At 37.5% G+C, this 72089-nt stretch overlaps 2 protein-coding genes across 2 annotated transcripts; both read left to right on the top strand.

Moving 5' to 3' along the window:
* The first annotated feature begins 49003 nt into the window (after positions 1-49003).
* On the top strand, positions 49004-54127 carry LOC143542747 (phosphatidylinositol 3-kinase, root isoform-like). Its single transcript, XM_077035271.1, has 17 exons — positions 49004-49307; positions 49417-49516; positions 50085-50181; positions 50242-50400; positions 50483-50692; positions 50769-50947; positions 51049-51196; positions 51286-51381; positions 51463-51598; positions 51693-51814; positions 51880-52074; positions 52141-52311; positions 52393-52530; positions 53042-53196; positions 53284-53427; positions 53530-53677; positions 53760-54127. Exons 1-17 carry the CDS (start codon positions 49175-49177, stop codon positions 53895-53897), a joined length of 2469 nt encoding a protein of 822 aa, XP_076891386.1. The 5' UTR covers positions 49004-49174; the 3' UTR covers positions 53898-54127.
* Positions 54128-56612: 2485 nt separating this feature from the next.
* LOC143542737 (ADP-ribosylation factor 2) lies at positions 56613-57740 on the top strand. The gene is made up of 6 exons (XM_077035265.1): positions 56613-56849; positions 56942-57012; positions 57121-57240; positions 57336-57454; positions 57551-57632; positions 57715-57740. The coding sequence occupies exons 1-6, from the start codon at positions 56702-56704 to the stop codon at positions 57718-57720; spliced, it is 546 nt and encodes a 181-aa protein (XP_076891380.1). The 5' UTR covers positions 56613-56701; the 3' UTR covers positions 57721-57740.
* The last annotated feature ends 14349 nt before the right edge of the window (positions 57741-72089 follow it).

The following is a 72089-nucleotide window of genomic DNA, read 5'->3' as shown; positions in this document are numbered from 1 at the left end:
TATTCAAACAGTGTCGAAAAATTAAGATTTTAGACTTTCTGAAAACTAGATTCAAAGTAAATGTTCATAGAATCAAAAATCGATCAAAAACTCAAACATATCATCAAGTTATCAACAATCCAAATCCGTAACATCTAATCTGCCAATAAACAGTTTTAACCACAATCAACTACAAATCACAACTTTTCTATCCTTTTGATTCAAAATCATCAAGAAACATTCTTACCAAATCAAATTTCATGTCTTATTTTTATCCATTTGATTTCATAAGAAAAGTAAAAACACATGTATTTATAAAAGACTCAAAAATACTAATCAAGACACATACAAATATCCTTTTTACTTGTCAAACTTTGATCATCCCCTTTCATGATCCAACCATTTGGATACGAGGTTCATATGAATTAAAAGAAAAAGAAACATATAAACATAATAATCTACTCACTTTGCTTGATCAAATGCTTAAACCCTTGTTTACCAAAATCACCAACTCTTGTGTTATGGAGAAAATACTAGAAGATGATTGTTTGTATGAAAGAAAATGAGAGTATGTGTGTGTGTGTGAGTATCACGGCCAAAGAGAGAGGAAAAGGGAAAGGAAAAGGTGTTGGCATCCAATAGTTGTAACCTCCTTGTTATTAACAACCCTTTATGATTGATTTAATGAATAAAATTACTTAGGTTAACTTTTATTAACTCATGTGTGACATGCTACATATTTTAATAAACATTTCCTATGTAACATAACCTAAGGTTCCATTTAAATAATAAACATGTTACATGACATACAATATAACCTATTTAATCATTTAGCTTACTTACAATCACATCATCATGTAATAACCATAATATAACATATTAATCACATAGCACATTATACTTATCATACATGTTATATGACATGTTTATTATAACATGCAAGACGAGTTTATTATCCTAGTTATAATTAGTCACTTATCCTTGTTTAAGTCACCAATGACACGTTGACTTAAATATACGCATACATGACATCACATGTACAAGAGTTCATACTCATAGTTAACAGAACTAACTGAGTTTATAGACATAGTCAACAGGATTTAACTGGGTTTAGTTAACAGAGTTAACTTAAAAATGCCGGATGTCACATCATCCCCTTGTTGAAAGAATTTTCGTCCCGAAAATTAATGTGATGTCACCACTAGACTGGGACATGAAAGGGATAGAAAAGAAAAATTTTAGGTTTGTCACATCATCCCCTTGTTAAAAGAATTTTCGTCCCGAAAATTAATGTGATGTCACCACCAGACTGGGACATGAAAGGGATAGAAAAGAAAAATTTTAGGTTTGTCACATCATCCCCTTGTTAAAAGAATTTTCGTCCCGAAAATTTAAATCGTACCTATGGTTTGGCTTCAGGTTTGAATAGGTGTGGATACTTTTCTTTCATCTGGTCTTTGCGCTCCCATGTGAACTCTGGTCCACACTTAGAGTTCCAACGAACGCGAACGATAGGAGTTTTACTGTGCCTACGGGTCTTTACGTCCTGATCCATGATTTCCACCGGCTCTTCAATGAAACGTAACTGTTCGTCCACTTCTAGTTCCTCCAAAGAAACTATCAAGTTTTCGTAAGCCAAACACTTTTTAAGATTTGATACGTGGAAGACGTTATGTACCCCGCGGAGTTGTTCCGGTAGGTCCAACCTATAAGACACTGGACCGATTCGTTCCACGATTTCGAATGGCCCTACGTAACGCGGGCTCAACTTTCCCCGTTTTCCGAAACGAATGACACCCTTCCACGGTGCCACTTTTAGTAAAACTTTGTCCCCGACGTCAAATTCCAAAAGCCTTCTACGCTTATCAGCATAACTTTTCTGACGATCACGTGCTGCTGCCATACGGTTTCGGATCTGAACTATCCTCTCCGTCGTTTCATGAACTATTTCAGGGCCAGTTAGTTGGCTCTCACCCACTTCCGCCCAGCAGAGTGGTAATCGGCATTTACGCCCATACAGAGCTTCAAAAGGGGCTGCTTGTATGCTCATATGGTAACTGTTATTGTAAGAGAACTCAACCAAAGGCAAGTGCGTCTCCCAACTGCTCCCAAAATCGATGATGCACGCCCTTAACATATCCTCCAATGTTTGTATTGTTCGCTCGCTCTGACCGTCTGTTTGTGGATGATAAGCCGTGCTCATATCCAGTCGTGTACCCAACGACTTTTGCAACGATTTCCAAAAGTTTGAGGTAAACCTAGCATCACGGTCTGAAATAATCGATATCGGCACACCATGACGGGAAACGATTTCTTTAATGTAAATGCGAGCCAGCCTATCCGTCTTGTCCGCTTCCCGGATGGCTAGAAAATGTGCGGATTTGGTCAATCGATCCACTATGACCCAAATCATGTCGCAACCGCTGGGTGTCTTGGGTAGTTTGGATATGAAATCCATGGATATATGTTCCCATTTCCCCATAGGAATTTCGGGTTGTTGAAGTAATCCCAGCGGTTTCGTATGTTCTGCTTTCACTTTGGCACATGTCAGACACTTAGCCACGTACCCATCAATTTCCTCTTTCATACTCGGCCACCAGTATAGCTCTTTTAAGTCATGGTACATCTTATCTGATCCCGGATGTACTGAGTATCGGGATTTATGTGCTTCGTCCATGACCAGTGTTCTTAGATCCCCATAACGCGGTACCCAAATTCGATCATGGTAATACCGAATGCCATCCGACTTAACCTCTGAGTTCCCGTCTACACCGCGCAAAGATTCGGCATCGAAATTCTCGGCTTTCAGAGCTTCTAACTGGGCATCCTTGATCTTTTCGGGTAAACCAGAGTGAATCGTTAGTTGTAAAGCCCTAACCCTCCTGGGCTTCAAAGTTTCTTTTCGGCTCAAGGCGTCAGCCACCACGTTGGCTTTACCCGGATGATACTTAATAGCACATTCATAATCGTTAAGCAACTCGACCCATCGTCTCTGCCTCATGTTCAGTTCTTTCTGCTCGAATATGTGCTGGAGGCTCTTATGGTCTGTGTAGATCGTACACCGGGTTCCATAGAGGTAATGCCTCCAGATTTTTAGTGCAAAGATGACGGCTCCAAGTTCTAAGTCATGGATCGTGTAGTTCTTTTCAACGGTCTTCAGTTGTCGAGAAGCATATGCGATGACATTTTCCCGTTGCATGAGCACACAGCCAATTCCTTGCAGTGAAGCATCGCAGTAAACAACAAAGTCTTCTACTCCTTCGGGCAGTGATTGGATTGGCGCACTACACAGCTTGTCTTTCAGAGTTTGAAATGATGTGTCATGTGCCTCGGTCCACTTATACACAATGCCCTTGCGGGTTAAGGATGTGAGTGGTTGAGCAATCTTGGAAAATCCTCCAATAAATCTGCGATAATAACCAGCTAATCCCAGAAATTGACGGATCTCGGTGGGAGTTTTCGGGTTTGGCCAATCCTTGATTGCTTCAATCTTGGACTGGTCCACTTGGATTCCCTCCCCACTTACCACGTGGCCCAAAAATTTTACTTCATGCATCCAGAACTCGCACTTCGATAATTTGGCATACAGTTGTTCCTTCATGAGTAGCTCCATCATTAATCGCAAGTGCTCTTCATGTTCCTCCCTTGTCTTCGAATATATCAAGATGTCGTCTATGAACACAATGACGAATTTATCCAAATAATGCTTACAAACACGATTCATGAGGTCCATGAATACGGCTGGGGCGTTTGTTAACCCAAATGGCATAACGGCGAACTCATAGTGTCCATAACGAGTGCGAAACGCTGTTTTCGCAATGTCTTCTTCCCGAACTCGGAGTTGGTGATAACCCGACCTAAGGTCGAACTTCGAGTAGTAACTGGATCCTTGCAGCTAATCGAACAGATCATCAATACGTGGCAAGGGATACCGGTTCTTGGTCGTTACCTTATTAAGTTCCCGATAGTCGATACACATGCGTAGAGTTCCATCCTTCTTCTTCACGAATAGGACTGGGGCTCCCCACGGGGATGAACTGGGGCGTATGAAACCTTTATCTAGCAGTTCTTGCAAGTGCTTAGACAGTTCCTCTAACTCCTTCGGAGCAAGGCGATACGGTGCACGAGCTACAGGAACAGCTCCTTGTGTCAGGTCGATTTGGAACTCCACTTGTCTGTGAGGCGGAAGGCCAGGTAGGTCTTCGGGGAAAACCTCAGGAAAGTCTCTAACAATAGGGATCTGTTCGATTGAGACCTCCTCCTCCACAGCCTCGTCAGTACCTTTGTCGGTGATTAGGGCTAAGATCGCAGTATGGCCTTTACGCAGTAACTTCTGTGCCTGGAAAGATGAAAAGGTCATCTTTCCAAAAGTAAAGGGAGGGGCGAGCAAGAAAGCGCCATTAGTAATCACAGCAGTATTCGGCCACTACCGGACACCGCGTTTTTTCATCGACGCGGGGGCAACATCCGACATCATGTACCGCCAGTGCTTTGATTTACTGGAAGAAAAAGATAAGCAGCAACTGACGCCCGTCAATGCTCCAATAGCGGGTTTCAATCAAAGTATTGAATACCCGCCGGGACAGTTGACATTCCCAGTCAAACTCGGCGACGGGATACATTCACGAACAGAAGATGTGGATTTCTTGGTAATGGAAACACCCCACCCACATTATGATATAATCCTGGGAAGAGAAGCAATAGGGGACTTCAGCGCTAACCCCTCAACAGCTCATGGCATATTAGGAGTACCAACTCCAACGGGGATAACAATGATCCTGGCCAACAAAGAATGTAATGTGGCGGAAAGAAAAACACCGCCACAGAAGGTATCAAAAACCAGCAAAGGAAGAGAAGTGGAAAAATGGGTGCTCAACAAAAAGTTCCCAGAACAAAGCATAACTATTGGACCAACTATCTCAAGAGACGCGCGCGGCAGTAAAAAGGCTATTAATCAGGAGTGTAGATGTCTTCGCTTGGACCCCGGCGGACATGACAAGGGTCCCAAGAAGCAAGGCGGAACACGAATTAAAAGTCAATTCGGCATTTGTACCGGTAGTACAGAAACGAAGGAAGATGGGGCCAGACCAAGCAAAAGCCTGTGATGAACAAGTCCGACAACTGGTAGACGCGGGAATAATCCGCGAGATCCAATACCAGACATGGATAGCCAATCCAGTGATGGTACCCAAAGCAAACGGGAAATGGCACATGTGTATCGACTTCAAAATCTCAATAAAGCATGCCCAAAAAACTGCTACCCGTTGCCAGAAATTGATCTCAAAGTGGAAGCGCTAGTCCCCTTTCAGTTCAAATGTTTTTTGGACGCATATAAAGGGTACCATCAAATCCTTATGGCGGTAAAAGACCAAGCCAAAACGGCGTTCCGAACAAACAATGGAACATACTACTATAAGATGATGTCATTTGGCTTCAAGAACGCCAGGTCTACATACCAGCGATTGATGGACAAAGAGTTCAAGTCTCAAATAGGGAGGAACTTAGAAGTTTACATGGACGACTTGGTCATAAAAAGAAAGACGGAGACAGCAATGTTAAGAGACATTGAAGAGACTTTCAAAATATTAAGGTCAAACATATTATTTGAATATAGCTTTCTTACATAAAAATAGTATTCAAATTTTAACGAATTTAGTAATTTTTTTACCTTCATAAAAGTTTACAAACACATTTAAATTAAAAAAATATAAATTGAAAGTTGCAAACGATACAAGAACTTTTTTTTACCTAACTAAGAAACTTTTTGAAAGTTTTTTTTCTCCTTTTTACGAGTAAGAAGATATTATAATAACCAAAATGGACGTATGAGTAAAGTTAATTAAATTTAGGGGATGAAATATCAATACATGTAGAATGTCATATATTACAATAAGCTATGTAAATCAATGTTTTGAAACCCAGCGCGGACCGGCTGGTCGGACCGGGACCCGCCACAAATACCGGTCCGGTTCATGGGTTTAACCTGTTTTCTAAAAACCCCGCCAGTTCTTGCGGTTTGCGGTCGAACCGGAACCGGTGAACCGCCGGGTGAACCGGTAAAATGGAATAAAATATAAAAATAAAACCAGTGTGCATTAATCTATCATATTACGGCCGCAATTCCAGCCACATTCGCGAATCCGGCGACTCTAAAAATAGGCGGGCTGTGAATGATTAGAAGTCGGAAGGATATGAGATGAAGACGGTGAGACGATTGAGTCATAAAACTCGCCTGTGATGAACTTCTATGATCACGTCAGTTAAACTTCCATGAGGCGGCGGCGAAGATACAGTGGTATATCTAGGGTTTGCAAATGAGAGGATTGAGATTTGAGTGCTGCACGTTCTAACTTACTGTATTAGACATTTAGGTTATTTATTTTTTTTTTTACAAAGTTACATTTTTCACCTTGAAAGGTAAAGTTTTATTACACTTAACCTTAAACTTGCTCTAAAAATGTGTGTAGTTGTTTATACTTGTTTTTTAAGTTATATATATATATATATATATATATATATATATAGCATCATCCGGGTCAAACACCGGTCCGTCCTTTCGGGTCGGTCCGACCTTTGACCCGGTAACGTGTCCGGGTCAACGCTCGGGTCGGATCGGAAAACATTGATGTAAATGTATTGTTTATTACATCCCGAACGCTCATCTTTCCTAAAGTTTAAAAAAAAAGAAACTTTAGTTGTGTATATAACCTACATATGTGTAGCCATGTATAATAGTTAGTTAGTTACAATATAAAATTAAAAGAATATATATATATATATAGTAAGGTTATAATAAGAAGTAGATTTTTCCTAATAAGTGTAGAAAGTGTGTTTTCACCATTAGATTTAATAAAACACACCGCACAATAAACGCACTTTCCATATCCACCATCAGACATATCTAACGCACCAGATTACTTCTTAGACGCACTCCACTTCTTATTTTAACTCCACCATATATATATATATATATATATATATATATATATATAATTGCATACCATGAAATCCTACGCGTCGCTCTCAGGTCTCCCCCCCCCCCTCCCCCAACCCAATTCTCTATAGCCACCAGATTGCTTGATTTCTAAGTGAAGGTTTCTCATACATTTAACCCGAAATTGCGGGTATGGGTCTTACCAAACCCAGATAGTCTTTAAATGAGTTATAACATCTCATTTATTTGTGAAACTCTTTCATAATCAAACAACAATTTTCACGGGTCATGGGTCTCACCAAACTCGTATAACCTTTAAACGGGTTATAACATCTCATTTATTTGTGAAACAACCCCTTAATCATCAAAGAATAATTTTCACAGGTTATGGGTCTTACCAAATGGGTTATAAGATCTTATTTATTGGTAAATACTTTCATCCTCAAACCCTAATTTAATTTATCTTCTTTACATGTTCTCCATTGCTGGTCTATCATCTCCATCGCCGATTAACTTCCAATACTACCCCCCGTTGTCAACTACATCAACGTCCCCTTTTTTCATTAGGTAAATATTTGTGTTCATGTTTGTTTATTTTAAAAAAATCAACATGATTTGTGTATTTTTGTTCGTTAAAAATCTAGAAAACCTACACATCTTAATTGAAAATACCTAAACGCAAACAAATATAATAATAAACTAATATATATGTATTAAATTAAAACAAACTACGTTAAAAATATAAAATAAATCATCATAAAATAGCAAAACGATTAAAAAAAATTAAATAGACTCCCGTAACACTGGAGGATCAAACTAGTATATATATATATATATGGGGTAAGGATTCTAAGAGAACCCTTTGCAAATTGAGAACTTTGAGAACCATTTTGGACCACTAAAAACACTTTTAAAAAAATATTTTAAAAAATCATAAAACAAAAAATAACAAAAATTTTTAAAAAGTTAAAAAACCAAAATTCTTATATTTCTGTCTGGTTTCATTAAAAAAAATAAAAAAAACGTTGTATTATACACATATGTATAATTTTATTTAATCTTTAGTTACGTAATATACACATACGTACAGTATCATTTATCTTAAATTATACACATGTGTATAAAAAATCATGTAAATGTACATATATGAATATATTATACATATGTGTATTTAATTTGCTAAACCGAGTTTTTTTTAATGAAACCGGGATGTTAAAATAAGAATTTTGGTTTTTTTACTTTTTCATTTTTGTGTTTTTTTTTATTTTGTGATTTTTTTTATTTTTGGGTTTTTTGTGGTCCAAAATGGTTCTCAAAGTTCTCAATTTTAAAAAAGTTCTCTCATGATCCTATATATATATATATATATATATATATATATATATATATATATAGGGGAGGATTTTAAGAATCTTGGTGAGTTGTAAGAACTTTAAGAACTCAATATGGACCACACATTTAATTATATGAGTATGGAATATGTGTCTGAGAATAAATCTGATTAAAAAATTAATCAGGAGAGAGAATAAATATTTTTGAAGATTACATAAGTTAAAATGTTAGTTACACATGTGTAATAAGTCGATTCGGTGTGTAAAAAAATACTGTAATTTTTTTACGTTACTTAAACTTACGTATTAAATATGTGTAAAAACAAATTTAAAAAAAAATTGTTACATTGAGTTATTTCGAGTTCATAAAACTCAAAGTGGTTCTCAAAAGAAATCAAACACACACACACACACACACACACACATATATATATAGGATGGTTCAGGAAAGAAATGAAATTAGTGAGTGAGGTGTGAGAAATTAATTACAACTCTTGATTGTTTTTATCTATGGCCTACAAACAAGATGACAATCTTATAATATTATGATGCTTCATTTTAATGTACTTAAGAGTAAAAGGGTATATTGGTATTTTAATTTCTTTATAATGAATACTGAAACGGCCATATCTTAAAAACATCCCACAATTATTAGCCAATCACAATTATTAACTTCTAAACATTCCAAATAACACACATTCCGTAAATAAAACTATACATCATCATCATCGTACTCAGTATATCCCACCAATAGCAAAGCTATGGTAGGGTCTGAGGAGGGTAAGATGTAGACAGCCTTACCTCTACCCCGTAGGAATAGAGAGGCTGCTTCCGGTGAGACCCCCAGCTCGATGGTAGTTTTGCATCAAGCCTTGGACATAAGGCACATAACACTCAACCATTGGTGCATGTACCCTTGTCTTTCGGCTATCAACGCTACCACATGATGCCTGATTAACATTCCGCCACTTTTAACGTTATTTTCACGAGATTAGTAAAATAACGTCAAAATTAGTGCAATTTCACTTTAGCCCACCTGAGGGTTCACACATATACACATTATATGCGCGCACCCAAGCAGGGCATCCGTAAATAAAACTATAATGATGTTATATAAAAGAAATTAAAACTATATTACCTTAATTGGTTTACTCATGAACAAATTAATTTTTAAAATACGCATACATGTTTTATCCCTACACAAACCATACATTAGTTATGTATGTGATAGCTACACAAGGTGTTGTATGTTGTAATAATGCAGTAATCATACACTAATATTAAACCTACATTTAGTTATTAGATCCTATACTAATATTAGAAGCCTATACAAAACTAACATTTCTGTGTTGACCCTACATATATGTCAGCCCTACACAAACCATACGGTAAGTATTGTGTATTTAGTGTTTAGAGTGCGAACTTCTTTTATGGTCACGATAATAACTTGAAAATTGCGACTTATTGAATAATTAATAACTTATATTTACAAGAGAGTTTGGGTGAGTACATGTAGGTTGTATTGAGGTAAATGTATGAACTAGTTTTTTCTTTTTTTTTTGTGTAGGTTATTATTGTGATAAGTGTAGGTAAATACAAATGGGTGGACGATAAGATATGTGAAGGTTAGTATTATGATCTGCGTAAGTGTTAATATGAATTAGTTTTGTACATGTATGTTAACATTGTGATCCATATAGGTGATAACATGAACTTATTTTGCATGTGTAGGTTAATATTAGGAATGACAATGGGTCGGGTTTGGGTATTCCCAACCCCATACCCGGTTATTAAAGTCCATCCCAAACTCGTCCCAAACACGTTGGGTTTAAATCGGGTGATTACCCGTCGTGTTTCGGGTTTTCCCATCGGGTTTCGGGTTTCCTATTGGGTTTTGATAAAATACCCGCCGGGGATACCCGGCTCAAAACCCGCCGACTTTTGACAAAAAATAACTAATCCATTACAAAGATGGTCACCATAAAGATAAAATATCTCAAATAATTAACATAAACAAGTTTCGACAAATAATATATTTGGTATATAGTATATATATAATATAATAAGCCGGGTGCATCGGGTATATAATCGGGTAAATGGGTTTTATGTTATCGGGTAATCGGGTATATTAGAAATCCCAAACCCATCCCAAACCCACGAAAATTTGTAAAACTAATCCCAAACCCTAATGGGTCGGTATTACCCGTCCCATTTCTGTCGGGTTTCGGGTTTTCCCATCGGATTCGAGTTTCATTGCCAACCCTAGTTAATATTGTGACATGTGTATTTTTTTATTTTATGACTGTTTAGTTTAATGTATGCATTTTTATAGTCATTAAAAATGTATTATTATAGTATGAGTATGACGTTTTGATTTATATATTTTTTAGACGAAATCAAAAAAATATGGTTGTAAACGAAGATCATCTATTTTTTATAATATGTAGATATATAAATGAATATTGCTTTGTTTTTGAAACTTTCAACATTTATAAGATAGTTGACTAACATTTCTTTTTTTACTCAATTTCATTTTTGTCATATTTCCATTTTTTTTGCTAGCTATTTTTGACAATGAAGTACTTAGTTGTTACATTAAGATATACTTGCCTTAACATGTCTCTCTGTAGATAATGTTATTGCTAGGTTTTAAAAAGTGAAAATCCGTATAGAACAAGACATATTGTATTTTTATAAACACGATGTTAATTGATGTGGAACGGATCGCGGACGGGTGATGGGTCCCCTCTCTAACATTTATACATGCAAATATTACATACATATATACAAATATAACAATTATTTAATGTTATTTGTTAAAAGTTTGTTACGTGACAGTTATTTTGTTTGTTTAGTGAAGTTCTAGAGCGTGGCGTTGATGACACTTACGGATGCTACAACAATTGATCTTTGTAACATCTCTAAAATTTTGATCGAACTATGACAAGCTAATAGAAGTAAAGGGATTAAAAATAAAAAAATTCTGATTTATTAACCCATCGCGATACGCGATGGGCATAGCCAAGAAGACATCACGATATGCGAAGGAAACATCACAGAAATCCAAAAAGGGCGGTGTCGCGATACGCTACGACCCAAGACATTAAGCCATCGCGATACGCGGTGACTAGGATAATAGGAAAGTGACACGTGTACGCCACGTGTCAACACGTGGCAAAAAGTGTCTTAGAAAATGACAAGTGTACACCACGTGTCAACACGTGGCAGAGGGTGTTTAAGAATGTGACACGTGTATGCCACGTGACGACACTTGGCACACTCTGAGTAACACGTGTCATTGCGACACGCGATGTCCAAAAGAAAGGTTCCATCGCGTATCGCGATTAGACCAGATTTCAGCTATAAATAGGAGGATCCATGGCTCATTCATTTCACACCACCCCACTCTTTCTCTAGAAATACTTTCTCTCTCTATAATTATTCCCTCTCTACCTTGGTTTTCTTGCCACGACCCGACAAATAATAACCTCATAATCCGCAACATATACCGACGACACCTTGAAGTTCGTGCCGACAATCCCGACGACCGGCGCACCTCGTTTTGTGTGCCGACCTCGTAACGCGTGACGACCTCGTAAACCGTGTCGACCCGACGCCCCGCCTCGAAGTGCGTACCGACGAGTTTTGAAGACCTGCGTGCCTCGATTTGCGTGCTAAGGGTTGTTGATTAAGATTCTCAATATACGTGCAAGCGTCGAAGTGCTGCCCGAGAGATTAGAAAATAATAAGCCAAACAAGGTAGGCATAATGCCCGAATATCATATTTTATTAATTTTATATTAATAAAATTATAAAAACAAAGATTATAATAAAAATATAGTTTCTTCATGATTAAGAAATCTAAGCTTTTACATACAAAGGATATGGTTAAAATATTTAAGAAAAGTAAAAGTTTATGAACAAAGGTTATAGTTAAGATAGTGTTTCTTTATTATTAAGAAACATAAGACTTAACATACAAAGGTTTTAGATAAATGACGTTTCTTCTTGAAGAATAAACATATCATAAACAATTCTTGAAGAAGGAACATAGCACATGGTTAGCAAATAAAGAAAAAGATTTCATATCAAAAATATTTTATTCAAACAAAAGATAAATCAAGGTTTAAGCTATCAAAACCAGACTAAAGGTCTGTAGCCGGATTAAAAGACGATCCGGGTATTTATATAAACCTATTTTATTATAGGCCAATCATTCAATCAATCATTCATTCATTCACAAATGTTTTCAAACGAGATCATCACATCATTCAGAAAAGACAGTCACGGGTGAATACGTTAAACCTTTTTCAGTCAAGATAAAGGGTTGTTTATCTTAAACAAAGACAGTCAAATAAAGATTTTGGGATTACATGATCTCTATTAAAATATAAGATCGAAAATAAAAACAAACTCAGACCGAGTACACATGTGTCTGGATCCAAACATAATCAATCTAGTCTATCAGTCAAGGCTACGTGGCCGCAGACTAGAGGTCATAATAAAACTTCTCCAATGGGCATCGGTTCCCAATGGGCATCAGTTCCCAATGGGCGTCAGTTCCTGGAGAACCATAATTGTGTGTGTATGGCTAGTGGTACAAATCCCAAAAATAAGAGACGTTTCTGCTGAGATTGTTTCACGAAAACTATGTTGTCAGTCAAAGAAAGATTTATAAAATGTTTTTAGAGTCAACGATTCACCGGCACATCACTGACGTATTTTTCCCCCATATTACAGGAAATAAAAGTTAACACAAGTAGCAAGGAATTATAGTCACTCATGGAGATAGATGCTCGCAAGGTACAGATGGCTCAGTTTTAAATCATTAAAATATTGTAAACAATATTTAAACATTTTTTTTTAAATCAAACAAGATTTATAAATCAAAAACTCAGATATTTATTATCCGTGAAGCCTTTCAAATAAATTAATATTTTATTATAAATAATGGTTTATAAATAAACTAATGTTTCAAAAACATATATTAATATTTTATTTTTAAAACAAAAAGACTCCCGCTAAATAACCGCAACTCTGATATATTTACAAAATAGCTACCAACTATTGGTCACACGCCTATACCCTAAGTCGGGGTGTGACAGGTTGGTATCAGAGCTATCGATCTTAGCGAATTAGGTATTTAATCATACCTGGGCTTCGATCAGAAATAACTTTATAATCATTAGTATCCAAGTAAGGATATCAAAGAAATAAATGAATGATTAAAAATTAAATATGAATAAGATATAAACAATTACGGATAAGATAGGAAAACGTGCTCCTATCCTTAATATAACCTCGTATAGATGTATGATCATCAATCTAGCGAAGAATTCGTTCAGCTGCAACCCGGTAAAGGGAAAGGCTACATGGGAACATCTTTTCTCCCAATTCCTATATCAGGTGATGAAAGTTCATACCAAACAACAATGGAGGAAGATTCAGATTCATTTGATTCTGTTGGTGCATGATGTCAGTAGTTCAGTATCTAGTGTCTGTAATCGTGTTAGTTGGTTTCGTTATGTGTTAGTTAAGTTGTTTCACAAGTTCGCCCATCATAGGCGAACTTGTGGTTTAAGCGAAGTTATTAACAACTTCGCCTAGTCTGTTAGGCGAAGTTGTCGAAGTGTATTTAAGTTAGGCTACGGCTTGTATTTGCATAACGATTCAGTACGTGTAATTGGTGATTGAGATATCACGTGTTATTAGTTGCAATATAACGTGTCCTTTGCGTATTGTAACGTGTGTTTGCTTGTGTTTAACGTATATCGCTTCTACGCTCGTATCGTCTTACGTAGGGATTCCGCACCTACGTAGAACGAGATATTTTCGTCTAGATCCGGCTGGGAACCTACAATTGGTATCAGAGCAATTGCTCGTGATTGTGTGGTTCGGGATTATCACACGAGTGTAGAAATCGTTCCGTTCGACTATTCGCGGGACGAGTTTACGTTTAAATACCGAGTTTTTGTGTCCTACTCACCTCCCTCCATCAAAATTAACCCATTACACCTTCGAATACCTCGCAAAACGTCAAAATCAAACCTGCAAAAACGTTGTGTTCATCAGGCGAAGTTGCCGCCACTGTTTGTAGGGTTTAGGCGAAGATATAAGATTAAGCGAAGTTATCATTAACTTCGCCTATCTCACAAGTTCGCTTAACCTAAGCGAAGTTGTCTCCAAGCGAAGTTGTAGTCAGGCGAAGTTAAGAAAGAAGCGAAGTTAGGGAGCGAAGTTAAGCTTAAGCGAAGTTAAACATAACTTCGCCTACTGGGTACTGTTCAGAATAATAAAATATTATTTTTGAGTTTCTTTATGTTTTCGAGCCGTATTTCTTTCAAAGATGACTTCTATAAACATTACGGAACTGGTGAAGATGGAGGTGGAAGCAGGTTCAGCTACTAAGGCTCCGTAAATGCTTAAGGGTACCGATTTCGTGGCTTGGAAAGATCGGTTTGAGCAGTATGTTAAATATCAAGATGCTAAGATGTGGGTGTGCATTCAAGATGGATACATTCCACCAACGACCCTATTTGAGGGTCGTGATCAAATAAAGAAATACAGTAAGATGGATGAGGAGGAGAGAAAAATGTATGAGGCAGAGAGTAAAGCTCATGCGGCTATCACTATGGCTCTTCCACAAGAGATTCTTCACACCTTCAGGAAATACAAAACCGCTAGAGAGCTATGGGAAGCATTGGAAAACCGATATGAAGGTAATGTGGGAATACGTGCATCCAAAATTAAGCTACTAAAAACCCAATTCTCGGTGTTCAAATATCTGAAAAATGAATCCCTTGATGATATCATCACAAGATATTATCACCTGATGACCGAACTCGGCAATTACTCCATTGTTTACAAAGAAGAAGAGATAGTAGAGAAACTTCTTGATGCTCTTCCACCGAAATGGGAAATGTACACTGTGTTGATGAGAGAAGATAAAGAGTTTGCCGATTTTGATTTGGAAACAGCAGTCAATAAATTACGAACTTTTGAACTTATCATGGTTCGGAAAGAGACACCAACTGATCAGGTTCAGGATCCGGGAATGTATGGTGCAAAAGTTAGTTCAAGTTCAACTTCAAGATCAGAATCAACTGCCTACCACTCAAAGGGAGACTCAAGCTCAAATTCAACTCAAGATGGTCATGTGACTCTTAACATGGATGGTGATGTATGTTTTGTAGCTGGAGGAAGTAAGTCTTCAAAATCTCAAGCCACAACTGGTAGTTTTCCTTCAAATTTTCCGACCAACTACTCTTAGATGCCCATGAGTGTTAAATCAGCTGAACAGCAGTTTGCTCTCTATGCATCTTTCATTGCTTCTTACGAAAACTACATCAAAGGTAAAATAGTCGATCCCGCAACCTTGGATGAAGACTACGATCAGATTGATGCTGATGATCTAGAAGAGATGGATCTGCAGTGGCAGATGGCAATGATAGTAAGAAGGGTTAAAAGGTTCATGAAGAAAACAGGTAGAAAGTTCGTTGGCGAAAGACCAGGGATTGATAAATCGATGGTTAGATGTTATAACTGCCAACAGAATGGTCATTTTGCAAGAGAATGTACAAATGAAAGAGTTGAACGCAGTCAAAACAGGCCTGCACAACAGAGTAGTGGAGGTAGTGAAAATAAGGCTATGGTATCTAGACACAATAGTGGGTATAACTGGAATCTACAGGTTGACGAAGTCTTCGAACAGGCAAATTTGGTGAACATCGAAACTGCAGGAAGTGAGAAAGTGACGGGAGAAAATCAAGCTTACATGGCAGAAGTGAACGATCAGCTTTCTGATGTAAGTTCTGAACTCCCTTGTATGAAATGTGAAAATCTGTCTGAACAATTGAAAACAATAACTGATCAGTTTGTTAGTTTGGACGCTCAATTTAAAACATTAAAGGAAGATCATCATTACACTACAACTAGAGAAAACAGTTACTCGGTAAAAATAAAAGCTAGTGAAAAAGATATCAGAAGTCTTAAAGCCAGTCTAGCTGAAAAAATACAAGTAATTGATCTTAGTTACGAAGTGTTAGAAGAAAAAACCAAGCTAATTGCTGACAGGGATAAACAGATAGCTGATTACCAGGTAAAAGTGGTGGAACTAAACAGAAAAATTGAACAATTTAGAAACTCCTCAGCAATGCTTGATCACATCGTAAGTGTTCAACGTTCCCCAGTTAAAAAAGGGGGAATTGGATATTCTGAAGTTCCACCACCATATAACCATAACTATACGTATGATCCTAGTAATCAGAAATCTGTTGATGTTGAAATTGGTCAGACAGTTCCTGTTAAGGTTACGATTAAAGATCCAGAAGTTAGTAAAAGCGAAACGAGTAAGCCTGTTTCGAATGTTAAGATTTATGTTCCTAGTTCTGTCTCATCAAATTCGGACAAGACATCCGAGTCTAGTGAGACAAAAGAAGAGGTAGTGTTACTAAAACGTGGAGAGGACTATAAACCAACTGAAAAGAATTCTCCACTAAACCCGTATGTCCCACCATATGTTAGACAAACGGGCAGTAAGGCAACCTCAACATCTGAAACAACTGTTGAGACGAAAGTTGAACACATGAGTTGTTTCAGATGTAATCAAATAGGACACCTGATTGTTGATTGCCCTCTAAATCAGAGATTCAGAGGTATGAGGCCTCCGAAAACTGAGAATAAACCAAACAGTAATTATAATAATAGACAGAATGCAAATTCACCAATGTTCAGACATTGGACTAATCCAAGATTTCAAAGATGTCAATCTCAGTTTTTCCCTGTTAACAACCAAACCACTGGTTACAATTCATTTAAGTCACGAAGGTTTAGATGGCCTCATAGTCAATCTCCAAGAAGGTACCCTTTCAGAACTTACAGAAGTCATTATCAAACTGACTTTGGACGACCAAAGTACGGGATGCAGTTTAACAGATTTAATCGACCCAAGACCAATAGGTCTTGGGTCCCCAGATTTTAATCCTTTTCTTTAATTGTGCAGGAACAGTTGAACAGGGCTGTAAACAATCTGTGGGTTGTGGATAGCGGCTGTTCCCGGCACATGACTGGTAACAAGAATTAGTTACACGAATGGAAACCTGTTCAGGGAGGCAGAGTAAGTTTTGCTGGAGAGAGCGGTGGTAGAATTACTGGGATTGGAACTGTGACAAATGGTAAAATGAAGTTAGAAAAATTGAATTACGTTGAGGAGTTGAAGCATAATTTGTTGAGTGTATCTCAGATCTGTGACAAAGAGTACACGGTGCACTTTACCAAAAATGAAGCGATTGTACTGTATCCTGGCTTTAATATACCAGAGGCATGGATAGTGATGAAGGCTCTAAGGGAAAAGAACACATACGTAATGGATATGAGGTCGACTGAGATGGCAACAGATGAGTCATGTCTTCTGTCAAAAGCAACTGAATCAGAGTCCGAGTTATGGCATCGAAGAATGGGGCATATAAATCTTCGAAAAATGAACTACATTGTCAAGAATGGGCTGGTGCTTGGTGTTCCCTTGAAAAATTTTAACTTTGAAAACCAATGCTTATCATGCAAGAAGGGAAAGCAACACAAGAAACCTCATCTCCCTAAGAAGTTTAATTCAATAGTCAGCACCCTAGACTTACTCCACATGGATCTCTTCGGTCCCGTGAATGTAAAGAGTCTAGGTGGAACATCATACTGCTTGGTGATAACTGATGATTACTCTCGATACTCTTGGGTATACTTTCTGAAGACAAAAGATGAGACGGTTCAGTTTGTTATTAACCTGATAACCAAGGTTGAAAATGTTGTGGGGAGAAAGGTTAAGTTCATTAGGAGTGACAATGGGACAGAGTTCAGGAACTACCAGATGGAAATGTTCTGCTTACAGAAAGGGATAGACCACCAGTACAGCGCCCCGTACACTCCGCAACAAAATGGGGTGGCTGAGATGAAGAATAGGACGCTAATTGAAGGAGCTAGAACTATGCTGGCTGATGCTAAACTTCTCGTGGTGTTCTGGGCTGAAGCAGTTGCAACAGCCTGTTATATCCTTAATCGTGTTTTAACTGTTAAAAGGCTAAATAAAACTTGTTATGAACTTATGCATGGTCGAAAGCCAAACCTGAATGGTCTCGAACCATTCGGGTCCCCATGTACGATATTAAAGACAAACTCAAAATTTGGTAAGAAAGCCGACGAAGGTATTTTAGTCGGATATGTTGTTGGGACACCCAATAGACGAGTCTTTAATCTATCGACCTGCAAGGTTGAAGTGGTATGTAACTCCGACATCACGAGTTACAAACCACCAATGCCCAGCACGGGACCCGCTGAAGCTTTTGACTATGATAGACTGTTTAAATCTTTTAATGTGCCTTATTTGGATTGTGCAGTAGTTGATGAGAGAATTGCCTCACAAATCATGTATGACGAGGAAGAAAACATTGTGCTACGTCGACGACACGATGAAAGTCAACCTTCCACGTCAAGTGCCGTTAATGCACCTGCCGCCTCTACTGAAGAAGAATTTTACAACCCTTTTCACTCTCAACAACAATCACCCATTGATGAACTCTCTTCGAACCTGGAAGACAATCTGCAAGTCAGTTCGATTCCGACTACTGGAGTCCACAAAAATCACCCTTTGGAGAACGTGATAGGTGATCTGTCTGACGGTGTACAAACAAGACGAAGCTTGAATGAGCACACTTGTGTTTACGCAAGCATCAAAGAAACAGGTATCATTAATGAGTGCTTGTACACCTGCTTCATCAGCCAGATTGAACCAAAGAACTATCAAATGGCTCTAAAAGACAGCTCCTGGGTGGAAGCCATGCAAGAAGAGTTAGCCCAGTTCGAGAAGATGGAGGTATGGAAATTGGTTGCAAAACTGAAGAATGTGCATGCGATTGGCACCAAATGGGTTTTCAAATGTAAGAGAGATGAGAAAGGTATAATTATCAGGAACAAGGCGAGGCTGGTCGTTAAAGGGTTCAATCAGCAAGAAGGGATCGACTACAATGAAGTGTTTGCTCCTGTGGCAAGATTGGAAGCGATTCGATTGTTTTTGGCATTTGCTGCACACAATGAGATGAAGGTGTTCCAGTTAGACGTGAAAAGTGCGTTTCTTAACGGTAAAGTCGATGAGGTTGTGTACGTTGAGCAGCCACCAGGTTTTCCTGACCCAGACTTTCCCGATCACGTGTACAAACTAAGTAAAACTCTATACGGATTACATCAGGCCCCTCGTGCCTGGTATGCAACTTTATCTGATTACTTGCTTGAGAATGGGTTTGACGAGGAAAGATCGACAGCACACTGTTTGTTAAGAGAAAAAGGGGAGACTTTCTTCTGGTTCAAGTCTACGTGGACGACATCATCTTTGCTGCATCAAAAGTCGACATGTGTCAGGATTTTGAAGAAGTCATGAAGAAGAGGTTTGAAATGAGTGCAATGGGTGAATTAACTTTCTTTCTAGGATTGCAGGTTGATCAGAAGAAGGATGGGATGTTCATCCATCAGACTAAAAATGTCCAAGACGTTCTCAAACGCTTCAAGATGGAGGACAGCACTCCATTTGACACTCCAGTTTGCGTCAATCACAAACTGGGTGCTGACTCAGACAGTGATGCAGACGTGGACCCCACCCAATATCGGGCAATCATAGGTTCTTTAATGTATTTAACTGCATCTAGACCTGATATTATGTTTGCAGTTTGTCTATGTGCTCGTTTTCAGGCAAACCCAAAGGAATCTCACATGAAGGGAGTCAAAAGGATATTGTGGTATGTTAAGGGCAAGCCTAAGCTGGGATTGTGGTACACGAAAGGGGGAGACTTGGAGTTGGTCGCTTACACGGATTCTGACTATGGAGGGTGCAATCAGAATCGGAAGTCAACAACAGGGGGATGCCAGTTTCTTGGAGGCAGATTAGTGTCATGGCAGTGCAAGAAGCAGACCTCAGTAGCCATTTCTACCTGTGAAGCAGAATACATGGCAGCATCAAACTGCTGCTCCCAGGTTCTTTGGATACAACAGCAATTGCGCGATTACGGTCTGAATTTCACTCAAACTCCTATTTGTGTAGATAACACTGCTGCAATCTCAGTAACTAACAATCCCGTAAAGCATAGCAAAACTAAACACATTGACATTCGTCATCATTTTATACGGGATTGTGCAGAGAAAAAATTAATAGTGCTCGAAAAGGTTGATTCGTTAGATAATTTCGCTGATTTGTTTACTAAAGCGTTTGACAGAACTCGTTTTCAAAACCTTGTTGAGCTTAATGGGATGATCAATCCCGAGTAACCGTATTTTTCGTTTTTACCTAAAAAAAAAACATCACTATCGCTTAGAATTATGTCGGTTGCTTCAGTTTGAAGGACATATCTTCGGATGTGTTTGGTCCTCACTTCTACCAGTAGATTATGAGGATAGCCATTAACCAGATGACTGAAAGCGACTGGGGCGGTTTCCGATGTGTCTTTATTCTTTCGCTGAAAATTAGTCGTTCATACTGAGTTAAAAGGACGCATATTCGTATGTGGTCGGTCCAGCTGACCCATTGGATCTTCAGGATAGCCGTTTACCTGATGACTTTGACTTGAACGGGGCGATAGAATTTAAAATATTTTTAATGGGAGATGATATAATTTTTCAAGTCTATAACTTCGTAAGAAGTTTCTTTACTATGTTTAAATGAAAATTGATCCAACCTTGGAAAGTGATAGACAAACTAATTCTGTGTGCTTAACTAGTGAAGTTATTAGGCCTAAAAGACTTTAGAGTAGTCATTGTATGTTATGGTAGCTTTTTATGGTGCGTAAAAGTAGAAGTGATACTAACTAAATCTTCTCAATTTAAAGGGACAACTCATTAAGAGTTGTGTATGTCTACTATCTTTCCGAATGATAGGCAGAAAAGTGATTACCCAGTCATACTCGAGCCCATGAGTGTTCTGATTCACGAGAAGATAGTGTGTCAAGAAACTGCAGTGATCTAGATTCGGGACTTGCAGTAGTCTACTAATTGAGGCTTTGTATATCTTTAAAAAAAAATATTATTATTAAGCCTTTTGAAGTCTATTATGTAATACTTATCAATCAAGAGGCAAGAAAGAGAACGAGACGAAGACTCTAAAAAGATCAAGATGTATTTACAGCTTAATCAGACACTACGGGTCGAGGTCAACTCGGGGTGACTAGGGGAAAGCCAAATAAGCTTTGAGAATAGATAGGAGGCATCACAATCTCTGATGTGGTGTCCATTTATATTTTGAGCTTAATTGAACCTAACCCGTATCACAGAAGCGATGAAAACCATACTAAGTTGTTACCTGCTTACCACCTGTTTCTTAATGTCATAATACAGCTGAACATGGATCTATGTAACAGTCATTTAATTAGTATGATTCTTGTTCGGATCTTTTCGAAAACATATAAGTCCCTGTCAAGACTGAAATTTGATCCCGTGTATTTTATTTCTAAATTTTATGTTTATTTTACATATGTTGTTTTATGATTTAATACATGGTTACTTGGTCTTTGATCGTAACATTTAACTCTTTAAAGGAAGTTTTAAAAGTTAATGGCATAATGTTCAATTTATAAGGGCTTGTTGTGTAATTTTCATAACAAGCGAAGTTGTGTTAACTGGCGAACTTGTTAAACAGGCGAAGTTAAGGGGTAAGCGAAGTTAACCCTAACTTCGCATGTATAACTAAGACCGTATATAAAGAGAATTTTGGTCAAACACTTTATACCTTTTCAAATAACCAACGAACTTATCACCTAATAACCCTCGGCGAAGTTGTCTTGTGAATCAAACTCAATAGTTATCAATTTCAAATCATGTTAAAGGTGGGTAGGGTCGTCATAACTTATAGTCTATGTCAATGGCGTTAATCAGAGGTCGTTTTGGTCCGTTTTGTGACCCCGTTCATACATACCTTCAATACCCACTTTCCAAACAAGTTTTAACGTGATCGTATTCCACCTGACCGTCTAGATCTTCAGAAAAACATGGTTTTTAGAATCCACAATCATCAAATTAACCAAAAGATACCTCGTTTAGCCTCTAAACTGTTGTCGCTTCAGTTCATGCGAAGTTACAGTTTAGGCGAAGTTATTCTTAACTTCGCCTAAGGTTTAACTTCGCCTGTGCTTTATTAATTAACTTATCATGAGCGAAGTTGTTCAATGGCGAAGTTATGTTTCGGCGAAGTTGTCCATAACTTCGCTTCATACCTAACTTCACCTGTTTAATTATTTCATTTCAAATTATATTAACTGTTATCAGGCGAAGTTGTAGTAAAGGCGAAGTTATTCACAACTTCGCCTTTTCTCTAACTTCGCCTATACAGAAACAATCATAACTTCGCTCATGGTAACAAGCGAAGCTGTGATTTGCTATGACGATTATCTAACTTAGACCGTTTGTGGTGCAGATATGGCAGCTGTAGCGGGAGCCGGTGGTGCTGGGGTGACGATGGAGGTGATAACAATCGTCAGTTTTTCCCAGGGCATAATATGTACATTACGTTGGACTCGGATGCGAGCGGTGTTGATGATTTTCGCGAGATCATCACGTTTCTTATCCGCTCGCGTATCTTCCATGCTATTACTACAACACTGCCCATCTCTTTACCAAACATAGAAGATTTATGGCAGACAGTTGAATATGATTGCAGAGTTGAGCCCCCAGTTATGCGTGCAACGGTTAACAATCAGGAAGTGCAGTTCTCTTCTGAGCAGATAAGGGTTGCTTTGCAGTTTGGGGATGAAACGAGAGATGATCCTACAGACTTCGTGGCTCCATTCAGAGATGGTGCCTTTTTAAGAATGGGCTATTCTGGTCCATTGGGGGATACTCAGAGACGCAAGGGGTTTTTGTTAGATCAATGGCGCTTTCTCATGCACGTGATGATCGTGTGCATGTCGGGTAGAAAGGCCGGTACGGATGGAATGGGTGCGACGATGCAGTCGGCAATGACAGCACTGACTTACAACAAGCGTTATAGCTTCAGTCAGATGGTGTTCTATGAGATAGATCGTCAAAGACGAGCGGTGGCGCGTGAGAAATTCTTGATGTATCCAAGATTCCTACAAATGATCTTGAATCACGTGGCTCCCACGTTACCTCAGCGCCGTTCGATTCGATATGTGGAGAGTGTCAGCAAGAGGATCTTCGCCCAATGTAGATCGTCAAGTGCCAGAAGTAAACCAGAGCTCCGTCCTCGACATACTCCGTTATTTGGGTACTTGATCAACCCAGAGTATGTTGCAGCTCGTGGGGACGAGTTTCAGGATCCGGCACCGCAACAGGCTGGAGCACCTCAACCACCACCTGTGGTACAGCAATCTCTTCCTGCTGCTCCTGTTGTGGCACCAGAGGAACACGTCGACCTTGAAGCTGCTTTTGGCGGCCAAGGATTTTTTGATATGGAACGTGTTGATCCAGAGGAAGAGGTACATGTCTCGTCTGCACAGATTACGAGTGTGGATGTGTCGATGGTAGATACGACTGTGGCTGTGTCTGAAAGAACTGATTCTGACTCCTCAAACGATGATGTGGCTGAAGCAAGACAGATTCTGATTACTCAAGAAAGAATTCATGGGAAGAGAAAGAGAGACACAGATGATAGTGAATCAGATTTTGAGGAGGATTTGCATCGGTTGGTTCGTCGGGCGAGAAGGGCGAGAACGGGTGAAGGATCGGGAGCTGGTGAGAGCTCGAGGGTGGTTCATTTTTCTCCACCCGCACTGTCTGGTATGACTATGGTCCCTACATCATTGACAGTTACAGGGCCGATCACCTCGGGTGTTCCCGTGTTGACTACCTCATCTTCCTTTGGCATACCACCCACCACATTCTAACTCTCGGCTCCAGAAATTGTGTCCTTGCCACTTCCGACCCTTACTCCATCGGAGGTCGTTGCAAGATTTGTTGAATCGACACTGGTTTCCACTGCAGGGTTGTCTGTTACGATACCACCTGCGGTTACGTTTCCACCTGTTTCTGATGTGCCGATTACCTTGGGAATCCCTCCTCCGTACGCTCAAGACATTTCACATATGAGGTTTGATTTTGATGCAACATTATCCGACTCGGAAAGAATAGCAGCTCTTGAAAGGGTCGTGGCAGAACAGTCAAGAGTAAATCTGATCCAGAATCACGCTATTCAGCGCCTCGTTGCAGAAAATCAGATTCAGTCGTCCCTCCTGATTGAGCATGGTAAAATTTTTGATGCCTTGAAACAGTTCTTGGCATCTCAGGGGGAGACGAGCTGTAAGGGTGACGAACTGAGGACAAAGAAGAGAAACGATCGAGACGATGATCCCAATGCATCGAAAGATGCAGGTGGAGAGTTGCCAAGAACTGAACAAGCTCTTGGGACTTCCACAACTCAGGGGGAGTCAACTGGTGCAACTGGCAGATCGGGGGGTGATGACGTGGTGGTAGTGGATGCTGAGGAGGTGTTGGATGATGATGTTGTAGGTGATGATGATGTGTTACCGTTGGAAGAGATCGAGAAGATAAGGGCTGAGATTGTGATTGACAATGAAGTCGAAGAGGGAGAGATTGTGGAGGATAATATTGAGCATGAAATTCCGGCAGTTGAAAAGTCAGATTTGGGTCAAAATACGCAATGTAATGATACTGAATGGGAAGAGCAGCCAAGATGGAAAGAAGGCTACGCTCAGTGGTTCGTAAAAACTAAGAAACCGGCGGTCCCTACTATGTTCAAGAAAAGTTACAACATCAAAGGGTATGCTGAATCGAAAAAGGGGATTATTTGCTGGTTATATGATGAGCAGTTGAGGATCTTTGTGATTAAACGTTATGATGGGGTTCAGTATTTCAAGAGATTGTTGAGGTCGTTGAATACTTTGCCGGAGTGTGAGGTGAAGGACTTAGCCAAGTTGGGGTTGATAAACAGAAGTGATGATAATATGGCTAGGATTATTGGAAAGATGAAAAGAAAGCATAAAGGAGAAAAAGTTCGAGCTGTTAAAACCGCAGAAAGGAAAGCTCGTTGAAGATAAAGACAGAGGAATGAGAGCAGATGGCAAGCCTTGGATGATAATGAAGTATAAGCCGATCCGGTGCATAAAAGAAGTGCCGATGAAACAAATGCCCAAGGATGTGCTAAAGGATCTGAAATGGTGGTATGTTGATAGTGAAACAGCTGAAGCAGTGATGGAGGATGAAGATGAACAAGAGTTGCTGAGAGTGTATGATCCTATGCACTTAGTGAATTTGTCTCAAGCAGACTTGCAGGTGCTGAACGAGAAAAAGATATTTTACATTCCTACTTGGAAAGAAGAAGCCAAGAAATATCAAAGAGTAGTTTCAGTTTGTGTACGAGAAGGCGTTCATGCTTGAAGACGGGAGATACGAGAGTTTTGGGATTACAAGGCATGTGATTGAAGATAGAGATATGAAGCTACTGCCAAGGGGGAGTCTGTTGGTGCATGATGTCAGTAGTTCAGTATCTAGTGTCTGTAATCGTGTTAGTTGGTTTTGTTATGTGTTAGTTAAGTTGTTTCACAAGTTCGCCCATCATAAGCGAACTTGTGGTTTAAGCGAAGTTACTGACAACTTCGCCTAGTCTGTTAGGCGAAGTTGTCGAAGTGTATTTAAGTTAGGCTACGGCTTGTATTTGCATAACGATTCAGTACGTGTAATTGGTGATTGAGATATCACGTGTTATTAGTTGCAATATAACGTGTCCTTTGCGTATTGTAACGTGTGTTTGCTTGTGTTTAACGTATATCGTATTACGTAGGGATCGTCTTACGCTCGTATCGTCTTACGTAGGGATTCCGCACCTACGTAGAACGAGAAATTTTCGTCTAGATCCGGCTGGGAACCTACAGATTCTAACATTCCGCTAGCTCAGATTATTTCAGTTCGGAACACGTATGGAGACGTATCAAGTAGATCCAAGAAACAAATGGTGTCAAAAGGAACTGAAGTAATAACTTATCCAGAAGAAAATCCTCAGGGACAGGAATATTATTCAACAATCCAAGATTTATACTTTACCCACACTGAGGCTGAAGCAATGCTCAAGAAAGAAATGAATGCTGAAGAAAGACAAAAAGAAAAGAAGAAAGGAGAAAATGTTAGGAAGGACGACAAGATCAAGAAGCGGATTATTCGATGGAAGAAATAAGAATCTTAGTAATTGCAAACAATGCATTTGTAATAAAAGTCGTGCAACCTTATAATAACATAAATAAGAGATATATTTAAATTTCCCCGAAATTAGTAATGTATCTTTTAAAAGAATTATGTCAAGAAAAGATTGCACAAACTCTCAAGATAATTCTTCCAAGTACATCTGGAAGTAAGAGAGTAATAGCTAGAAATAAAGGAAAGGTTCAGGTGGACAAAGTTTAAAAAGATGATGAAATAATTAAGCAACAATTAAAAGAAACAAGACCTAGAAAGAGAAGTATAGAAATTCTCATGGTCTATTGGTACACAACGTGTGTACTAATCATTTCAAGAATACACAACTAAAAAATATTGATGCCTCTCAAAGAACCCCATCGACTATCATCGTTAAAATACTTGAAAAATAATTATCGTTTCATACGATTATCTCAAACATCAAATTCTCAAATAAAGAATAAAACAATTAAATTGCGTCATTACAAGACGAACAATTAGAAAGAATCCTCTCGAAATGAGACAAGCTTAATTAAACTTTTCATAAACAAATCAATCTGTTGTACTTATATTAATTGTTCAATGTTACACATCTGTTATAAACATTTAATCATTAGTATATAAATAAAGAATTTCGTTTATACTAAGATCTATTCTTTATACAGAATGTCGAACCAAAATAATCAAGGGAATAATGATGAAGCTTCAACTCATAGAAGCAACAAGGATATAACAAAACCTGCACAAGAGATTCCTGAGCAGTATCTAGTCATAATCCAAGATATGATTCATAATGCAATGACTCTCTTCATCGATGCAATGAAAGAAGGGTCACACAAACGTAAAATAGAGTATTCAAATAAATCTTCTAGAAGTCATCCATATCGAAATCCTTCTCATCATGCAGAAAGTGTTCATAGCTCCAACGCTGAGAGCAAATTCAACCGTAAATTCAAGAAACAACTAGTAATTCAAGGCATTAGTTTTAAGAACTTCAAGGAATTTGGACCAAAAGAATTCTATGGCGATAAAGGTGCCATATCAGCTGTACGATGGCTTGAAGAAATCGATTCCGTTGTTATCATCAGCAATTGTACTGAGATTCAAAAGATTCAATACTCCTCTCAATACTTTAAAGGTGAAGCTTTGGAATGGTGGAATACCCTGATCATGTCAAAGGGTAGAGAAACTATGTACCAAATGAAATGGGAAGAATTCAAAGAACTGGTGTTACGAAAGTTCTCTCCCATGCATGAAATCGATCTTATTCAAACTAAGTTTTTGAACCTCAAGGTGGAAGGCACTAATCTCAAAGAATACAATACTAAGTTTCATGAGTATTGTAGATTGGTACCACACTTGGTAATGCCCGAATCCAACAAAGTAACCTGCTACATTTGGGGTTTACCTCGGGAAATTAGAGATATGGTAAGATCTCATTTGCCTCAAACCGCTGATTTAGCCATGGAATTAGCCGGTTATCTTATGAACGGTCTTATCAGAAATCAAGCAGATGATAAGAATTACAAAGGAAAGAAAGAAGAAACCGAGGAAAAGAAAACAAAGAAAGGCAAAGAAAAGGAAGAAGGGTCTTTTAGATATACAAGACCAATCTGTCAAAGCTGTGGCAAAAGACATCACGGGAAATGTTTAAAACCAACTAACTTTCCCAAAAGATTCCATTGATCACATGCAACTTTTGCAAGAAACTCGGTCATTCGGAAGACGATTGCAGAAGGAAAACAGTTGTATGTTTTAGCCGTGGAGAAAACGGACACTTCAGCTCAGAATGTCCGAATAAGACAAACAACGTTAGTGGAAGTGGTGCTAAGAAAGGAAAGACTATTATTACGAGAAACATCTAACAATCAAGAATAGAAGTAGACAAGAGTATGCCAACAAAAGTCAAGATCTAAAGGCAGTAGCAATAACTAATAGTTTAGTTAGCTCTTGTAAAGTGTTTGTAATCTCGTTTTAAACGAGAAATTTTGTAATCATATAAGGGTATTTAAATTCCTAATGTATATAAAGAAAGATATTAACATATAGATCGTGTCTTTACACAAGACTGCTTATATGCAAAGGAAAAGAGATAGTTAAATTTCGAAAATTTTCGAAATACACGGAACTATATTATTTAGTATCTATAGAAAGATGAAATAAAGAGAATAACTTAAACTAAGACATAAGAATATGTCTACTCAAAGAAAATCAATTATCCTAACTTTGAAAGTTCAAGAGTATAATTGATATAAATAAACAGAAGGAATTCGTCAAGATCAAAAAGTAAAGGAATATTATTACTCAAGTATGAATATCTTGAAAGGTATCAAGATGGGTAAGTTAAAGGGATTCCATAGACTGAATCCAAGAAGCAATCTTGTTAACATCAGTAAATGTTTAGAATACAAAAGGTAAGGTAATTAGTTAAACACAACTGACCACTGAGCTTAGCAATTTACAATTACTTATGATATTCTGAACTATTGACTGAATACATCATCCAAATATGTGAGTTAACAACATATCATTGAAAATGTTCAAAAGAATTCAAGATAAGCTCAAGTAGCAGATTTTAAAGAGACCGATAACAAATCGATAAGAAAGGAATCACTTACAACGAATCTCGAGGACGAGATTCATTCCAAGGTGGGGAGGATGTAACATCCCCAACATTTTGATCCAAATATGACAAGCTAATAGAAGTAAAGGGATTGAAAATAAAAAAATTCTGATTTATTAACCCATCGCGATACGCGATGGAAACGTCACATAAATCCAAAAAGGGCGGTGTCGCGATACGCTACGACCCAAGTCATTAAGCCATCGCAATACGCGGTAACTAGGATAATAGGAAAGTGACACGTGTACTATGCAGTTAAAGCCAAAAAATAGCGGATATCTGTCAATGACCGATATCTGAGATATCGGTTATTGCGGTGGGATAGCGATATGTATGTATATATATATATATATATAACACCAAAAGTTATCTAATAGTAATACTTAAGTCTTAATACCAAATCATAAATATATAAGCATGATTCAAAACACAAAGTAACAATATTTTTAATTTAAGACATGATTTAATCACTTAATCGAAAGCCATAAATATATAAGCATCAGCAGCGGCTGAAGAAACGGGTATCGAAGATGAGCATCGGCAGCGATTGAGGTATTTATAGGGCAATAAGCTGATCGTTCAATAATAATCATAATGAAATTGGGCTATGGGCTTACAGTTTGGGCCAAAAAAAGTAACAATTGGGTCAAAAATATTAAACTAATAATCTCACCGCTATTTCCAATATATCGGTGGCCAAATATCAGCGAAATAGCGGTAAATAGCGCAGCAAATATCGGAACCGCTATTTGGACCGATATTTCGACCGCTATTTTACCGTCGGACCGATAACCGCTATCGCACCGCTATAGCACTGCTATTGATAGCATAGCACGTGTACGCCACGTGTCAACAAGTGGCAAAAGGTATCTTAGAAATTGACATGTGTACGCCACGTGGCAGAGGGTGTTTAAGAATGTGACACGTGTCTGCCACGTGGCAACACGTGGCACACTCTGAGTAACACGTGTCATCGCGATACGCGATGACCAAAAGAAAGGTTCCACTGCGTATCACGATGAGACCAGATTTCAGCTATAAATAGGAGGATCCATGGCTCATTAATTTCACACCACCCCACTCTCTCTCTAGAAATAATTTCTCTCTCTAGAATTATTCCCTCTCTACCTCGGTTTCTGTGCCGCGGCCCGACAAATAATAACCTCGTAATCCGCAACATATACCGACGACACCTTGAAGTTCGTGCCGACAATCCCGACCACCGGCGCACCTAGTTTTGTGTGCTGACCTCGTAACGCGTGACGACCTCATAAACTGTGACGACCCGACGTCCCGCCTCAAAGTGCGTATCGACGAGTTTTGAAGACCGGCGTGCCTCGATTTACGTGCCAAGGGTTTTTGATCAAGATTCTCAATATACGTGCAAGAGTCGAAGTGCTGCCCGAGAGTTTAGAAAATAATAAGCCAAACAAGGTATGCATAATGTCCGAATAAAATATTAATAAAATAATAAAGGCTTAGACCCTAGTCGGGGGTATAGCCTAGACCTTGATCATCTAATAACAATTAAATAAAATTTCTTTATGATTAAGAAATACAAAATTAAAAAAACAAAGGTTATAATAAAAATATAGTTTCTTCATGATTAAGAAACCTAAGCTTTTACATACAAAGGATATGGTTAAAATATTTAAGAAAAGTAAAAGTTTATGAACAAAGGTTATAGTTAAGATAGTGTTTCTTTATTATTAAGAAACATAAGTGTCACACCCCGACTCAGGGCCTAGGCGTGTGACCACAAGTTGGTACCTGTTTTGTAAATAAATCAGAATTGCGAGTTTTATATCAGCGGAAGTCTTTAATAAAATGTTATTACTTTGAAAACTTATTAAAAAGTCGGGTTTAAATACCCATTCATCGTTTACAATACATTTCTTTTGAAAACATAACTCTTTGTAATATTTTGAAATAAAATATATGAGCCATCAGATAGCATCTAATGACTATAACTCCAATCTTCTATTCCTTCTTGCTTGTATGTTCTAACCTTTCTTGTTTCCCTGTAACATGGGAGAAAAATACGTCAGCACAAAGCTGGTGAATAACGCAGACTCTAAAATCTCTTTTCAATACCTTTGTGAAACCACCAATAATACCTTTATGACTACTCATTAGGCACCCAACTAAATTGGGATCAAATTACCCTAAGTACCATGTACAAGTAATTATATACACAATATCATTTCTCTGAACAGTCCCGTAGACCTTCAGAAGCATGTTGATGATATGCATGGCCTCGGGGAAATGCCGAGTCACCATGTATGTTTGGATCCAGACACATGTATACTCTTAATCAGAGTGTCCGTTTCTTATTATTGTACACAAAGTTTTTTTAACATTCAGACTCATTTTAAAAGGTTTGGGGCGTATTCACCTTATCTGTTTATAATCAGTTTCTGATACTGATTCCGGTTTTCTGATTCTTGTCTTCTTGTTTTGTTACCTCGGACCTATAGTACGAGAATAACCTTTTTGTATAAATAACTAGATCAACAATCTAGCTTTAGACCTTTAGTCTATTTCGTATAGCATTAACCTTGATAAAATCATTTGTTTATATAAAACATTTGGACCTTTACTCCCTTTCTTTATTTACCATTTATATGTTACGTTTCTTCTTCAGGAAGAAACGTCTATTCTGAGTTTCTTCTTCAAGAAGAAACATTAATTTCATAATTATAATCTCTTATATTATATTTCTTAGTCATAAAGAAATACTATTTTGACTATAACCTTTGCTTAAAAAAGATTATATTATACTTATTCGTAATTAAGGTTCAGCTATAACTTCGACTATGGTCTAATCCATTTATAATAATAATATAATAACTTAGGCAGAACCCCTTACCTCGCACGGGTATTCGGAGTTAAATATTCCTAAGTTTATACGGGCAGCACTTCTACTCTATGCACGTTTATCGAGGCGTCCTTGATCCACCTTTCTTGGCACGCAAATCGAGGCAGTGTAGAGGTCGTCGGGTCATGCACGTACTTCGAGAAGAATGTTGGGTTACTTTTGGGTGGCACGCACTTCGAGGAAACACCGGGTTTATGGTACGGATTACGATGTATTGATTGTCGGGTCGGTGGCACGTAAAACGATGTTTGGGACGCAAACCGAGGTAGAGAGAGTAAAAATCTAGAGAGACTGGAAAGGTGTGTGTGAAATGAGCCGGATCCCTCCCATTTTATAGCCATTTTTGTGTCCCATCGCGTACCGCGATGGGCACCTTTTCAACACCGTCGCGTACCGCGACGGGTACCAATCTGACACGTGGTCTGACACATTCTGCCACGTGTCCCGTCGTGTTGCCACGTGTCGCCGGAGTGCGACACGTGTTGGTGACTCATCACGGCCCAACGCGTACCGCGATGCCGTCCTCTTGGACTCATCGCGTGTCGCCGGAGTGCGACACGTGTTGATGACTCATCACGGGCCATCGCGTACCGCGATGGCCGTCCACTTGGACTCATCGCGTACCGCGATGGGTCCTTAGATATTATTTTTCGTTTTTAGTCCTTTATCTTTTGTAGCTTATCATTTCTGGTCTAGTTCTCGTTGTCCAAAAATACTAAGGCGGCTCTTAAAGCGACGATGCGAGCGTGCGAAGTGCAAAGTGTGCCATCAAAGCGCCACATTGCGCCCAACGCCCTTCGCCGTCGCCTTCGCCATCGTCCTCGTCCTCGTCCTCGCCCGAGCCCGATCCTGTGCGCGTGCGCATCGGGTGCTTCGCACCCTCCGCTAGGACCACTTGGTACATGATATTCATAAAACAATGTAACTATGGAAATTCTATCTCTTATAAAGAGCTTCCATTTCTTTACCAATTTTCATGTGGGATGGATTCCATCTTCCTTATTTATACCTTGGTGGAATGCTTCCACTTTCTTACATCTTCCAATATGGGATGGAATTTCTTTCATGTAAGTAAACTTAACTTTAGGAAATATTTTTATTTCCTTATTTTTCTTATAATTCCTTATTTAATATTTTCTTATTACTTATCTTGAGATTATTTTTGATCCCTCAACTTTCCTAAGTTGTCAAATTTGGATCAAAATTTTGGAGATGTTACATCCTCCCCACCTTAGAATGAATCTCGTCCTCGAGATTCGTTGATTTAAGAGTGAATGATTCTTGCTTTCGATTATTGATTAGATTCTATCTAATCAAGTTCTTGTTGTTACAATCTCTATGCAGAATGACTAGGGTCTTTATTTTGTTGTTAACTTACATCCTTGAATGATGTAACCAGTCAATAATTCAGAATATCATTAGTAAATATAAATTTCTAAACACATTGATCAGTTGTGTTTACCTATTTACCATTTGTATTCTAAACATTTACTGATGTTAACTACATTGTTGTTTCAATTCAGTCTATCGAAACTATTCCACTAAGTTGTTTGTTTAGATTCAGTCTATCGAAACTATTCTATCCTTGATCTTGATCAATGACACTCTTTATATTCTAACAGTACTCTTTGTACTTTAATTTCATTTGCTATACTTAGCAATTGTATTCTCTTGAATATCTTCAAGCTCTTTTTCTTTTTGATCAACCTTACTAGGTAGGTAATAATATTCCATCAGTTGTATTGCTTAAATGTCTTGTGGTCAACAACAAACTTCTTTCGTTAATATACTGACCTTGTATATTTAGATATTTTCTAATGTTTGGTATATCATCCTCCTAGATTATAACTTTTCTCAACGTTTTCTTGTTCTAAGTTTCGCATGAACTTTTCAATAATTGAACCTCTTGATCGTTCTTTAGAGGTAATGAATATAATCATTCTTGTGTATTAACACGATCTATATGCTAATATTTCATTTATAACTTAGGGATTTAAATACCCTTCTTTGATTACAAAACTTCTCGTTTAAAAACGAGTTACAATTAATATACAAAAGTTAGCTAGTCTATCTTGACATTTCTTTGATGTGATCTTGTCATTCATTAATCTTGACTAGCTTTTCTTTTCGGGCATTCAGTCTTAAAGTGACCCGTTTCTCCACACGTAAAACATACTCCTAGCTTCTTACGACATTCTTCTATTGTGTGTCCTGCTCTCTTGCAGTATGCACATATGTTTGAATTTTCTAGTCGACACTTCCCAGTATATTTCTTTCCACAAGTCTTACAGGCTGACTTGGGAATACTTTCTTCTTTTCCTATCTTTTCGGAAACTTTGACTTTCTTGGTTTCTTTGTCTTTCTCCTTTTCTTCTTCTTGATTCCTTATCATGCTATTGATTAAGTATCCGGCCACTTCCATAGCCGAATCAACTGTTTCTGGCATATGGGATCGTACCATGTCTCTTATTTCTCTTGGTAATTCATATATATAACGAGTTACTTTATTATATTCCGGAGTTACTAGATGTGGAACCAGTCGGCAGTACTCTAGGAATTTAGTGTTATATTCCCTAAGATTTGTGCCAATAACCTTGTGATTCCATAACTCAGTTTGAATTCGATCCATTTCATGAGTTGGGCAGAATTTCTTCAGTATGATACCTTTGAATGTTTCCCAACTTAAGTTATACATTATTTCTTGACCCTTGTTTTGAATCAGGGTATTCCACCATTCAAGAGCTTCTCCCTTGAACATTTGTGAAGAATACTGGATAGCTTCTTCACCAGTGCATTTGCTTATGGTGACGATTGATTCTTGTTCTTCTAGCCATCTCATAGCGGCTATACCATCCGAGTCTCCATGAAATTCCTTAGGATTGTAAACTTTAAAGTTCTTAAAGTTACATCCTTTTTGAATCTTACGTTTCTTTCGTTTCTTGTTCCTTGGGTTATTATTAGCTGTAGAGCTATCACAAGTTTCTTCCTTTCTTGAAGAAACAGATTTACTTCGACTCCTCTTGTTAGATTTTGGTTGACTTTGACTCGTAGAAAAGTCTTTCATAGCTTCCTTAATCATCTTTTGAATTCCCTCTTTATATTGGGCGGGAATTTTATTATCTTTATTATTAATGTTTTCTTCGTTTCCCGATTTCTTGGGAGGACTATTGTGAGAGTTTGCACTTTCTTCTCTTGACATACTACAATAAAATTTTAAAAGATAAGTCCAATATTCAAAGAATTAAAAACATATCTTTTATTCATCTTATTATAGTTACAAGAGTGCATATTATTTTTGTTACAATTATACTCTCTACAATTACTAAGGTTCTATTTCTTCCAGCGGATGACAAATTTCTTAATCTTGCTATCTTTCTTGCAATTCTCCTTTTCTTTTTCTTCCACCTTTATTTCCTTCATTGTTTCTTCATTTTGAATATGAACAAAGTAAGGATCTTGAGTTGTCGGAAAATTAAAATATTCTTGTTCGTGCGGATATTCTTCCGGATAAGTCGTTACTTCGTTTTCCTTTGGCATCATTGGTTTCTTGGATCTACTTGATACGTCTCCATACGTATTTTGATTTTGAATAATCCGAGCTATGGGAATGTTAGAATCAAATGAATCTGAATCTTCCTCCATTTTTGTTTGGCATGTACTTTCATTGCTAGATATAGGAATTGGGAGAAAAGACGTTCCCATAAATCCTTTTCCTTTGCCAAATTGAGGCTGACATGATCCTTGGCTAGATTGATAATCGGACATCTACGCGAAGTTAGATTTTAAGGATAGGAAGATGCTCCTATCTTATTATTCATTTCATATCCGTATCAGTTTTGGATAATTTATTGATACTTTCCAACTAAGTATCTTGTTTGCTTGAATCAATATTCATATAATAAGTTTTCAAAACTTATCCTTAATCAAAGCCTAGGTATAATCAAATACCTAATTCGCTAAGATTGATGGCTCTGATACCAACCTGTCACACCCCGACTCAGGGCCTAGGCGTGTGACCACAAGTTGGTACCTGTTTTGTAAATAAATCAGAGTTGCGAGTTTTATATCAGCGGAAGTCTTTAATAAAATATTATTACTTTGACAACTTATTAAAAAGTCGGGTTTAAATACCCGTTCATCGTTTACAATACATTTCTTTTGAAAACATAACTCTTTGTAATATTTTGAAATAAAATATCTGAGCCATCAGATAGCATCTAATGACTATAACTCCAATCTTCTATTCCTTCTTGCTTGTATGTTCTAACCTTTCTTGTTTCCCTGTAACATGGGGGAAAAATACGTCAGCACAAAGCTGGTGAACAACACTGACTCTAAAATCTCTTTTCAATACCTTTGTGAAACCAACAATAATACCTTTGTGACTACTCATTAGTCACCCAACTAAATTGGGATCAAATTACCCTAACTACCATGTACAATTAATTATATACACAATATCATTTCTCTGAACAGTCCCGTAGACCTTCAAAGGCATGTTGATGATATGCATGGCCTCGGGAAAATGCCGAGTCACCATGTATGTTTGGATCCAGACACATGTATACTCTTAATCAGAGTGTCCGTTTCTTATTATTATTATACACAAAGTTTTTTTAACATTCAGACTCATTATAAAAGGTTTGGGGCGTATTCACCTTATCTGTTTATAATCAGTTTCTGATACTGATTCCGGTTTTCTGATTCTTGTCTTCTTGTTTTGTTACCTCGGACCTATAGTACGAGAATAACCTTTTTGTATAAATAACTAGATCAACAATCTAGCTTTAGACCTTTAGTCTATTTCGTATAGCTTTAACCTTGATAAAATCATTTGTTTATATAAAACATTTGGACCTTTAGTCCCTTTCTTTATTTACCATTTATATGTTACGTTTCTTTTTCAGGAAGAAACGTCTATTCTGAGTTTCTTCTTCAAGAAGAAACATTAATTTCATAATTATAATCTCTTATATTATATTTCTTAGTCATAAAGAAATACTATTTTGACTATAACCTTTGCTTAAAAAAGATTATATTATACTTATTCGTAATTAAGGTTCAGCTATAACTTCGACTATGGTCTAATCCATTTATAATAATAATATAATAACTTAGGCAGAACCCCTTACCTCGCACGGGTATTCGGAGTTAAATATTCCTAAGTTTATACGGGCAGCACTTCTACTCTATGCACGTTTATCGAGGCGTCCTTGATCCACCTTTCTTGGCACGCAAATCGAGGCAGTGTAGAGGTCGTCGGGTCATGCACGTACTTCGAGAAGAATGTTGGGTTACTTTTGGGTGGCACGCACTTCGAGGAAACACCGGGTTTATGGTACGGATTACGATGTATTGATTGTCGGGTCGGTGGCACGTAAAACGATGTTTGGGACGCAAACCGAGGTAGAGAGAGTAAAAATCTAGAGAGACTGGAAAGGTGTGTGTGAAATGAGCCGGATCCCTCCCATTTTATAGCCATTTTTATGTCCCATCGCGTACCGCGATGGGCACCTTTTCAACACCGTCGCGTACCGCGACGGGTACCAATCTGACACGTGGTCTGACACATTCTGCCACGTGTCCCGTCGTGTTGCCACGTGTCGCCGGAGTGCGACACGTGTTGGTGACTCATCACGGCCCAACGCGTACCGCGATGCCGTCCTCTTGGACTCATCGCGTGTCGCCGGAGTGCGACACGTGTTGATGACTCATCACGGCCCATCGCGTACCGCGATGGCCGTCCACTTGGACTCATCGCGTACCGCGATGGGTCCTTAGATATTATTTTTCGTTTTTAGTCCTTTATCTTTTGTAGCTTATCATTTCTGGTCTAGTTCTCGTTGTCCAAAAATACTAAGGCGGCTCTTAAAGCGGCGATGCGAGCGTGCAAAGTGCGCCATCAAAGCGCCACATTGCGCCCAACGCCCTTCGCCGTCGCCATCGTCCTCGCCCGAGCCCGAGCCCGTGCGCGTGCGCATTGGGTGCTTCGCACCCTCCGCTAGGACCACTTGGTACATGATATTCATAAAACAATATAACTATGAAAATTCTATCTCTTATAAAGAGCTTCCATTTCTTTACCAATTTCCGTGTGGGATGGATTCCATCTTCCTTATTTATACCTTGGTGGAGTGCTTCCACTTTCTTACATCTTCCAATGTGGGATGGAATTTCTTTCATGTAAGTAAACTTAACTTTAGGAAATATTTTTATTTCCTTATTTTTCTTATAATTCCTTATTTAATATTTTCTTATTACTTATCTTGAGATTATTTTTGATCCCTCAACTTTCCTAAGTTGTCAAATTTGGATCAAAATTTTGGGGATGTTACAATAAGACTTAACATACAAAGGTTTTAGATAAATGACGTTTCTTCTTGAAGATTAAACGTATCATAAACAATTCTTGAAGAAGGAACATAGAACATGGTTAGCAAATAAAGAGAAAGATTTCATATCAAAAATATTTCATTCAAACAAAAGATCAATCAAGGTTTAAGCTATCAAAACCAGACAAAAGGTCTGTAGCCGGATTAAAAGACGATCCGGGTATTTATATAAACCTATTTTATTATAGGTCAATCATTCAATCAATCATTCATTCATTCACAAAGGTTTTCAAACGAGATCACCACATCATTCATAACAAACAGTCACAGGTGAATACGTTAAACCTTTTTCAGTCAAGATAAAAGGGTTGTTTATCTTAAACAAAGACAGTCAAATAAATATTTTGGGATTACATGATCTCTATTAAAATATAAGATAGAAAATAAAAACAAACTTAGACCGAGTACACATGTGTCTGGATCCAAACATAATCAATCTAGTCTGTCAGTCAAGGCTACGTGGCCGCAGACTAGAGGTCATAATAAAACTTCTCCAATGGGCAACCGTTCCCAATGGGGGTCAGTTCCAGGAGAACCGTAATTGTGTGTGTATGGAAAGTGGTACAAATCCCAGAAATAAGAGACGTTTCTGCTGAGATTGTTTCACGAAAACTATCTTGTCAGTCAAAGAAAGATTTATAAAATGTTTTTAGAGTCAACGTTTCACTAGCACACCGTTGATGTATTTTCCCCCCATATTACAGGAAATAAAAGTTAACACAAGTAGCAAGGAATTATAGTCACTCATGGAGATAGATGCTCGCAAGGTACAGATGGCTCAGTTTTAAATCATTAAAATATTGTAAACAGTATTTAAACATTTTTTGTAAAATCAAATAAGATTTATAAATCAAAAACTCAGATATTTATTATCCGAGAAGCCTTTCAAATAAATTAATATTTTATTATAAATAATGGTTATAAATAAACTAATGTTTCAAAAAGATATATTAATATTTTATTTTTAAAACAAAAAGATTTCCGCTAAATAAATGCAACTCTGATATATTTACAAAACAGGTATCAACTATTGGTCACACGCCTAGGCCCTAAGTCGGGGCCTAATTATAATTAATTTTGATCAAGACGCTATTGATGAAGTGGTGAACGAAGTATTAACTAAGCCTATTCGTCTTCACTTTTCCATTATTACGATGGGTGGTGATTTCAATATCGACCCCAAGAAGAGCTACCATATAGGAGTGGCTCACGAGCTCGTATGTCATTTCTACTTCAGTTTTAGTTTATATCCATGAATTATTTATTAGGTCAGTGTAACAATAGTGAATCATGACTTGCATATTATTGCAGCATTAGGCTCTCATGTTCCGGTCATTTCTAACTGTCCTCGTGGAAAAATCGTAAGGTATGCACTTACTGATGAATTTATACAGGTTTTCTCACTTATCTATTTTCTACCAGTGTTAAGAAACTAACTAATCGATTCGAATATGTAACATCCTAAATTTTATAATAATAAATAAAAGGAAATGAGGTTCGTTTATTTAAATGTGTGTTAATATTTAATTAAAGAATTAAATAAAACAAAGAGTATGGACTTGGGTGGGGAAAGATTGAATATCGGATGGGATGGGCCTTAGGTACATGGGCTTAAGAGAGTATAAATACTCCCTTAAACCTCCCTAAAACCCTAAAACCCTCATTCTTATCTTCCTTATTCCCTACACACTTAAAACATGCACACACACACTCCCATATACGGCTGCAAGTAAGGAAGAAGATCCGAGACCAAATGAGCTTTGATTCTTGATAGATCTTTGACATAGAAGCAAGATAAGAGATTGTTGTTCATAACCGAAGCTAATCGTAGTCTAAAAACGTATAAAGGTATGTTCTTTATCTTTAAAGGTTATGTTTTTATGAACGGTTTGCCCTAAAACTTAACCCTAGAGTAGATCGAGTCTAGATGTATCATATAGTTGCAAACTTGATGTTTAAAATGGACTTAACGAACTCATGGTTATATACGACTCATAAAGAAACCCTATATCTAGCCTTGGAATGTTTTAAACCATAAAGGTCCAAGCTTTATGGTTACACGGGTCAAGTTTTGGCCGAAAACGATTAGGAAAACATTTATGGGTTGATACCAAACCATAATAGGGTGTTAAGGTCACGAAATGTAATGATATTGGTAATAAACAGACCAAACTACCACAGCTCTTTCGAATAAAATTATAGGAGTCGAATACATGGGGAAAACTCGAATACATGTATATAATTGGAATACAATGGACCAGCTCGAATACAAGTAGATATTCGAATACAAGTAGACATTCGATTACAATTCATGAAATTCGAATAAAATGTTAAGATCGCATACATTGTAAGAACTCGAATACACCATGATACTCGCATACATTCATTCGATTGAAATGGACTCATCCGAATACAATGTATGGTTCGAATGCAATACAAGTAATCGATTACAATATAGAAACTCGCTTACATGATTAAACTCGCATACAATATACATTCGATTACATGGTATAACTCGCATATAATAAGCACACTCGAATACACCTTATATATTCGAATACACTGATGAGACTCGCATACAATAAGTAATTCGAATACAATATGAACGTTAGATTACCTTATAGGATTCGAATACATGTATGACTCGATTGTAATGACCATACTCGAATACAATCATGGATCCGAATACATAACAAAGACTCGCATACATGTCTACCATCAATTACACTAAGGACTCGCTTACATGCATGCATTCGATTACAATGTACCTGCTAGATTACAATGGGTACATTCGAATACAATAGATGATATGGGATAGATGCATGCATTCGGATACATGCATGGATTCGAATACATAGATACTCGAATACCTTAGTGTATGTAAATAAATTTATATTCTAAGTAAAATGTATTCTAAAACAAGACCATTAGAATAGACAAGACTTACACATTTTTTGCTGAAACGTGAATAATATGATTAGGACGAGTATTGATACATGTAATTAATGTACAGTCAGCCGAGCTCAGTTAAGGAAAGGATTAACGATTAATGAAGAACGTAACAGGATCAAGGTGAGTTTCTAGCCCCATTCCTTGTTATGTTTTCAGGGCTGTGTGCATACTCGATGTGATTAGTTAATACACCTATCTTAAGTGGTAAGTGTATGCCATGTATGATTTATGTGAAAGATATGAATGATTGCTTGTCGGTACGTGAACGATCTTCAGATATTGCATGTACTACCAGGTTATACTTAAAGATATGAATGTTATATATAAAGTATGGATGATATATGTATGTTATGAACGAATATAAAGGGATGGCAAGGTACAGAAGAAAGGGACCGGGCCCTAAGAATACTCAAGGTAGAAAGGGACCGAGCCCTAACAATACTCGAGGTAGAAAAAACCGAGCCCTAACAATACTCGAGGTAGAAAGGGACCGAGCCCTAACATACTCGAGGCAGAAAAGGGACCGGACCCTAATAATATCTGAGGCAGAAAAAGGAACGAGCCCTAATAATACTCGAGGCAGTAGGGCACAATGCTCTTTAAAACGTATAAGTATGTAAAGTATGAATAGGTGTAAAGTATGTAAAAAAAAGAATGAAATAAAGGGAGAATGTATATACTCATGCATGCACGAAAGTAAGATAAGCAAGTTAAGTATATAATATGTACGCGTATGTATAAGTATGTGAAAGTTTTGTATGTTATTTGATTAACTAGAACTCACTCAGCGTAGCTTGAGGAGAACACATGGTGGAAGAATAAAAAGCTGGCATATGATTTATCTGAAGACCAGTGACGTCGTTATTTAAATGATGTTTATGTTTTAAAGACAAAAATGTTAATTGAGACAAGTTTTTGTAATGACTTGAAATGTTTATTGAAGTTTTAATATTCCGCGAAAGTTTTATTTAACTCTGATATTTAGAACTGTGTTTATGAGTAAATCCAACGTCCAATATAGGACACCAGGACCAAGGCCTTACATAATAATCTGTCTGCAGATTGGGTTCTCGGATGATTATGAAGGTGGTGCAATTATGTTGACTGTTGGATTTCTACCAAGGCTCAAAGTCAAAGCAATCACACTTTCAATTTGCGGTAACAGATCTCATATTTCTTTCTCTCTTTATTACTACGTATTGCTTTCATTATTATTATCTTTTTTAAAACTCTACAAGTTTGTGAATTCATGTATTAGGAACCATAAACGCTCATGATTGACGAATTTATAACAGACATTAAGGACTTTTCAACTTCTGTTTCAGGGTCTAATTCACCAGTTGCCATGATGGGTGGTGATTTCAATATCGGCCCCGAGAAGAGCTACCATATGGGAGTGGCTCATGACCTCGTATGTCATTTCTACTTCAATTTCAGTGTATATCCATGAATTATTTATTAAGTCAGTGTAACGATTGTGAATCATGACTTGCAGATTAATGCAGCATTAGGCTCTCATGTTCCGGTTGTTTTTAACTATCCCCGTGGAATGTTCAGTTGTTTCTAACTGTTCTCGTGGACCATCGTTTCTAACTGTTCTCATGAGCTCGTATGTCATTTCTACTTCAATTTCAGTATATTACCATAAATTATTTATTAGGTCAGTGTAACGATAATGAATCATGACTTGCAGGTTATTGCAGCATTAGGCTCTCATGTTCCGGTTATTTCTAACTGTCCCCGTGGAACGTCCAGTTGTTTCTAACTGTTCTTGTGGACCACCGTTTTAAGCTAAGTTGTACATCAATCTATTTTTATCCTCATTCCGATCAAAAGCCCCAAAAGATCAGTTTGAAATTTGGAAAAAAAAGTTAACGTCGTTAATTTTTTTAACAGGTGTCCAATAAAAACAAATAGTGTGAAAGTTGGGACAGTGACAACTATTTTCAAAGTTTGGGATTATTATCAGTCAACTACATTAAGTTGGAATTATTAAAATCTAATTTGCTAGTTTAATGAAATGACATTTAATTTAATGAGAATCTTGAATTAAGAAAGAACTTAGACTACTTTCCTTATTTTGTAAATTAAATAGTAATCAAAATTAACAAATTTCTTAGTATAAAATTATTAATCTTGTAAATTACTAATTTATGAAATTTGAATGTAAACATAATTATTGTCGCAAATACTCAAATAGTATTAGGCTAAGGGTAGTGGGGCTTGATCCACCCCCAAGTTTTTGATCCACTCCATGCCCAACGACTCGTAGGCGCTGATGTGGCACAAGATCAAGCTCCTTGATCAAGCCCCAGAGTGTGTAGAGTGTGTAGTGGTGCTTGATTGATCCACCCCAAGTTTTTAATCCACCCCATGCCCAACGACTCGTTCGAGCCCCGTAGACCAGCTAGCCCTGGCCGTCCGCGCCCCCGTTCACACAAACGTGGTAGTGGTGTGCGCGGCTGCCACGTCGTCCGCTCCTCGTGGTCCGCACCCCACTACCCTTAGCCTTAATAAAAATACAAATGCATAACACTAACATGTTACCAACTTTTTTAAAAAGGTATATTGGTTTTTATTAATCCCAACTATCGGCTTTTGGTCGTTGTTGGTCACAACTAACGAATTGGTTGCTGATGATCCCAACTTTTAACGTATTTCTTCCCAATGGTCCGCGACTTGCAGAATTCTAACGACGTTAGTTGCAGGTCACCGGAAAAGGGGTTTTGGACGGAGAACTCACATTTTTCTGGAAAACTCAACATATTTGTCCCAAACATCTTTGTATCGAATCTTTAGGAACCTTTTCTGATAAAAGCCCCAACTATTGATGTCGTCAAAACCCTATAAACATCGTGGGAAATGGTTGGTGATGTTCAAGTGGTGGTGGTTGGTTGATGGTGAGTCAATCGGTGGTGGTGGCGGTGTGTTGTTCGGGTGGTGTTTTCTGGAAAAAAAAATGTTGCTTTTCCGATCAAAACCGTTTCTCCGACAACCCGCAACTAACGGTGTTAGGTTTCCGTTAGTCGCGGACCGTTGGAAACAAATAGGTTAAAAGTTTGGACCGTTAGCAACCAATTCGTTAGTTGGGACCGACAACGACCAAAAGAAGATAGTATGGACCAATAAAAACCGATATACATTTCAAAAAATGGTTGCATGAAACAAAAGTTTTACTATGTGTAGCCTCTACAAAACTCATTTGACAATTGACCCGACTCTAATTTTGGTCAAAGGTCGTTTTAACCCAAGCTAAGTTGAGATCTTTTTAAAACAACCCATTAAGACACGGACCGAGTTGACACTTTTGTAAACGGCTTATTTAGACCCAAAATAATTTTACTCAAAACCCGCTTTCCACCCATTTTAACCCGTCACCCGAACCCTTACCAGACTTACTTTTAAAACCATATCATGAGTATAGTATCAACATCTTTGCATCACTTAAAAGGCACCTATCATATAATTCTATTTGTAGGGTAATTTAGCAAAATAAGAAAAAATTCCCCTGATTATTTAGTTTTAATCATTAACATGTATATAGTCAATAATTTACATAAAAAGCTATCATCTTTTTTAGTCAAAATTAGAGATCACACAATGAGATTTCATTATGTTAGTAAATTTCATTATATTAGAGCCACATTAGTAAAATTTACCTCATCAAGTTATTTAGTAAATAACAAATGACAGAACTGACAAGCATCTAACTTGTAATAGTATAATAATGCAATAACTAAATTTCTGATATTATCTTACTGAGTTTCTTGAACAGAAGTGACCAGTGCATAAGTAATAGTATCTGACGAAAAAAAGATAAGTATTATTTTTTTTTAATAGATAATGTATATAAGTATCACACCTTAACATATTGTTTTTTAAAAATTTCTAAGTTGGACAAAACAGTAAGAAGCTTCAAATTTGTACATATTTATTACTACTTAATCCTTTAATTACCGAAAATAAAAGAAAGTATATGTTTTCCATTAATAAACTCTGAAAAAATATTCTTTAGTGTTTGTCCTAGGATTGTAGTTTCTTCTTTGTAACATGTCTAAACTTATGTTACTATAATCCATTGTAGTGTTTATATCATAGTTTACATCTTTGATTCTCATTATGCACTTGCAAGCAAGACAATTTGATTCCTGAAGTTGATGAACACTAAATTTCATATTAAAAACTTCAAATCGCATTTGTTTGGTAACTGAAATTGTGATAGGACTTAGAACGCGATTGTTTGGTTGATGGATTTGGAGTTATTAGAATGTTTAATGTTTTTGTTGCAAGTATGTCTGGTGAGAAGATCAAATGGCAAATGGTAATTGTATGAGAATGATTCACTTGGCCCTTCAACTCAATCTCTATAATTTTCATCAAACTTGAAATTGATATAACGCGCAAGTTCAGATGCATATACCAACTCAAACTTGACTACATAATTAGACTAAAATATAAAATCCAATCATATTCAAATACAAAATCATTAGTAAATAAATTTGTTGTTGTCTAAGTCATTGGCTCAACTTGTTCTACAAGTAATTTTGATTTCTTGTAAACTGAGTTATAGGCTCATAGGCTCAACTTGTTAAACAAGACGTCACCCCATCATAAGTGATAGTCTTGTGGTTACCTAGTTTAACAGTTAGTGGAAAAGATGAACCCATAACAAATATCAAATGTAAAATGTATAGTGTAACTATTAAAGTTTACAGATGTTATCTGTAATTATCGGTACAAAATAGAATAATTTACAAGATCAAGTAGTCACAAAAGTAAATTATTTTATAGTGCAATCAAACAAATTTTTTATAAACTATTGTTATAGAGTAACATTTCTATTCTTTTTAACAACCAAATTTACTAGTAATCAAAGAGGAATAGCAAGTCACTAACCTCCAAAGAGTTACAAATTAACAAAACATGCACCAATTATCTCCATCAATCGTCCCCAATTCTTCACTCATGTGAACGAGCTCCGGTCCTTGTTTTCCACAAGAACCAACAAGCCATTTAGATAATCAATTGAATAGCCTCTTCTTCTTACCATCTTGAATCATTACATTTAAACGAATTTTAAAAGATCTCTGACTATAAAAGCATAAATCGAAGGTACCATTCAACTTCAAATTTTATAAAGTATTACAATATAATTGTTTTGAATTAGACTGTACCTTTTGATTAATCTGTTTGCATGACACATTGGCGTAGTCATGCTATATATAAACATGGTAAAGTTAAAATAACATGAAAAGTCCTTTTGATTAATCTGTTTGCATGACACATTGGCGTAGTCATGCTATATATAAACATGGTAAAGTTAAAATAACATGAAAAGTGTGAGAAGGATTTGTAACCACACAAAAAACCATTTAAAATAAATTAAAAACAATAACGAAAAAATCATAACTCAAAAATAAAAATACAAAAAATGACGAAAAGACACAATGCCGAGATCAAAGACACAATGACGAAAATGAACAAAAGACACAATTATAACTAAAAAAACATAATAGATCGCAAAATATAACACAATGCCGAACAAAATATAGCATAATGTTGAGTAATAACACAATATAAAGAAAAAAACACAATGTAAAGGAAAAAAGACACAACCAATAACAAAAATAAACACAAAACACAATGATAAACAAAAAGACATGACTTTTTCACTTACCATTGTTTTTTTAATGAGAACGAGAAAGACGGTGGAAACATTTTTGTGTTTGTATTTTTTTCGTTTTTATGTTAAATTTTGAGTGTCGACATTGAGTGTCCTGCAACTCGTTGGAAGAATGCTAAAACGCCGCTGCCCTTTGTTCACAGGTTTGTTTTAGCATTTAATCAATTAAAGTTTGAAATTGATCCAACTAATCTTCAGTTGGATCTTCAACTGATCAATTTTGACTTTGAGCGTAATTAGGTTTAACCTTGAACGTTTGTCATTTACACTTAAGCGTAATCATATTTAACCTTAAACATTTTTCATTTACACTTAACCACAATTAAGTTTTAGAATTCGATTGAACGTACTTAATATTTAACGTTAATCGTGATTCACATACATAATGTATGTTAAGATGATTATTGTAACTGTCTAATAATATTATATAAATAATATTATACGTGAAATCTACTTATTCTAATAAAAGAAAATAAATGTGACATGTGTCAATTTATGGTTAAACTTCACAACTATTTTCCCTCCAAAATTAAGATCTTAATTGATCATAATATATGTCATATTCATTTTCCTTTTACACCCTATTTATATTATATTTATATATTTTTATAAAAATAAATACTAACATATTATTTACTATATATTCCAAATAATTAAAATTCAAAAATCAAAAACAAACCATGTTTGTTAAAAATTGAAAAGAATTAATTTAAATGTTATCATTAACAAATTGTACTATGTATATTGTTGAAGATTATAAAGAAAAACAAAATTCGAATATACTTTCATTTTACAAAAAAAACTTTTTTAATCATTAAATTATAAATTTATGCTTAAAAGTTTATCGATTTTTTAAAATCAATTCATTTATCTATTATTATTACTGTTGTTGTAAATTGTCATATAAATTTATAAATTATAAATATATGCTTTAAATCTGCCAATTAATTTTTTCGGTTAATTTAGTAAGTATATACAAATCACTTTCATATATAACAGAGTTTATCATATTTAATTTCTTGTTTTTTTTATCAAGGATTGTTTCAGGTTTTGTGAAACTTAAATTTGATTTTTACGGTCAAAAGTTGGTAAATAGATTGTTTGGTACAAGTTAACTACATTTTGGTCAAAATTTGTTACATGTCAAAAACGGGAAATCTGCGAATTTTTTAAAGTTTGAGAATGCAAATAGATTTATCATCAAATTTATTACGGGTTCAAATTGTTGACTTGAAAATGTCAAACGGATGAACGTTAGAATTTCAAACATGATCCGGGTTTCAAATTTATTTTCAATGACATTTTTGGAAATAATAAAAAGTTTCGTGATTTGATAAATTGACTATTTTCCCTTGACCATGAAAATTTAAGAAAAGATAGTGAACACTACCGTCATGCAACCCCCGAGCTTCATTCAATGGTGATCAGAACATTGTATGTGGAAACATGTCATGCAAAACTATGCTCAAATGAAGCAAAATATTCCCAAGATTGAATGGGTTAGCATGTTAAGTTGAGTGACCTAATTGGAACACTTTTGAAACTTGGTTACTATTATATAAAATTGCCCCTATTTTTTATGTTGTTTTTATGACAAAGTCGAGAAGTCCCCTGAAACTTATCAAAATCTTTTTTATGGTGTAACTCAAAAAAAACATAATTCTTGAAGAACATATAATAATTTAATGTTCTCCTTTCCTTTTGTGGTTTGTAAGTTGATAAAAATATCAATAAAGGTAACGCACCTTCGGTATTTAGGCTAAGTGATCAATTTCCTGATATCTCAATTATACATATACAATAATGACAATGAAAGTTTCAATCAAAGAAGTGTTCTCGGGTACGTTTTTACATGCATATTTTTTTAATTAAGTTCATTTAAAAAATTATTTTATGATATAAATAAAATTAATTTATATATATATAGTATAGATATAAATATAGATGTAATACAATATATAATTATTTTCTTTACTTGTAATTTTATAATTTGAATAATATTATTATCTTAAAAATAATAATAAAAATGAATGAAAACCAAACCTATAGATATACGTTTTGTTTCAGTTTGATTAATCCAGTCTGTAGTCGTCTTCCTCAACGAAGCTGTAGCCTGCACTACACGCGAATCCACCATCTTATCTTTATTTATTTATTTATTTATTTATTTATTTAATCCCACAACCCAAATCATCAAAACCCTAATCAATGAATGAAACCACTTTAATTGAATGAACCAATTGAAAAAAGTAATGACCGGAAACGAGTTTCGATTCTTCTTGTCGTGTGACATCAATCTTCCAGTCACTTTCAGAATCGAAAAGCTTGAAGGTCATTTACCCAATTCCAATTCCTCTAATCCAGGTATTATATTTATATTAAATCAAACCCTAATTTGATATATTGTATCAGTTGATCATACATCGTGTAATTTGTTCAATTGTAAAATTTTGGGGGTTTCTTGAATATGCAGGGGAGATAGGTAATGGTGTAGATGAGAAAAAACCCGAGCTTTATGTCGAGTGTGCATTGTACATTGATGGTGCTCCATTTGGGCTGCCCATGAGAACAAGGTTACATTTTTCATTGTTTTTTTTATTTGTGTTCAGTTATTCACAACTTATAAGTCGGTAAACGAACCGAAAATTCAGTGAACTGTTGATGTCGGGAACAAATATTTTTGTTTGTTTAGTGAAACAAATGAACATGATCACATGTTTCGTTCGTTCATATATTTCCATTTATGTTCGTTTATTTATGTTTGTTCGTAAATGTCTGTTTGTCTGCTTATGTTCGTTCAACACATTTAACTGTGTAATTATATAATATTTAAAAATAATTAAGCATGCTTATGAACATATGTTCGATTGTGTTTGTTTATGGTCATGAACTGTTCATTTGAAATGTTAGTGAACGAACACAAACGTACACGAACATGAATATTTTTTAATGAACTAACATGAACAAGTAAATATGTTCGTGTTTGGTTAAAGTTAAATGAACGAACAGGAACATGCCCTAGTTCGTGTTCATGGAACATGCCCTAGTTCGTGTTCGTGGAACATGCCCTAGTTCGTGTTCGTTTGGTTAATTAGTGGACTAACAACTTTTGTTAATTAATGATGAAACTATTATGTTCAGGCTAGAATCTTCTGGTCCACCCTTTTGCTGGGGTGAACTCATTACATTGAGTACCAAATATCGAGACTTAACCGCCAACTCTCAACTTGCAGTAACTGTAAGTTATTACTTTCAGCGTATCTTTTTATGTCATTAGACTAATATTTTCTGATTGTAGGTTTGGGATGTTTCGTGTGGGAAAGATGAGAGTTTGGTTGGTGGGGCCACTATCCATTTTTTTAATGTGAAAAAACAACTCAAAACCGGGAAGCATAAACTTAGGCTTTGGAAAGGAAAAGAGGCAGACGGGTCGATTCACTCTACTACCCCTGGAAAGGTTTTGTAAACACATTACATTTTCATATTTATTAATTTATATGGTCGAGCTCTCACTAATTGCATGTTATTAATATGTGTAGGTTCCTAAAGAGGAACGAGGGGAATTGGAGCGTTTGGAGAAGATTGCTAACAAGTATGAACGAGGTCTAATTCAACGAGTCGATTGGTTGGACCGCCTTGCTTTTAAAGCTATGGAGAAGATTAAAGATCTTGAAAGCAGTAAAAATGGGAGTAATCATTTGTATGTGCTTGTAGATTTCTGCAGTTTTGAACATCGAGTTGTTTTACAGGTGTGAATTTTATAATTTGATAAATCATACACGAACTGTGTTTATTGTTTGTGACACTTGTGTTGTGACATTTTAGGAATCGGGGCCAAATTTATTAATACCAGCATCTATAACTTCAAGTAATGAACTGGTTACTGTGTGGGACCCAGAAGTGGGGAAAATCAACCCGTCTGAGCACAAACAGTTAAAGCTTGCTAGGAGTTTGAACCGTGGTATCATTGATAGAGATCTCAAGCCCAGCTCTACTGAACGGAAGTAAGTTTTCTTCATAATAGTTCATATTTCTATAACGCTTAGCTGTTTATTTTTATTATTATTATTATTATTATTGTTTTTGTATTCTTTCTACTTATTAGGTCAATACAAAGAATATTAAAGTACCCTCCGACACGAACTTTGAGTGGAGACGAGAGACAGTTATTGTGGAAGTTTCGTTTCTCGTTAATGTCAGAGAAACGTGCTTTAACAAAGTTTCTTCGATGTGTCGAGTGGAGTGATGTTCAGGTACATACCCCCCCATTCACACACACACACACACAAGTAACCAACATACTGATCTGTGTATCTATATATGAATCTTTTCACTGTTATAGGAAGCGAAGCAGGCGATTGAATTGATGGGAAGATGGGAAATGATTGATGTGTGTGATGCATTAGAGCTTTTATCTCCCGTTTTTGAGAGTGAAGATGTATATTTTCAACACATATGACATCACATGTTAAAGTTTAGTTTTGACTGGTTAAACGCTGATTTTGACTTATATCAACAGGTTCGGGCTCATGCAGTTCGTGTTCTTGAACGAGCCGATGATGAAGAGCTTCAATGCTATTTACTTCAACTGGTTCAAGCTATGAGGTTTGAACGCTCGGATAAATCTCGTCTTTCTCAGTTTCTCGTGCAGCGTTGTATGCCTCTGTAACATCTATAAAATTGAATTTGAATCTTAAAAATTACTTTCCAACATTCTGGAATCTGATATATTTTTTATTGAATTTGCAGCATTAACGAACATCGAGTTTGCTAGCTTCCTTAGATGGTATGTTGCTGTTGAACTTCACGACCCCGCATACGCAAAACGTTTTTATTGTACCTATGAAATGCTAGAAGAAAATATGATTAAGGTAAGATTCTGTTTGCATGTGGCAGCTGACATGGCAACGTGTTCACTTTACTTTTGATTTTACAGTTGGGAATGGGGGCATATGATAGTGGAGATGGTTTTAAATTATGGCAAAGTTTAGTCCGCCAAACCGAATTGACAGCTCAGCTTTGTTCAATAATGAGAGATGTAAGAAACGTAAGAGGCGGTACACAAAAGAAAATTGAAAAGCTTCGCCACCTTCTTTCGGGCCTTCTTAGTGAACTTACATACTTTGACGAGGTAATATATTCTCGAAGCTCCTAGATTCTAATGACGGACGTGACACTAAACTTCTTACATTTTTAGCCTATACGATCGCCTTTGGCGCCTACAGTTCTTATCACGGGGATCATTCCATCAGATTCATCAATATTCAAAAGTGCATTGCATCCTTTACGTCTTGCGTTTAGAACGTCTAGTGGTGGATGCTTAAAGATAATTTTCAAGAAAGGCGATGATCTTCGACAAGATCAATTGGTATGTATTTAACTTTTAAATTTATACTTTTTCTTTGTGGGCCCGACTAGAAAATTGATGTGTGTTTGGTTATTCTTGTAGGTTGTTCAAATGGTGTCACTTATGGACCGTTTGCTTAAATTGGAAAATCTTGATTTACATTTAACACCATACAGGGTGTTAGCCACAGGTCATGATGAAGGCATGATGGAATTCATACCGTCCAAGTCTCTAGCTCAGGTGGGGTTATTTTGGTCAATTGACACCTTGATTGAAGTATATATATATATATATATATATATATATATTTTTATTAAATAACCCTTTTAGTCCACTAGTTTAAGTTTGACCATTTTAGTCTAATAATTTCAGTTTCGTATCAATCAAATTCCAGCTCACTAATACAATCCAATTTTTCTGTTAACTTTCTATCAAAAGACCAAAATACCCTTGTATTGTTTGTATTAAATATAAAGTACTTTAATATATTTATTTCTAACTAGGTACTAAAGTATTTATTATTTTGAGTTTAACTAAGTAACACAAATAATCCAAGGGTATTTTGGTCTTTTAATAAAAAGTTAATAGAAAATTTGGATGGGGTTAGTGAGCTGGACTTTAATTGATAGAAAAATGAAACTGTTAGATTAAAGAAGTCAAATTTAAACTAATGGACTAAAAGGGTTGTTTCTGTCAAACCACAGGCACTGAAACAGTATTTTAGCTCTTTAATTTGATTTAATTTCTGCAGATTCTTTCGGAACATCGAAGTATTACAAGCTACTTGCAGAAGTGTCATCCGGATGAAGAGGGACCGTTTGGGATAACAGCCACGTGTCTTGAAACGTTTATTAAAAGTTGTGCAGGATACTCAGTGATCACATACATACTCGGCATTGGAGACAGGTTAAACTTAGAATTCATATTCCAATTCATACTAATTCTGCAAACCAAACACTCCCTTAACTTGCACTCATTGTTTTGCATGTGTAGACATCTGGATAATCTTTTACTTAGGGATGACGGCCGCCTTTTTCATGTTGATTTTGGTTATATTTTGGGTCGTGATCCAAAGCCGTTTCCTCCACCTATGAAGCTTTGCAAAGAAATGGTGGAGGCAATGGGTGGTGCAGAAAGGTATTATGATAATATATTATCATCATCATCATTATTATTATTATTATTATTAACCTTTTCATGATGCAACAAATAACAACTTTCTTTATTATTTTTCTGTAGCCAATATTATACAAGGTTTAAATCATATTGTTGCGAGGCGTATAACATTCTTCGTAAGTCAAGTAACTTAATTTTGAATCTCTTTCATCTAATGGCGGGTTCCAACATTCCCGATATAGCTTCTGATCCCGAAAAAGGCATTTTAAAGGTGCACTTTATCCCGTCTTTTGTATATTTTATTTTTGTGAATGTAATTATACTATAACTTGGATCTTTGTTAATTCTTGTAGCTTCAAGAGAAGCTTCGTTTGGACTTAGATGATGAAGAGTGCATACATTTCTTCCAGGATCTTATTAACGAGAGCGTTAGCGCGTTGTTTCCTCAAATGGTTGAGACAATTCATCGTTGGGCACAATATTGGAGATAATTATTGGTCATACACAGGTTTTGTTTGTCATTTGTTATATTGTTTTGTTAAAAGTATTTGTCTATTTTATTAATCCGTGTGTCGATTTTTCTTCAGGTTGCAATGGATCTTGTAAAAACAAATTTGTATAGGGTTGTAAATAATGCTCATATCTACGTGTGTTATCGGTTTAATTAGTTTGTAGAAGATGTTGGCATTTCATGATGGCTTAGATAGTAAAAACCAGGACTATACAAGGTTAGGGACGATTTCGATTTCTTTAATATTTTTTATTTTTATCGATTCCATAATGGTCGCTGTGGTATACATGTTTTCAATGTTTACCGGAAGGATAACACGTTTAGTTATTTGCTTAAAAATTATCTCCGTTTTTTTGTAAGTAATAAAATACTCTAAAAACACCCCTTTTAACGACCTCTCTGGTCCAACAATAGACCAAAAAGTAACATAAAACCGATAAATGATGTTCCGCTAACGAACACAACTAAACACTTAATTTTAAAAGTAAGGCATTCAAGTCAAGCAACTTGCTTTCTATGTTGTCATCGTCATCATCTCAACTTGACTAGGGTTCGGGCGTGTTCCGACCAAGGTTTAGGTGACTGTTTTTATCAAGAACCCGGAGTGGGAGTTAGTTTCATGATTTGCCTTCATTGGAGTGCCACTAGGAGAAGAAAACGAGACTTGTTGGTTTATTCGTGGTCTTCCACCGTAGTTGTGTCGTTAAAGGCCTGAAAAGAGTTGGTGCGCAAAGAGATGTTAATATACATTATTTTGAAGAATGGGAGAGAGATTGTGTGTGGCTAAGGTGGCGAAACAAAAATTTTAAGTGCTTGAGATTATCAATTTCATGTTAGTTATCAGCGGTAGAAAACTAAATAATAATAATAATAATGAATACATAAATAAAAATGCTAGAAAAAAATATATAGTCACGGAATAGTTTTATAACTAGTGTTTGGATCAAATACAAATTAAGTTAACGTGCTAATTGTGAGCAAGTGCGGACCTTCTTAGGGGCGAGCAGGGGTTGCGGCCTCTCCTGTTTTCAGGATTAGAATTAGCATCATCTTAAATTTTTCTTAATTTTTTCTCCAACGAAGCTCTTCAATGATGCCTTCACAGGATTGGGGAAGAAGACAATGAGTAATTTATCCTTTAGTTTGAATTCAAATATCTAACATTCAACTATTTTATTATTAAAATGGATGTGGTTTAGTCATTTTCAAGAAAACTGATGTAATTTTGCTTGCTTTTCATAATAGGTTCCATGTTCTACTTCTTTCTTCTTTAAATGTTTTTTTTTTTCTTTTAAATTATTTTTAATGTTTATTTATTAATCATATTTATAGCTTATTTGACTTTACTAAATGTAAATTTAAATTTACTTTAAAAAATGTGTATCATATATACATGTAGAGATACTATATCCTTCTACATTTTGTTGTTATAAAGATATGTAAGAACTGGTTATTTGTTTTTTATATATATGGCCTTTAATAAGTAAAATAACTTGTTGATTTATGTGTAAGAACTTAATATTTCTTCAAGTTCTGTCACTGATTGTGAGAATCAAGTAGTGTAATTACATACACAAGTAGAGTAGTTATATAATTACTATATGATGTAATTACATAATTACTTGTATATATAAGCACTTTACTTTACTTGACTCTCTCAATTAGCACGTTAATTTTATTTGTGTGTTAACTACTATAGTTAATCTTGTTACTAATTTACCAATTGTGCGAAGAGCGAGTTTGAGGTGAATCAGGCTCATCTCAATTTAAGCGAGCCAACAAACGAGCTCGTCTCGTCTCGTCTCGTCTCGTAATTAGTGGAGGTGAGTCAAAGGAGGTAGATGAACGAACACCCCAAGCAACATTTTAAAAACAAGTAGCTAGGAAAATGTTTAATTAATGGTTAACATGAATACGCGGGGTTGGGGTTATATTAATATAACCTCCTCCTCATATTCATTTATTATTTATTTCACATACTCTCCATTTATCTTCTCTCTCTTCGGTGGATCCATTACCAACAACAAACTCTAGTTTTCTCAGGTAAATCCAGATCCAGATCTTTCATTTCATCTCATCTCATCTCATCAGATCTCAACAGTTTTGTCATCTGGATTCATAATTTGTGTTCAGGTCATTATTTTATTTGCTAATTGCGTTAAAATTGCATGTAATTATGTGTTTTTTTATGTATTTGAATGACATCTGGATCATTTTGTAGCCTTGATTTGAAATTATACGATTGTGAGTGATGTTATTGGTTGAATTGGTGGAATTGGCGATTAGGTTTACGCATTTTTAGGTTTTTGTGATCCGATCTGATTACTGTTTTATAAACTTCAATCAGATCTGTTTTACGGATCGTATCCGATCTGATTGACTGTTTTATAAACTTTATGTTGCTCATGTTTAATAATTTCATTATGCCTGCTAAGTTTGAATTTAGGATCTGATTATGAATATTAAGTTTATGTTTAATTACCCTTTTAAAGATTTTAATATGCTGCTGTTTGATCTGCATGTTATATACAGTCTTCTGTTGGGATTTTAATACTGTTTTTAACGGTAAATCAGTGAATTTTTGGAGATTCTTTTGATCTACACTAGTTTTATATATAATCAAATAATAAACTAATAAAGTATGTCAGATGTGATGGATTAGTTTACATTCTGGAAATTGCCACACCGAAAGTTTTAGTTGCGATTTGACTGTTTTTCTAGATCTGACGGTGTTGATTAAGTGGTGTTGTTGACTGTAGGGATCCTCGCTAGCAAGAGGATAGGATGGGGCTAACTTTCACCAAGCTCTTTAGCCGGCTCTTTGCCAAGAAAGAGATGCGTATATTGATGGTTGGTCTCGATGCAGCTGGTAAGACTACCATCTTGTACAAGCTCAAGCTCGGTGAGATCGTCACCACTATCCCTACCATAGGTACATCATTTCTGTAACAACCTACACATTATCGTTTGAGTTCATATAAGCAAAGTTAGAAGTTAAATAGCTAATGAGGTTATTCGTTGCAGGTTTTAATGTCGAGACTGTCGAGTACAAGAACATTAGCTTCACTGTGTGGGATGTCGGGGGTCAAGACAAGGTAGATATTCTTTTTACTATATAAAAAAATATATGTTACAAGGAAAACTCTAAATTTGTTTTGGTTGAATGTTATATAATTTCTTGTATACATGTGTTTGATACGTAGATCCGTCCCCTATGGAGGCATTACTTCCAGAACACTCAAGGTCTTATCTTTGTGGTTGATAGCAATGATAGGGACAGAGTTGTTGAAGCTAGAGATGAGTTGCACAGGATGTTGAATGAGGCAAGTTACTTTTTTTTAATATTTCACTTTATTTTGTTGCTACTTTTAAGTGTTATATGATTATTTGAATGTTATTGTTTACTTCTTTATGCCAGGATGAGTTGAGAGATGCAGTTCTTCTTGTATTTGCTAACAAACAAGATCTCCCGAATGCAATGAATGCTGCTGAAATCACTGATAAGCTCGGTCTTCACTCCCTTCGACAACGCCACTGGTAATACAGATTAAAAGCTTTTATCCTAATGAAACATGATATTATTATTATTATTTCAATTTAGTTTAAACATGCTCATCTTTATCTTTTGTTCAGGTACATCCAGAGCACTTGCGCAACCTCTGGAGAGGGACTTTATGAAGGACTTGATTGGCTTTCCAACAACATAGCAAACAAGGCGAGTAGTACTACAATTGTGAGACCTTAAAACATGTTTGTTTGTCTACCAGTATGTTAATTGTATGGCATTTTTGTTGCAGGCATGAGGCAGACGGTTGATTATGTGTCCATTTCGTATTACTCTTTTATTCAATCGTTTTCATATTGCATGTTCTCTAATTGTGTTGTAATCAGATGAATTTTGTGATAATAGCTCGGATCGTGCATGCTACACTCGGCAAAATAAGTATTTGGTATTATACATGATTTTGGTTATATGAAATCATCTTTGAACTTTCAAATATTTGAAAACCGAGGTGTCTTAACTCTTATGTGTTGAACCCGTCAATATATTTGACTAAGCGAAGATAATATTTACATGACCTTCTGCATTTTGAACCCACTAATGCAGTAATTGGTCCGGTTTCCTGTTAAAAACCAGTAATAAGTGACTCGAAGATAGGTTGTTATTGAACTATGGTCTGTTATTTTTTTCATAGTTGTTTGTTACTGAGAATTCGTTGGATGTTCATTGATAAAGATTGCCCTGGTTTGTTCACTCATTGTTCATTGGCCATGAAGAACCTTAAGTTAACCTGCAAATTGCTGTAATGACAAAAAACAAGTAATGTCTTATTACTTCATACACCTTTTAATGACCTTGGTTATCCACGTAGTAATTTTGGTTTATTTGTTTGGCCTAAGCTTCATATTTAAATCAAGGAAAATTGGTTTTTATTGGTCCAACTATTTCATATTTGTCGGCGCTGGTCTCAACTTTCATTTTGGCTGGCAACTGTCTCAACTTTTACATACGTTTCTTCCATCAGTCCGCGACTAACGGAATGCTAACTCCGTTATGTAAATGACGATGTGTCCGTCCTAGTTAAAATCATGTGACATGGCAGCCCACGTGGACCTTATGTTACCTTAATAATTTGACTCCTTTTGGAAACTAGGGTTTATGCTTCACGTTGTTCAATTGGTTTTGATAAATTAGGTTTAACATTAACACTAGAATCAGCTAAGCCGAATGTTTTAGCCGGTGAATCGGAATCGAAATCAGAAATTGTTATCATTACCGGAATATGTTTCTTCCGATTCCGATGAATTCGGATCCAGTGCAGCTACCGGTTTCAGTATTATTATTCTTAGCTTTCTTCACATATTTTCCAAAGGCTGCCAGAGACAGCGTCAGACGATTACTCTTCGCCAGCGGCGGCGTGGATACCATTTTGGATTCATCTCCTTTAACTGATTTGGAATGTATTGGTACGGAAGAGATATGTTGGAATGCATTGGTACGAAAGAGATAGGTTTGATGTTACGGTCAACGACGGCGAGTGGTGAATTGGAATCTGACTTGGTATCGGCGCCTGTCTCTTCGTCTTTCGATGAAGGTGGATCTGGATACGTCCGGCTTGGCTTGGTTGATTCTACGTGTACCTTATGTGACATTGGGGATTTTAAAATGTTAAGTATGATACACAGACATAAGATCCACGTAGGCTACCATGTCCATGATTTTGACAACTAGGACGGACACATCAGCATTTACATAACGGAGCTGATACTCCATTAGTCGCGGACTGGTGGAAGAAATGTATGTGAAAGTTGAAACCGTTGCCAACCAAAATGAAAGTTGGGACCCGCGCCAACAAAAATAAAATAGTTGGGATCAATAAAAATCAATTTCATTAAATCAATGAGAGTACTTGCTTAGAACAATTTTCACAATTGAGCTTCTTAGATATTTGTTATTGGAGTTTGTAGTGCGGTCAACTGCTACTTCATTATAACCGTCTGAATGTTAAATAACAAAAATTAACCAAGTTGTGACTTATGCATTCACCGTATCCTTCGAAAGGGGTTTGATGACAAAATTCTGTTGTCAACTTGCTCTTTATTCATACGAAAATAATAGCATGTCATTAACATACAAGTCAGATGATTACTTATTTTGTTGGACTATCAAATCTTCCATACATAAAAGTTTCTAACTGGTGTGAGCCTACACAAGAACATCTTCCATATCATCATTCACTATTTAAAAATGCAAATTTTAGATTTACATGTTGAACCACATGTCATTTACATCTAAAAATTGATTAAACTAAAAGCATCGAAAATGCTTTTACTATTTAATTACTATTTAATAAATAAATGAATAGTTAACCATGAAAAGAAAATTCTAGCATCATGTTGAATTTTCTATCAAGAAATTAAAATACTTGTCAATAATCAAGTCCAAATCACAAAAATGGTACAAATCAGATGCCTCCAGAAATCCAATTTTGACCATTTGAGGGACCAACAATCTTTGAAAAATATGCTCATTTAGCATCTAAAATTCTAAGGTCTGGACTTCTTTAATAAGAGAATATTAGGTTTATAAAGAACATTATAACCTCAAATACCACTATTGTGTTTTTTGGTTGTCAAGAAGAAGCAAACACTCATATTTAAACGCGTTTGAATATTAACTTTTGAATGATCTACCTTATGTCAGAATTCGAACTATGATCTTCTCTTTAAAACGTGTTTGATATTAACTATCACGAATTTGATTATTTGAATGATCCGTTCGGAAAAATCTTTTTTATGCATAACTAAAAACAAAATTACCGTATGTGGGACCGCCCATTCCACATTTCCACCTATTCTATTGCAACACACATTCTTTTAAACATTTATATTCTCAATTTATTGCTAAGGAAAAGCACCGACACGTTGTCTCCTCCATATTTTGATGTCTTTCTTTTTCATGAAAGTTTCCATCTTATTGAAATATCAAATTTAATGTAATATACTACTAATACATTTCTTTTTATACCTAATGCAACCCATTATAGCTCAACTTTGTCAGATCCAGTATTCAAAATATCTCACCAGAATTCGGTTTAATCAACTAATCTAGATGCTCGGGTTGGGTCTCGTTTTCCTAGTTGTTAGGTGCAACCATCTTAATTAAATAAAACTTGTTGGAAATTTGTACCTCAAAAGAGTGAAATTCGTTTTTGGATTAATGTATTTCGTGTATAATGAATTAATGATATCAATAAACAGATATGTCAGAAAATTATTCAAAGAGTGAGATGTTGTAATCTGTAAAATTCGAATGAATTTTGATGATGATATTAGACCAAGTGATGTCCTTATATAGGTGTTGAATCGACATCAAGATTGATGTGAAACGTCGTCACTGTTCTAAAGACAGTTATAACAGTTTACCATTTACACTGGGTACTACAAAACTGTACAGCAGACCCACCAGCTACCGAAATTCCGCAGCTGCTATCGATCTTTAGTATACCGGAGTCAAAAGTCACAACCGGCCTTCTCTGACACTAAGGGTGGCAAACCCAACCCAAAAGGGTTGTTTTGGGTCAAGATGGATAAACTTTAAAAGTTAAATGGGTTAGGATGGATTAAAAAAATTCTTCATGTGAGTCAGGATGGGTTGGAAATATACAAGTGAGTTTCATTTATAGGTTAAAATGAGTCAAAACAAAATATCCAAGTTATCCAAAATTTATCTATTTCAAAATACCCAAACTATCACGTGCGAAACAAAACTCATCCGAAACCCAAAAAACGATCAAAACGAAACAAAAACCCCGAACTGACTAAAACGAAACTGAACCGAAATAGAAAAACGACCAAAACAATAAAAAAACGAAATGAAACCGAAAAACTGACAAAAGCGAAACAAAAAAAGTGAAATGCAACCGAAAAGCTAACCAAAACTAAACAAAAACACCGAATCGACCAAACCGAAACAAAACTGAAACGAAATAGAAAACCGACCAAAACGAAACAAAAAAACCGATATGAAACCGAAAAGTTGACCAAAATGAAACAAAAAAAAGCGAAATGCAACTGAAAAGAGGACCAAAACAAAACAAAAACACCGAACCGACCAAAATGAAAGAAAAAAACCGATATGAAATCGAAAGTTGATCAAAACGAAACAAAAAAAAACGAAATGCAACTGAAAAGCGGACCAAAACAAAACAAAAACACCGAACCGACCAAAATGAAACAAAAAAACCGATATGAAATCGAAAAGTTGATCAAAACGAAACAACAAAAAAAAAACGAAATGCAATTGAAAAGCGGACCAAAACAAAACAAAAACACCGAACCGACCAAAACGAAACAAAAACACCGAATCGACCGAAACAAAACAAACAAACCAAAACGAAACTGAATCGAAATTGAAAAAAGACCAAAACGAAACAAAAAAAAAAGCGAAATGCAACTGAAACCTGACCAAAACAAAACAAAAACACTGAACCGACCAAAGCGAAACAAACAAACCGAAACGAAACTGAACCGAAATAGAAAAACGACCGAAACGAAATAAAAAAACCGAATTGAAACTAAAAAACTGACCAAAAGGAAACATAAAAAAACTAAATGCAATTTAAAAACCGGACCAAAACGAATCAAAAACACCGAACTGACAAACGAAACAACAAAACTGAAACGAAACTAAACCGAAATAGAAAAAAGACCAAACGATACAAAAAAACCGATATGAAACCGAAAAACTGACCAAAACGAGACGAAAAAAAGCGAAAGGCAATCAGAAAGCTTATCAAAACAAAACAAAAAAACTGAAACGTAGCCGACCAGAATCGAAACGAAACAAAAAAAAAACAAAATGAAACCGAAAAAACTGACTAAAACAAAACAACACTCAGGGATGGCGATGGGTCGGGTTTGGGTCAGGTTTAGGTATTCCCAAACCCATACCCGGTTATGAAAGTCCATCACAAACCCGTCCCAAACCCGTCGGGTTTTAATCGGGTAATTACCCATCGGGTTTCGGGTTTTCCCATCGGGTTTCTTATCGGGTTTTGATAAATACCCGTAAGCTATATCTGTCTCAAAACCCGCTAGGTTTCTACCGGGTTTTGACAATATATAACTACTCGATTACAAAGATTGTTACCAGAAAGATAAAATGTCTCAAATAGTTAATATAAACAAGTTACGATAAATAATATATTTGGAATATATTATATATATAATATAGTAAGCTATATCGGGTACATCGGGTATATAATCGGGTAAATGGGTTTATGTTATCGGGTAATTGGGTCGGGTAATCGGGTATATTAGAAATCCCAAACCCGTCCCAAACCATAATGGGTCGGGTATTACCCGTCCCATTTATGTCGGGTTTCGGGTTTTCCCATCGGGTTCGGGTTTCATTGCCATCCCTAACAACACTGAAATCGAAACCGAAACCATTGAAACCGAGCAGATATCGAAACCGACCGAAATGAAAAAAACAAAAACAAAACCGAACCGAAAAACTCGAAATTGAACTGGAACAAAAAGTTTTTTTTTTTTTATGAACGAGGAGGATGGGGGAAACACTTTAGTTATTTTACATTTTGCGTTTTCTATTTATATTTGGAGTTATTATTTTTTTAATAGTTTTTTTGAATATTTTTTTGAGGGGTTTTTAAAACCCTTTGTATGTCAACATTCATTTGGGTCAAAATAGGTTAGTTTTATCCATATTTACCCATATCCATCATAACCCTCTATATTAAAAATCCATCCTGACCCATACCCATCCTGACCCGTCACCCATATCCAACCCAACCCACTCCTATTGCCACCTCTAACCGACACTAATGAAGTTCACAGACACCACCGACATGTAGATTACTACTTAACAACAGTATCATAAAAGATCATTTTGATGTAACATTTTGTCATCCATCCATGTCGGTCTTACGCATTTTGAATAAAGTAGCTTTAAGGCAGCTTTTTACCATAAATGTGGATCATTTGTCATCTAAACAACTTTTTTGTTAACCGGTACAACCCAGCTATTGGCTTTGCCCTTGGACGTCGCATGGTCTAACCCTTTCATCCTGCCAAGGTGTTGTCGATGCCTGCCAAGGACCTTGGGACCCCCTCATAATATATTAAGGTTCTTAATATCAAAGTTACAATAGTATTTTGACTAGTGTGTAGGGCACACCTCATAAATCCAAACTTTGTAATAATGTATATTGTGTTTTCTCATTTAGTCTACATGTAATTCCAATTACTCAAATAGCTTGATGATATAAAATCACCAACAGTTATTTTAGCACAATTGACTTATTAACTGTTTTTGTCCATGTTATCTTATTCATATTTAACAAACCTTTATATATTTTGCTGAGGTTAAAGATAAAATGGAAAAATATTGGAGAATGAGGAAGTAAGAATCACTAGAGATAGAAATGATGAATTTATAGCTTAATAATATAAGAGTTGAATAAAGAAAATATAATAATAATAAACTATATATCAAACTTTAATATTTTCTAAAACCTAAATACATGTCGTATTAGCATGTTTATTATACATATCATGTTCAGTTGACCTATTTAGTAAACAGATTATGTTTACTAATAATCTCATTACTTTAAAGGTACTTTGGTTTGGCCCTTCGATAGGTCACAGTTAGACTGGTAACACTGTCACTGACGGTTCAATTTTCATATTTGATTTGTACTACCCGATCAACATTGGCTTCGGTTTGGAATGTGATTGGTCGGATAGTTTTTAAAGGCCAAACACCACCACATACACATTCACGGAGTTTGAAACTTAAGGTAAATGATCAGGTGGCACACAGCTTATTTGGTTGCATCAACATATGCTCATAGATAAGTCCGAGCAAAAGGTTTTCTTGTATAAATGAGAGTAACCTAATATTATGGGTCGTCGTTTTCTCATCGGCCAGCATTTACCCGCCACAAAACAAATGGTGGGCCCCACCATTTGGGTAATGTTCGTACATCGGACCGACCACCGCTCTTTTTCCTACATTCATTCATATAGTAAATTAAAATCATATAGCATTTATATTTCCATGCAATTTAACTGTTATACACTTATTATACACCTATTATTAAATGTAGGACAACACGATCATCAAAAATCAATTTCAAAACTTAACTTTTTCACTCAATTTTCATTGTTTTTAGTTTTTTACAGTAATTTTATTTCCTTTGTGAAACATTTCTTTGCTAATTAATAAAATTTAATCCATATTTATGTCTTTTCTTATTGAATATTTAAGTCATTTATTTTATTTCACAAAATAAGCTTATATCTTGTATCGTGATTACCACTTTATACGTATCTGGATGCAAATCAATGCCATAATTAAATACATTCTTTTCTTTAGGAAACACATATACAAAAGAATTATAATAATTAAGTAGAAAAATTAAATTCGGTAACATAACATAGTTACAAAAATAAATCACAATCAAAAGTTTACAAATAAACTAAAATTAATCCAAAAAATCTGTCATAACATACTTTCCTAAATCCTAATAAACATACAGCTAATCAAAACATTAATACAAATAAACAATGATTTACATAATATAAAATTTTGATAATCCAAGGGTAATAGGGTAAATTCCGAGGTAAAAATATAAAAAGAGAAAGATCTGGTGAATCGAGGGTGGCGTGTTTGGTGGGACCCACAGTCTACGTATTTACCCGCCTTTACTTTTTTTCCTGTCTGTCTGTTCCACTGTCACCATAAAAATACGTTATAAGACACAACAACAACAATAATATTAAGAACAACAATAATATTAAGAACAATAATAATACGAAGAAACACTAATCGGCCCCGGGCAGATTACGGATAATCTGGGGGTTAAATAGATGTTTCCTACGAGGGTTAGTTCCGGCAAAGATGGTTGTTCTGATGACCTGCAAAACAGACACCGTGAGCTCGTCACTGAGAAGGGGGGTACCTCATTGTGACCACCTTCCGGCGTGAGAATCAGACTAGATTGTTCTTGAATATAAGTGTATATTAAGAGAAATAGCTAGTGAGAAGATGATGATACCGTTCCAAGGTGTTGGAGTATTTATAGCCGAAGGTAGGTTTCCAAGTAGGTACAGCCGACTGAATAGTATTCCTGTTCTACCAACTGTGGGCTACGCACGTGCCATGCTGATGGTTGGTGGGTAGGCAGCGGCTGATAGTGACCAGGCCGGCTGTGTACTATTCCTTTTCCACCAACTGCAGGCTATGGACGTGCCCTGACAGGGGTTGGTGAGTAGGCAGCGGCTGATAGTGACTTTAAGTACTAGAGCGTGCTGCCCGTCGTACTGTTGTCAGTGAGCTGTCGCAGCTTTGGTCAGTTCTTTTGTCCATACCTTGGCAGGTGCAGTACAAAAGATCCTCCAGTATCGTACGAACTGGCTCATTTGGGCGGGAGTATTCCCGGCTTGCTCATTCCCTCTTCAGGTGACACTGAATTATTTGAGAGTTAGTGCCTTGTGCGTGTAGCCTTGCTGCGCGGGTAGCCTTCCCTGATGGCTAGTATCCGTAGCTGCGGGAACAGGCGGAGTACGTCACCATTGGGAGGCTTTTCCTACGGGAACAGCTTGCGTACTGCGCGTAAGGACGTCGCGTCTCTGAGCATGGTTGGTCCTGCGGATCCAGTTGGTCTTTGCGCAGACGTCCCTCAGGAGTCTTGCGAGTTCAACTGTGCAGACGTCTCTTCGAGGAGTCTTGCGGGTCCAACTGCGCAGACGTCCCTGTTTAAGGTGAGTCTTGCGGGTCCAACCGCGCAGACGTCCCTGTTGAAGGTGAGTCTTGCGGGTCCAACCGCGCAGACGTCCCTGTTCAAGGTGAGTCTTGCGGGTCCAACTGGGCTCTGCTGGGACCTACCTCTTCAAGTCCCCCCAGTCCAATGTTCTTCTCATGAATTGTTAATAAGTGAGTGAACTTTTGGACTTAAGCAAGGGGTTTTGAAAAGGGTTTAGTTTTAAGGTTTTCCATGGGGATTCTTCCCGCGGAAGTCCTAATGTCACGTGCAGAAATTCCCGACTTTTCTGCTTGATCTTTGGGTATGATGCGAGTAGGTCTGTAACCTCCTCGCAAGTCAGGAGCGTTGAGTTCCACTTGTGTAGATTCTCTATGAGGTTTTGGTAGTTTTGAACATAGTGATCAATTATGTTAAACAACCAATTCCATCTTGGAGCTTCAAACAATCTAGTTCTCAACGTTCCCGCTATGCGGGGATGTTATTTCCGTTTCCGTAAGCATGGTCCAGAAGATCCTTCTTGGTTTCAATTCCCTGCGGAGTGCTAAGTATGTGAAGGGTTTTGCCTTGACACTGTACCCGCACTCGTCTTATAGTTACTTTACTTCCAAGGTATTCCTGGCGTCAATTCCCTGCAGGTGCTAAGTATGTGAAGGGTTTTGCCTTGACACTGTACCCGCACCCGTCTTATAGTTACTTGGTTGCCGAGGTATTCTTGGCTTCAATTCCCTGCAGGTGCTAAGTATGTGAAGGGTTTTGCCTTGACACTGTACACACACCTGTCTTATAGTTACTTGGTTGCCAAGGTAAGGGGCATAGTCCCGCTTACTTTTGAATCTTTTTGAAATTCGAAAAGTTGGTGAAAGGATAAGAACAGTCCAACTGTTGAAGGGACGTCAGCGTGGTCTGACGGTTTCTTCTGACAGTTTCAGGACGTGCATGAAGTTATGGCGACGTGACAGTATATGGTCATTCCAGACGCTTTTTCAGGCGCGTGGGCGCGAGTTTTCGGGCGCGTGGCCGCGAAGTTTACGGCGCACGTCCTGTCGACAGCTGTTGTCAGCTTGGTTTTTCCACGTGTCATAGTTTCATTGCACCTGCGCTTTTCCGTCTCTCCCGCATTAAATTCATCGCATTCATTACGATGAGTATATAAAGGGAGGAGAGGATGCATCTCAATTCACAGTTTCACTTATTCTAAGCGATTTCCGGCGAATACTCTAACTTTTGTCGAGCATTCTCCTGAAATCGTTCTTCTTTCCATCCTCCAAAACATGTCTTCTACTCATGATCTTGAAGTTACTGCTGAAGAGTCGGACGTGTATTCCAAGAACCTGACTTCCACTTCTGATAAGGACGATAAGAGTACTGCTGGCGAGTGCCAGTGTGCTCTTCCCGTCGACCAGTATCAGTACATCGTCAGGAAGTTCCTGCTCGAGCCTTTCGAGCCTGAGTTCCCTGAGCCTCACCAGACGGTGTACGATGCCCCCAAGGGCAAAATAGGGGTGTATGCTGCATTCTTCATCTATGGGAATCTCAGGTTCCCATTGACGAAGTTTGTATACCGTGTTCTGGAGAGACACGGTGTGCACCTGACGGAGGTACACCTAATGGCGATCGCCAAGATCCGCCATTTTGAATGGGTGTGCCTCATTCTGGGTGTGGAGCCCCGCGTCGACCGCCTGATGACCTTCTATTCCTGGAGGTGCATCCAGGGCTGGTATACCTTGGTCAATCGGATCAAGGGTTTGAAGATCTGCGCTACCGAGCGCAGTCTTCGTTCTTGGAAGCGGGAGTTTTTCTATGTCTCCGCTCGCGTCGTCCCCATTGCGATGACGTTTAAGAACGGGAGGGCGCTCCCTAGCCTTCACGCCTCCAATTACCAAGAGGCGGAATGGTTCGCCAAGATCTCCCAGATCCAGACTCCGGTTTACCGCTTTGCGGAGTCTGGGATGATGATGCTTGGGATGAGCCGGGTATGGAAGGATGCTGGGGCGGAGGCGCCACAGATTCCCATCGTCCTCGAATACGGTTTGAACTCTATCCCGTACGGTATGCTTTATATCTTTTTGCTGATTTAGGGTTTTTCTTCTAACTGCTTTTCTGTTTATTTTCAGAGGGGAACAATTTGCAGTCGCTTCTGCAACCGCGTGAGAGCGGTGGTCCCGCTCTGCTGGGTACTCGTGCTCTCGACGAGAACGAGTTGCCCATCTTGGAGCAAACGGCGGATCGGTTTGTGGAGGTCTACCGGCCGGGCCACGAGATTCTGAGCGCCAGGCGGCCAGGTAGAGGATTATTTAACCCTCGCCCACTCAATGCTCAAACCTCTGCTGGAATTCCTCTAATTTTGTCATCTTCTGATGAGGAATCCGCAGATGGTCCTTTCTTCGCGAGGAAGAAGAAGGCTGCTGGCGGGAAAGGCAAGGCGAAGGTTGCCTCCGCCGATCAGGGCAACCGGTCTGACTCGGAGACCGAGAGGAGGCGGCGGGGAACCCTGGTGATGGTAAGACCACTGTTCCGGAGGTTGAGACAGCTATCACCTCCGGGCAGCCCAGTGCGACGACGGTGACCGGCGTGAAGAGGCCGGCTCCATCGGGTTCGTCCCCGCCTGTTAGAACCTTCAAGCTCAAGAAAACTCGTAAGTGTAAATTAATCTTACCCGCAATTCTTTCCGCCATTGTTTTTAATATCTTGTCTTCATGCAGGCGTGGATGTTACTGCATTTCAAAGTGATGCGGGGAGGAGCAGTTCTGGACCCATGACGGTAGGTTTGGTCAACCTACCCGAGGCGATGGACCCAGGCGGCTACGCCTGTTTGCAGTATTGGTTCAGTTGCTCATCCTGTTGAGGCAACTGTTCCAACTGTAACATCATCCCGCCGGTTTTCAGTGCGATCTTCACGGAATCCTTCACTGAGCCGGCGGTGATTGTTTCCGCAGGCTCCTCCGCAGCGGCGGCCACGGTTGTGAGTTCACCTCCAGTGAGTTCACCTCCGATGGTCTCTACCGCGGCGGCTTCAACCGTGCCTCCGGCACCGGCGACTACCTCGTCCCCGGCCGGTTCAGCAGGTATGTTCGGGGCTTCTAGCCAAACTCTACCTCCTTCCCATCTGCCTGACCTCTTGGATGGTTATCCGTTAGGTTCGGGTGATGGGTTTGGCGGCTACCGGCCTGTTGTCGACCCTACAGGTGCGTAGGGTTATTTTGGCCTTTTTATATTTTTATCATCTTTTCCTAACTGCTTTTTGTTTTTGCAGTGTCGGATTAGAATGAGGTGTATGTTCCACGGTGGAACATCCGCCGGGGAACAACCCTTCGGACGGCTGTGGACTGCGTCGAGTGGGCGCGTCACGCGGCCCCAAGTGGCGCGTTGGGGGAAGCCATGTCTAGCTACCAGGAGGGTAGGCTGACAAATGAGCTTCGGATTCTCCTTGCCCGGATGCAGCCGCGTGTCGAGTTGCTTTGTCGTGAAAACGACAAGTTAAAGGCTGCGCGTATCCAAGAAGTGGCTCAGGTGCGGGCCATCCGGGAGGAGAACAAGAGACTTTCCGCAATTGCTGCGAAGAAGGAAAAGGCCTTCAAGGCCCTCGAGGTTGAAGTGCAGGCCCGGCTCGAGGCCCGTTCCAAGGCTACCCAAGCTGTTAACGAACAGCTTCGGTTGGCTAAGGAAACTGCGCGGAACGCGACCGAGAGGGCCACCAAGGCTGAAGCCGTTGCTGAACCTCTGCGCGCCGAAAATGAGGAGCTTAAAGCCAAACTAGAGAGGCTTCAGCAGGCTCATGATGCTTTGGCTATGGAAGACGCCAAGAAGCTTCAAGAGATCTTGGATCAGAGGGGTATGCTTGACCATACTGAGCGTAAGCTGAAGGACGTTGAAGAGGCTGCTGCTAAGGAAGTGTTGCTTGCCAACCTTAACAAGAATGAAGCCGGACGCGCCCGTGACCTAGCTCAGGCTGCCCTCCAAGAAGCTCTGATTACCAAGGAATGGCTTCTATGAGAAGCGTTGTCGCAGGTATGCGTAGCTTCATAATATCTTTACGCTTTTCTTTGTGCTTAGAAAAGGTTTTGATACTTGTATTTTTTCTTGTAGGTTGTGCATCGAGTCTTCACGAATACATCTTATGACGATGCCATGAGCGCAGCCCTCAACACTTCTCATGAGGATGGGGAAAAGGCTGGCTTCCTGCTTGGTCTAGGGTTTGTTGAGAAGGGCATCCCGCCTTCCAACTTCCCTCTATATGATGTGGATACTGAAGCTGCTTATGACCAAGCAGTGAACCAGTATGCTGCCTTCCCGCATCCGGTGGTGGAGAAGGTGAACGAGATTGCTGTTGCTGATGATGGGCTAACCATTCTCAAGACTTTCCTTGAATCGCCACAGCCAACTGATGGTGCGGGTACAAGTGGGTTTGGAGGAAGTGGTCCTGAAGTTTGAACATTGAGATCCCTTCCCACCGTTAGGATAGATTTATATTTCTGTAGGGGGGTAGATACCCGGCCATTGTAATGTTTGAATTTTTTATGAAATATAAATGTTTGTGCGGGTAGGACCGCCAATTTCACTGGATGACTTGCTTTATAAACGTTATATGACTTGCTCATGCATATTATAGCTTAATTTGGCACTTGTTTTGCCGCATAAACAATATATGATTCGCTCGTGCATACTTTAGTTTAACAGCAATTTTCCAAGTGTTTTGAATAAGTTAACCGTTCGACGCGCGGTTGTCCATAGGTTAGTGTTCAGTTTCCTCTATCATGATTGTGCGGGTAGGACCGTCACTTTTATTTAGTGGGATGACCAAACTTTACCTATAACTGACCTGCGTGAAGGTTTGCCGTTTTTTGTGTTTATGTGGGTTTTGCCGCCGTCCACAAGCAACGACGTCTCCACTTATTTATGCGGTGAATACCGGCATATCAGTGTTTTGAATAAGTTAACCGTTCGACGCGCGGTTGTCAATAGGTTAGTGTTCAGTTTCCTCTATCATGATTGTGCGGGTAGGACCGTCACTTTCATTTAGTGGGATGACCAAACTTTACCTATAACTGACCTGCGTGAAGGTTTGCCGTTTTTTGTGTGTATGCGGGTTTTGCCGCCGTCCACACGCAACGACTTCCCCACTTATTTATGCGGTGAATACCGGCATATCAGTGTGTAAAGTTTTTTTATAAGTATAAATGTAAGATCATCAGCGTCAATGTGATAAGGAGAATCATTTCCATTAGAAGTGGCTCTGGGCCTTTTTTTTACAAGTTTGGAATTGATCTACATGCAGCCTGTGTAATTGAGCTCCCTTCCATGTTCTTGGGGAGTGTCATCGAGCCTTTCGAGCCGATATGCACTTGGTTCGGAATCTCGTTGTTTACGCAGTATGTAGTCTCCAACATTGAAGCTGCAGTTTCATTCGTGTTTTTCCCAACTGGGATTCAACACGCATTAGCCTGCTCAGCGTTCATTACGCCACGAGGTGCGTGAGCGTCCCATCTCTGACAAATGCTTCGACGATGTCCTTCAAGTCTAAGCATTCCTCGGTGGTGTGGCCTCTTGTCCTGTGGAAGTCACAGAATTTGCTTTGATCAGCGTTTGGACGCTGTCGGATAATTGGAGCCTCTGGCCATGGGAGCCTCTCAGTGGCGAATATGTCGGTGACGCTTTTGGTGAGTGGCGTCCATCTGGAGTTCCGGTTCGACTGCATGCTGTCCTTTCCGCCTAATCGAGGGTGCGAGCCGGATGAGGTGTCAAAGTTTACCCTTGACTGCCAAATACCTAGCTTCCTCTTTTTGTTTAGTCGGGCGGTAAGGACGTTGTTTTCTCTTGTTTTCTGGGTGTAGAGGTTTGTGCTTTGGGGAAGATCTCTACCCAGTTGCTTTTCCGTTTCCGCG

The sequence above is a fragment of the Bidens hawaiensis genome, unplaced genomic scaffold, assembly GCF_021521415.1.
Source record: "Bidens hawaiensis isolate Kalapana, Puna unplaced genomic scaffold, B.hawaiensis_p1.1 tig00000820_1, whole genome shotgun sequence".
NCBI classification, from domain to species: Eukaryota; Viridiplantae; Streptophyta; class Magnoliopsida; order Asterales; family Asteraceae; genus Bidens; species Bidens hawaiensis.
This window is presented reverse-complemented; position numbering and strand designations above follow the sequence as displayed.

Bases quoted from the DNA above. Each gene is read 5' to 3' on its own strand.
- LOC143542747 (XM_077035271.1), top strand. From the start codon at position 49,175: ATGAACCAATTGAAAAAAGTAATGACCGGAAACGAGTTTCGATTCTTC. The intron at 50,693-50,768 runs GTGTGAATTTTA...GTGACATTTTAG, and splicing joins AACATCGAGTTGTTTTACAG to GAATCGGGGCCAAATTTATT. The intron at 53,197-53,283 runs GTTAAACTTAGA...TTGCATGTGTAG, and splicing joins ATACTCGGCATTGGAGACAG to ACATCTGGATAATCTTTTAC.
- LOC143542737 (XM_077035265.1), top strand. From the start codon at position 56,702: ATGGGGCTAACTTTCACCAAGCTCTTTAGCCGGCTCTTTGCCAAGAAA. The intron at 56,850-56,941 runs GTACATCATTTC...TATTCGTTGCAG, and splicing joins CACCACTATCCCTACCATAG to GTTTTAATGTCGAGACTGTC. The intron at 57,013-57,120 runs GTAGATATTCTT...TTTGATACGTAG, and splicing joins ATGTCGGGGGTCAAGACAAG to ATCCGTCCCCTATGGAGGCA.